General features: G+C 44.1%; 2 protein-coding genes across 2 annotated transcripts in view; one reads left to right on the forward strand and one right to left on the reverse strand.

Annotated features, from left to right (window-relative positions):
• Positions 1-3,943: 3,943 nt before the first annotated feature.
• TRIM50 (tripartite motif containing 50) lies at positions 3,944-42,956 on the forward strand. The gene is made up of 6 exons (XM_068266356.1): positions 3,944-4,348; positions 20,469-20,564; positions 30,789-31,019; positions 32,071-32,093; positions 34,998-35,122; positions 42,388-42,956. Exons 1-6 carry the CDS (start codon positions 3,944-3,946, stop codon positions 42,954-42,956), a joined length of 1,449 nt encoding a protein of 482 aa, XP_068122457.1.
• A 27,842-nt stretch (positions 42,957-70,798) lies between these two features.
• The window catches only part of LOC137544778 (protein ABHD15-like), a 22,891-nt gene continuing 21,600 nt past the window's right edge, over positions 70,799-72,089 (reverse strand). The window contains exon 2 of the mRNA XM_068265868.1: positions 70,799-71,794. Within this exon, the coding sequence (XP_068121969.1) occupies positions 71,272-71,794 (523 nt within the window). The 3' untranslated portion in view covers positions 70,799-71,271. The remainder of the gene's footprint in view (positions 71,795-72,089) is intronic.

A 72,089-nucleotide genomic window follows, 5' to 3' on the forward strand; every position in this document is an offset into this window, starting at 1 on the left:
CTTGTTTTTACTTAGTAAGGGCCAGACTTAGACCTGAAACCTATAAGCCTGTATGTCACTGATGTTTTCTGCATTTTTGCACTAATAAAAGGAAGACATTTTGGCATTTTGCTGAAAAATGTCCTTTGTAAAGACCACATAAGAGTCAAGCGTCGTATTTTCTGTCTTGTTACATTTTGCCTTTACTTGTTTAGTTATTTGATACATTTCGGTTTCTGCTTTTCAAGGCAAGCTTTAGCTTGATTCAGGAGGTGATTTATACATTTTTGGAGTAGAAAGTAAATTGACTGGACACTACACGCTCATTGTTTACATATTTTATCACTGGTGTTTCACTGCAATCCAGTCTTGGCAACATGAATAACACATATTTTTTTGTAGTTTCAAACTCCTGTGTCACGGGCACACTCCAAATTCTATTAAAATGGAATATTCTGTTGTTTACAGAAAGCGGTGTTTCCAGTTTCAGGGTTAATATGTGGTTGGTGTTATCCATTGTGATTGTTCCTCTTGGTACCTCCTTACCTCTGCCAGAATAAAGTACATGAAGCACGCCTCACATGACTAGCAGATAAGGAGGAGGTAGAGTCAATACACACTTCTATACTTCGTACAGTCCTACAGGTCGTCCTGACTGTTCACTGACAAAACAGGTATGTTCCTTCAATACGCCACTTTCCAGAGCATTTAAGAAGTTACATTCACATTTTAGAGGTCTATGGCCCTTATTCGATTCACTTTTTCTCTTAAGTTTTCTTCTAGGTGATATTTTGACATCTTATTAATAAAATGCCTTCTATGCCACCAACAACAAGCAAGAAAATACTCCGAATAAATTTGACAGTACTTTTTCACCTTCTTTTTGGTACTTATTCAATTGCAGAGAGCTGGAAAGGTATTTTAAACAGAGGATGAAAAAATCTCCTAGGAGAAAAGCTTAGAGAAAAAGTGAATTGAATAAGGCCCAATATGTCATCATCATCACTTTCTTAAGTTTTGAATTAGAATGATACTGTTTTTGGTTAACTTAGAGGTAAACAAAACATATGGTAACCTTTCAGCTAATAAGCCTTCTTCAGACCTTGTTCCTGTATTTTAACAAGATGTTAGAACACACAGCTTATATACACTGGACATTCCAAGGAGAGGCATTTTTTGCAGACATAAATAAATGTCATTTAATAGGAAGGCATCTTTGATTTTTCAGTTTCAAACGTATAAGAATAGGTTTCAGCTATTTTAGGGGTTTATTAGATTTTTTAGTACTTTTTAAAGTCCTTCCACAGTAGCTTAATCAAGGTGTTTCTGAAAAATCTTGATACACATTTTGGACTGCATTTATAGTAGATGTACAGTACAAAGTATGGTCACCTAAGTTCTTTACATCCATGCTCAGCACAGTCAAGCATACATATTCTCTTGTAAGGTGAGAGAGAAGCAGGAATATCCAGCCCTGGATAAGCACCTCAGCAGGGTTGATTGTGAAAGTTAAGCCTCATACACACGCTCAACAAAAGTCTTTTAAATGCACAATTATCAAACAACTTTTGTTGTTGAAACAAACCAATAAGTTGTTTGCTCAACTGTTGGATTGACTTAAGCTGCGTCTTATCAGTTTTAAAGAGACTCTGTAACAACATTTTCAACCTTATTTCTTCTATCCTATAAGTTCCTATACCTGTTCTAATGTGGTCTGTCTTACTGCAGCCTTTCCTAGTTGCACAGTGGCTGTATTATCTCTGTTATATCATCTAATCTTCTTTCCTCTGAGGGCTTTGTCGGGCTCAGGCACACAGGCAGGAATGTGCTCATCTGCTTGTGATAGGATAGAAGCTATACACACCCTCTCCACACCCCCTGCAGGCTCTGTATGAGTCACAGACTGAGCTCCTCTCAGCCTATCACACTCTGGTTAGCAGCTATGTCTTTTGTTTGTAAACACTGCCTAAAACTGGCAATTACAAGCCAGGACTGCAGCAGGGAGTGGCAGAAGCAGCACAGAGGGGCCCAGGAGAACATAATAAATAGAATGGTATGCTTTTTATTGTAAGAATTTTAGAATACAGATTCCATTTAACAATAGCAAACAACTTTTTTTGCTTGTTTCAACAAAAGTTTTTGATAATTGCCCATTTAAATGACTTTTGTTGAATGTGTGTATGAGGCTTTAGGTGACAGGGTTTTTTCTTTTTTTGTACCTAGCTTAATTCATAATTATGTGCAGACACAATAATGTGCAGTTATCCAGAGTAAAGCCCCATACACACACTCAACAGCGGTATTTTATGCAGCACAATTATTCAACAACTTTTGTTGTGAAATAAGTTGAACAACCAAAAAAAAGTTGCTTGCTATTGTTCAAAGAACTGATAAGACTGGTAAGCCAGTCTTACCAAGGAGGTTAAGCAGCGAAGCATACAATACATAAAAAGTATTCTTCACTGCAACTGTAAATGCGCATGTTGTCGGGCACCACACTGTATGCCTCACATTATTCCAAAGGGTTCCTCCACAGCGTACTGCTAATGCATCGATGTGAACTTAGGTACCATTACGTTGCCATGCGATTATATTGTGCAGCGCTTTACCATATACAGCAGCTGTGCTGAGCTGTGTGCACAGTATAAAGCGGACCTGAACTCTTGCTCCGGAGAGGAGGAGAACACAGAGAAATCCACCCTTTGTTCACCCTGCATGTGTTTATAAAGAACAGCAGTTCTAGCAGCTGGTGTAATTTGAGCTCCCAGCTGTCTTCCGAGTTGAGAGCTAATATGTAAACAGGTGTTTAACCCATTCTGTGCTCCCAGCTAACCAGGAAGTAACTACACTGCAGCATCTCTGAAGGAGCTCTATAAGCTGTAACAAGGGAATGTTTTTCTGTAAAGGTTATTATGCTGTTGCTTATCTTTTAGAGCAGAGAGGAAGTTCTGAGTTCAGGTCTGCTTTAACACCACTGCCGGTGTGAACAGGCCCTTGTTGGTGTTATTGGATGGTGATGGTCCAGCATTTGATAGCATAAATGGAAAGAAGAGAAAGGCATACAATAAACAGTGGGCCAGTTGTATTTGTTTTATGGTGAAGTTCTTTTACTGAGTATAATGAACATGTTTTCAGGCAGGCTCCAGACATGTGTAGTTGGTAATCAAGCAGGTGAAAGGTGAGGCAGGAATCAGACAGATACAGTTGGTCATCAGAAGCTCAGGCAAGACTGCAAATAGACAAGCTGGACTGAGCTGGAGTATGAAGCCAGAACAAAACGTTGCAATCAAGACAGTTTATCTGGACACTACAGAGACATCCTAGCTGCGTCAAGAGCATCCCTCCATGCAATACTCTGTCAGTAGTTGGTTTGTTTCTCTGTAATGCTTTCCCAAGATAAGAAGAACCCGGAAAACCAGAGTGGCCAGAGAAGTGGGCCAGCAGGTTCCCAGGGGATGTACGTGCAATCCACCAGTTTGTGTACCTATCAAGCCAAGGAGGTTGTAATGAACAGAACATTTACACTGGAATCCTGGCAGAATGTTTATTTTATGTTCCAACACCCGGCTGTCTTTCCAAAACTCAGATATTGGTTTTGGATGGATTGTCAGTTTAGAAACAGTTTGGAAGCCAAGACTAGATCACTGATACTTTCAGACACACAAGTACTTTTGGCATACAGTATAATAAAGTTGCCACACTACCAGTCAGGTCTGGAAGTGAAGAAAGTACACTTTGTTGATCTTTGCTTATCATTTCTTCTTTTACTCTAGAACATACAGTGATATTCTTTGCCGTTATGGTCTTTATTTACATGCTGTTTTACTGCAGTAATTTACATTTTAGATACAGTCACAGTATTAATTAATATCATAATATACAGTAGATTGCTCTCAACACATTATGATACATAAATTAACCTGAAGTCTGCTTGGTGGTGTATTACAGATCCATACAAAGAGGGATGGCTTGTAATATAAGACTCCCTCTGCTGGAGAACCAGCTGACATGCCCAATCTGCCTGGAGGTATTTAAGGACCCGGCCATGCTGCAGTGTGGGCATTCCTACTGCAGGGACTGCTTATGGGGCCTGATGAAGGAATCCCACTTCGTTCTGTTGTGTCCTGTGTGTCGCCAGGAAGTGGATTACAGCTCTTCTCCTCCCAATGTTTCACTAAAGCGACTCATTGATACCCTGAAGATACTGAGTGAGGAGCAAGCTGCGACTGAGATATGCCCTAGACACAGTAACCCCCTCAGCCTCTACTGTGAGCAGGACCAAGAAGTTATCTGTGGCCTATGTGGCACAATCGGGGATCACAAGCATCACCACATCACACCACTTACAAGCGTATATAGCAGAATGAAGGTAGGCATACATAATCCTGAGTTATGAGTTACAATCATGCTTGAATCGACAGGTTGTATTGTATGTGGTTACTAGTGATGGTCAATGAGATGCAAATAATTTTGAGTTGATGCAGAATTATGCAAATGTTGTATGCAAGTGAAACGGGGACTCACGCTGGTCCTTTATTTCACCACTAATCTTACCTTATATTAGGGTTTTTAGATTAAGGGAAATGTGCTTATAAATTACACTATTCAAACTGTTCCCCATCAGCTTGTACTATTACTCCCTTAGCATATCGTTTAACTTCTCTTACACCAGAAAGAGCGACCCCTGGTAGCACAGACACATTAGGGCAAAAGACACTCACTCACCACACTTTCATCACACCTCCAACAGCATCTTCATCACACCTCCAGTCACACCATCATCACACTTAAAGGGGAACTTCAGCCTAAACAAACATTATGTCATTAAGTTACATTAGTTATGTTAATTAGAATAGATAGGTAATATAATTTTTTTACCCACCCTGTTTTAAAAGAACAGGCTAATGTTTGTGATTCATGGGGGCTGCCATCTTTGTCATGGGGGCAGCCATCTTTTTGGTTGAAATGAAGTGACAGGGAGCATAAGACACCGTTCCAACTGTCTTGCCTTGATAACCCCTCCCAGCTGCATGCGCTAGGCTTCAAATGTCAAATTCAAAATGTAAAAAAAAAGAAAATTGCACCAAAACAGCAGAATGAGAACAACAACATCAGAAATCCCATCATGCTTTGCACAGCATCGGGGGAAAAAATGCCCGGGCAGTTTTCTTCTGTGCAGCTAAAAATGAGGCTTGTATAAGAGAAACAAAGTTCTGATGCTGTGAAACTGTTAAAGAAACACCAGGCCTTTTCAGTGCTGCTGAGTCGATTTTTAGTCTGGAGGTTCACTTTAAGTCACACCATCATCAAACTTCCAGTCACACCTTCATCACACCTCCAGTTGCACCTCCAATCACACCTTTATCACACCTCCAGTCACACCTTTATAATTCCTCCAGTCACACTTTTATTATACCTCCAATCACACCTCCTCTCACACCTTCATCACACCTCCAGTCACACCTTCATCACACCTCACGCTGGTCCTTTCCTTCACCGCTAATCTTACTTTATATTAGGGTTTTTAGATAAGCAAAATAATAACTTAGAGATAAGGGATACAAATTTAGCTCAACATAACTACTTTTTATTTTAGCAAGGACAAACACTTTGTTAATATGGATCTGTATATAAGAATAAAAAGGACATTTAAGGTAGCCATACACTGGTCGATTTGCCATCAGATTCGACCAACAGATAGATCCCTCTCTGATCGAATCTGATCAGAGAGGGATCGTATGGCTGCCTTTACTGCAAACAGATTGTGAATCGATTTCAGCCTGAAACCGATCACAATCTGCTGAGCTGCCGCTGTCGCCCTTCGGGCCCCCGCATACATTACCTGAAGCCTGGTCCCGGGCATCTTCTCCGCATCGGCTCCCAGCGGGCATCTTCTCCGCATCAGCTTCCGCATCCCGGCATAACTTTCTGTCACTCCAGTGACAGCGGAAGTTCAAATAGAGTGCCCTCTATTTGTACTTCCGCTGTCACTGCAGTGACACAGGAAGTTATGCCGGATGCCGGGATGCGGAAGCTGATGCGGAGAAGATGCCCGCCGGGAGGTGATGCGGAGATGCCAGGAGCCAGCTTCAGGTAATGTATACCTGCGTCGGTCGTACGCCGCTAGTGATGCGCTCCTTACCCGCGACGATCGACGGTAATTTCCCGCACGGCGCGATCGACGGGACCGATCTATTTCGGGCCGAAATAGATCGAAAATTAGCGTGTTGCGTGAACGATTTGACAGCAGATTCGATCCCAGTGATTGAATCTGCTGTCGATCGGCGGGTAATCGGCCTAGTGTATGGCCAGCTTAAGAGTAGACAGGGGTACAGTGGGATTTGCTTGTAGACTTTCCTGCAGAAATGGGGACAATTGAGAGTTATTCCTTATTAGTATCTGCTTTCTTGTAACCGCCACCTAGTTGTACCAGGGTTTTACTCGCAATAGCCAGAATAGTATTTATACAGTATGTAGCACACCACGGCTCTCTTCCGTGGCTCTGTGATCATTGAAGACAATCGGTGACTTCTCTATTTGAATGAATTGTCACACGATATAATAGCTACACCATGTAGTGAGCGGATGGAGCAGCAAGGCCCTTATAATATACCTGTAGGTTTGGACAGGGGAAAGGAGATACCAAGGGGTATATTAAGTAAGAGAGTAATGCTGGGAATACACGGCTCAATTTTGAGCAAGAGGGCTCGATAGATAAGTTCCGTCATGTCCTCATTCCCGCCCGATGGTTTCCGAATGGAATTGAAGTGAATGGAAAACGATAAGAAAAACGAGCGGAAGATAAGAGAATTGACTGCGGAATCAAGTGGCGAAACAATCGAGCGGGTGAATCGAGCGGAAAAATTGAGCCGTGCATGCCCAGCATAAAAGTGGGGCTGAGGAGTCTCATTTAAGATAGGGTAATTTATTTCCATTACAGTCCTTTTTGTAGTAGGACAATTGAAGTGAGAGGGATATGAAGAATATGGAAGGAAATGATCAACCTAAGTAACGTACACCCCCTGGCCATACATATAGAAGTACCCTTACTTAATTTAGCCAAAGCCTTAAAAAATTTGGACCTCGATAATTGGATACAAAAAGGAATAACTAAAGTAGCAGATATAATGACAGAAGATCAATTAAAACCCTTCGAAGAATTAGTATCAATATTTGATATCCCCAAGTCAGACAAACCAAAATATTTTAGAATTAGGAAATTCATTAATAAACATTCACCTATCAACATAACCTATCTACCTCAAATAAAGAGATTATTAGACCCACAAAACCATAAACAAAAAGGTATAGCAATATTCTATAAAACATTTTTACAACTCAAAGATGATGCTCCAAAATGGCAGTTGGAGAGATGGCAGGAATTATTCCATTTAGACATTGAACAAGAACAATGGGGGCGGGCCTATGGGTCTCTGAGAGGGTCAACAAAATGCGTACTCCATTATGAAAACTTTCTAAAAATTTTATGGCATTGGTATCTGACTCCTGAGAAGATCTCTAAGTTTGATGACAATACCTCTCCCTTGTGTTGGAGAAACTGTAATGGCACTGGGTCACTGTTACATATGTTTTGGTCATGCCCTAAAATCACTAGACTCTGGAAGGAAATTGAGGTATTTCTAAAACAACTTCCTGTTTTCTTGACTTCCATACCACCGGAAATGGCATTACTGCATATCAATACTATGGACCTTCCATTAGGCGAGAGATTTATTTTTAATCATCTCTGTGTAGTAACTAAAATAGCCATAGCCGAGAATTGGAAATCCCAATATATACCCACCTTAGAGGACATCTTGAGGAAAACTGATCTTAATATGAAAGCTGAAAGAACATGGGCAATTAAAAATTGTACTGTCAAGGCCTTTTGGAAAAAGGCATATTTGTGGCCTACTATATACAAAGAATCGAAACTACAAGAATTTTTAGTATAACTGAATAATAAGTGTAACATTATAACCCTCACATGGACTAATATTATGCAGCATAATCTCGTTATGTTTTATTAGTGATCAACCATAGATAGAACTGTAAGTTATGTTATAAAACCCGACCTAGACTCCGGATGGCGACTCTACTTATCGCTATATGGACCACTGCTTTACCCAAGCAATTCATGTAAGTACTGAGCACACAGATAGGAACCTATAATAAGCAATTAGTGTATTAGTTGAGTAGTGTAGAATAGTTAGGTAGTTTAGGATAGACAATATAATTTTAGTTCAATAAGATAGTTAAACAACAATTAACAAGATTTGGAACAGGCGCTAAGAGAGACATATATTAGCATAATAGAGATGTAAATTAGTCCACCTTTGACTTACAATCTTTGATCCATAGAAGTTTTGATTCAAAGCCTCCCTAGTTGACTTAATGGGGAAGCGTCCTTTGGGGTCTCAGTAGGGACGATAGTATCCCCCATTCTCCAGAGGATGCTCCTTTGTTTGTGGTGATGTATATATATATATAATAATACACTAGGGATGGATCTAAAATAGGATCTGTATAACCATTACAGAGTCATTTAGAGGTGGTATATAGATATCCTTAAAATTTTTATTAAAAATTTCCCTTTCTCTCCCTTTTATATGTAAATTTTATAAGTTAAATTAATTTTGAGTGTTATATAATCATCCAGATAATTTGAGCATATTTCCTGTAATCTATGTAAAATTGGTTTTTTTTCCAGCAATTTTGGTGTTTTTATAGCATTTTTAGCACTTTAGAGTTTTTTACCGCGTTTTTACCGCGTTTCTGCGCGCTTTTGACGCGTTTGCGCGTTTGTGACGCGTTTGCGCGTCTTTGACGCATTTAATTAGCTTATACGCGATAAATAGGTGTTTAGACGCATGTAACTTACACGTAGGGATCCATATGCGTAAAATTATGCGTATTTCATGCGTATTTTAAGCATAATATTAATATAAATTAGTATATGCCAATAAGCACTAGCTTGAGAGCAAATAAAGTTGTTGAATACTATAATTAATGGTCAAGCCATTTAGGTAAATATCTGAGATTCTAAACTGGCTTTTTTAAATGATCTTCTAGCTCTGAAAGTTTAAGTCCACAGTGTTAAATATGCTCCTTCTACATTTAGTGTGGATTATTTATATGCTTTGTAATAATTTTATCTTTTTTTTTGTACATCTCTTCTGATTGTTAAGAGTATTTTCCTTTCAATATTGTATTATGTTAACACTATAACAATGTTACTGTATAAATATGTCTGAAACATATGGTTTGTAAAAAATTTAAAAATTCCAATAAAAAACGATTGAAATCGAAGTGAGAGGGATATGGACGCTGGATATATTTATTTCCTTTTAAATAATACCAGTTGCCTAGCTATCCTGCTGATCTTTCATGCATACGTAGTATCCACACCTGAAACAAGCATGCAGCAAATCCAGTCACACTATAGTCAAACATCCGATCTGCATGCTTGTTCATTGTCCATGACAAAATGTATAAAGCTACGTACACACGTCCACCTAGTACACAACATGCACACGACCACCCGCACGACCCGACGAACCGCACAACCTGTATGTCCACACATTCAGATGGATAAACGACCAACTCATTTACATACTGTCCACGCAAGCGGAATGACGGACTACACGTTCAAATGACTTCTACACACGCATCAACTGCACTATATCAGACCAACATTCGTGTGAGTAGATCTGACAACTGGATCAGGAAAACTGCCTGTTATCAGTCGGTTGTACTGACCTATAGGGCCCGTTTCCACTTGTGCGGTGCGAATCGCCGCGGTAAAAATTCGCATACGGATGCGAATTTCACGTGCGGTTGTGGCTTTGGTATGCGAATTTTTGTGCGAATTCGCATGAAAATTCACATGGATGACGCTGTATGCGAATTTAACCATGGCAGTGCCGGTGTGCTTTTCCATTGATTTACATGCGCATGAAAATTCGCATACCAAAGCCGCAGGCGATTTCCCTATTAAATACATTAGCGGCGATTCGCATGCATTCCACACGCAGGCGAATTCTGAGGGCTCTGCCATGCAGAAAAATCCTGCACAGAAAAACGCTCAGGAAAACTGACAAGTGGAAACAGGCCCATCCACTTGTATTGGCTGTGCGAATCTGCATGCAATGCAGGATATGCATGCAGATTCGTGATAGTGGAAACGGGCATAGCAATACAAGTGAATGGGACTGTTTCCACTTGTCAGGATTCCTTTGCGTTTTTCTGTGCAGAAAAAATTCGCATTGCAGAGCCATCAGAATTCGCATACCGCATACTGCTATGCGAATCGCATACAATATATTTAATAGGAAATTCGCATGAGGTTTAGGTATGCGAATTTTCATGCGAATTCGCATAGAAACAATGGATAAGCACACCAGCACTGCCATGGGTAAATTCGCATGCATCGTCATCCTTGCGAATTCGCATGAAAATTCGCATGGATCCGCATGCGAATTTCGCATCCGCATGCGAATTTTTACTGCGGCGATTGGCACCGCACAAGTGGAAATGCAGCCTTAAGGCGGAGGATCAGCAGGCTAGCCAGACAATTTGCATTGTTTGAAAGGAAATAAATATGGCAGCCTTCCTATCCCTTTTTACTTCAGTTGTGCTTTAAGCCTCTTCACATCACCTGTAAATTAATATTGTTGCTGCATGTACCCTGTGCTGCAAACCGGTTACCGTAATTTACCAACATTGTTATCTTTACCTGGACGTGCAGTTATCTCTGGGCTGCACTGCAGCTCCTGGCCTTGGTGCCTGGAGAATGATCTGAGACCAGTCAGTGAGCTTGGACTGGTTACAGTTATCAAAAGTAAAATGTGTTTTGTAAAATAAAACAAAAAAACATTCCAGTGATTTTCTGGCTGGAAATGGTTATAGTGACCTTGATTTAGAAATCCATAAGAAAGTTTTCTAGAAAGTCATGACTATGAATCTGATTGGGTTGTGCTTGCCCATGTAGGGTCAGCTTTCCACTACAAGAATCAAACCCAGGAATTCTGCTGGAGATATTTTTTGCTGTTTTTCGAAGTGTTTTAGAAATACATGAAACTCGCTCATGGTTCAGGTAACTAGAGACGCACCCCCCTTCCACCCACCACCACCATAATAAAATGGAAATCATTCACAATCAAAACTGATCCTACAGACTTGGCCTGGTCTGGAATCGTCTTAATATAAGATGAGATGCGTTTGCAGCCCTTATCTGGGTAATTTTAGTACTGTTGGTGTTCGAATTTGACATAACAAATTAGGAACACCCTAACCCCAAACTCCACAGCTTTGGAAGGAGGAGTCTAATGAAGCATGCGGTGAAGCACAAGAAGTGAACTCCCCCTGACCCTGTCCGCTTGTTCAGTACTGAAATGGTGTGGTGTTTGGCAGTGTTCAGGAGTTACGAACTTGTTATGCCAAATTGGAATACCAACATTACATATGAGGTAGCACATATCATGTCATACATTGATCAAAAATATAAACGCAACATTTTCGGTTTTGCTCCCATTTTGCAAGATCTGAAACATTTTCTACATACACAAAATATCCATTACTCTCAAATATTGTTCACAAATCTGTCTAAATTAGTGAGCATGTCTCCTTTGCCAAGATAATACATCCCACCTTACTGGTGTGGCCTATCAAGGTGCTGATTAGACAGCATAAATATTGCACAGGTGTGCCTTAAAGGAGTTCTGTTGAGCTTTTAAAAAACAAAAGCTGCCACTTACCTGGGGCTTCTATCGGCCCCCTGCAGCTGGAATGTCCAGCACCGTCCTCTTTCAATGCGCTGTCCCCCATCACCGGCACCAGTGTAATTATTCGTCTAACTAGACAGATAGAAGTGTGGCGTGCTTGCTCCCGCACGCGTCAGCAGGAGCTTACTGCGCAGGCGCAGTACAGGAAAACTTTGTACAGCGCAGTAAGCTCCCGCTGACGCGCGCGGGAGTGAGCATGTGTGTGGCCATGGCTGCGCAGCCGCACTTCTATTAGTCTACCTGCGGCAGGGAACGGCACATCGGAAGAGGACAGCGCGGGACATTCCAGCTGCAAGGGATCGATAAAGCCCCAGGTAAGTTGCAGTTTTGTTTTTTTTAAAAGGTAAACAGAACCCCTTTAAAATGGCCGCTGATGACCCAATTTCTAGCAAAAAATCGTTTGAGCGATCAGATAACCAACAAGAAAATCCAAATTTTGGTTTGACAAAAATCCAATTGAACAACTATTTTTATAATCATTCATTAATCTCCTAGGTGATATTTTCAAACTGGTCAGTAAAATGCCTTTGAAACCACCAGCAAGCAAGAAAATACTCAAAATAACTTTGATAGAACTTTTTCACCAACTTTTTGATACTTTTTCAATTGCAGAGTGCTGAAAAGTTATTTTAAATAGAAGATGAAAAATTATCTCATATGAGAAAAAGCTAATTGCATATAGGCCAAGCTGTTATTTCTGCTCAGTTTGGAACACACAACAAATGAACATTCTGCAGAGATGCTGTTTGCCAGCAGTAAAGATGTTGCCACATGTGAATAATTTAAGAATGTAAATCAAGGAGAGGAAAGTTTTTTGCAATGGGCAGACACCAACTAAATTACTTATACGTGCATATTGTAAAATGTGAGCAATTTTAATATTTAAAGAGACTCCGTAACAAAAATTGCATCCTGTTTTTTATCATCCTACAAGTTCCAAAAGCTATTCTAATGTGTTCTGGCTAACTGCAGCACTTTGTACTATCACAGTCTCTGTAATAAATCAACTTATCTCTCTCTTGTCAGACTTGTCAGCCTGTGTCTGGAAGGCTGCTAAGTTCTTCAGTGTTGTGGTTCTGCTATGAACTCCCCCTTTCAGGCCCCTCTCTGCACACTGCCTGTGTGTTATTTAGATTAGAGCATCTTCTCTCTTATCTTTTACAAGCTGGATAAACCGTCCTCTGAGCTGGCTGGGCTTTCACATACTGAAGAATTACAGACAAGGGCAAAGCTGTTTGCAGGAAGAAAAGAGCAGCCTGAAACTTCAGTGCATGAGAGATGCAGGGGGAAAGAAACACACAAATGATCTCTTGAGATTCAAAAGGAAGGCTGTATACAGCCTGCTTGTGTATGGATGTATTTTCTATGTGTGGACATACTGTACATCAACCTACTTCCTGTTTTGGTGGCCATTTTGTTTGTTTATAAACAAACTTTTTAAAACTGTTTTTAACCACTTTTAATGCGGCGGGGAGCGGCGAAATTGTGACAGAGGGTAATAGGAGATGTCCCCTAACGCAGTGGTATGTTTACTTTTGTGCGATTTTAACAATACAGATTCTCTTTAAAGAGAACCTGAAATAAAAGTTATCTCAGGTTCCATATTTACCTGGGGCTTCCTTAAAGAGAAACTCCGACCAAGAATTGAACTTTATCCCAATCAGTAGCTGATACCCCCTTTTATATAAGAAATCTATTCCTTTTCACAAACAGACCATCAGGGGGCACCGTATGGCTGATATTGTGGTGAAACCCCTCCCACAAAAAAATTCTGAGTACGAACTCTTGGCAGTTTCCTGTCTGTGAACCTTGCTGCATTGTGGGAAATAGCTGTTTACAGCTGTTTCCAACTGCCAAAACAGCAAGCAGCAGCTACATCACCTGCCAACAGTAAAAATGTCACCATGTAATAAATGTCAGAAAGTAAATCAGGGATTTAAACATTTTTACAATGGGCAAACACTGACTAAATCATTTATACATAATTATTGTAAAAATGAAGCACTTTTTTATTACATTATTTTCACTGGAGTTCCTCTTTAACCTGCTGGGCGGTATGGACGAGCTCAGCTCGTCCATCACCGCCGGAGGCTGCCGCTCAGGCCCTGCTGGGCCGATTTTCATGAAATAAAAAGGAGCACACGCAGCCGGCACTTTGCCAGCTGCATGTGCTACCTGATCGCCGCTGCAGCGCGGCGATCCGCCGCGTGCAGCGGCGAAAAAGGGTCCCCCCAGCCACCCGAGCCCAGCGTAGCCAGAACAAACAGTTCCGGCCAGCGCTAAGGGCTGGATCGGAGGCGGCTGACGTCAGGACGTCCATGACGTCACTCTGCTCGTCGCCATGGCGACGAGGTAAGCAAAACAGGGAAGGCCGCTCATTGCGGCCTTCCTTGTTAATTCTGATCGCCGGAGGCGATCAGAATGACGCGTCCGGAGTGCCCTCTAGTGGGCTTTCATGCAGCGAAAGTTGGCTGGATGGAATAGTTTTTTTTTTATTAAAAAAAAAACCCTCCCGCAGCCGCCCTGGCGATCTTAATAGAACGCCAGGGTGGTTAAAGAGGAGCTGTTAGGTATAAGGTCTCAGAGAAAAAAAACACATATATCAGTAGCTAAATATTGGCTGTACTTACATTACATATGCATTTTACTGTCCACGTTTGGATTTCATAGAATTTTTATATAGTATTTGCAGAGAATGATGCTCCTGACAGCTCATGGCAGGTTTTCTCCTATGTTGCTGTCACTTACAATAGGTAGTAGAAATCTGACAGAACCAACAGGTTTTGGACTAGCCCATCTCCTCATGGGGGGTTCACATGGATTTCTTTATTTTCAAAATGCACTTAGTAAATGGCAGTTGCCCCGTCCAACTGCCAATAAAGTGTACGGTGAGCAGGGAGGCTGGTCAGCATCTTTGTAAAAGTCTTTTTCAGTGAGTGTCTTTAAAAAGAATAAAGGCCATGCTGAGAATCCCCCATGAGGAGATGGGCTAGCCCAAAACCTGTCGGTTCTGTCAGATTTCTACCACCTACTGTAAGTGACAGCAACATAGGAGAGAAGTACGGTAATTTATGGCTCATTTTACTCAGGAAGAAATGTACTTCTTATTTGTATGTGTTTTAAATTTGAAGACTTTTGCGACAGTTCCTCTTTTAGCCCACTTGAGACCACTCAATCCCTCGATGTGTCCCTGGGTGGCTCCTGTCACCGGCAATAATGCCCAAAAGCCCATCTTATGCGCTGACCACGGAAATAGAAACCCGCAATCGTTACATCCATATACTCTGACTAAAATAAAAAACAAGTGTCAGCGCCAAGGCAGAAGGCGACCGCAGCCGAGAAGGACAATGTCCAAAAGTCCACACAAGCAATGAATATATAAAGTCAGCGCAGGTCTATAGTAATACAGCTTTCATCATTTTTTGGTATACAGGATCTTCGAACAAAAGGGTAAAGAAATACTGGTATATTCGATCACAGCGCCAGGGATTACGTTGTATAAACACGAACTCCAATCCACCTCCAGAGGCCCCTCCTGTGTTTTGGGTGCTATATGACGTGATCTCAGCAACCCAGTGAACAAAAAGGAGAAGAGGTACTCTCAGTGGATAAGTCTAAGGCAAAAATTTATTGGATAGATGATATACAGTAAAAACACTCACATTATGAGGGTCCTATGCCAATTAGGACCCTCTGCGGTTAGTTCGCTTCCCACCCTGTGGTACTCAGCAACACACACGAACAAGATGCATAGCCCGCTCTCGTCCCGACTAGTTTCGGCCTCTCGCCGTCATCAGGGGATACCTCTTTTTCCTCCACAGAAATACTGGTATATTCGATCACAGCGCCAGGGATTACGTTGTATAAACACGAACTCCAATCCACCTCCAGAGGCCCCTCCTGTGTTTTGGGTGCTATATGACGTGATCTCAGCAACCCAGTGAACAAAAAGGAGAAGAGGTACTCTCAGTGGATAAGTCTAAGGCAAAAATTTATTGGATAGATGATATACAGTAAAAACACTCACATTATGAGGGTCCTATGCCAATTAGGACCCTCTGCGGTTAGTTCGCTTCCCACCCTGTGGTACTCAGCAACACACACGAACAAGATGCATAGCCCGCTCTCGTCCCGACTAGTTTCGGCCTCTCGCCGTCATCAGGGGATACCCTCAACACAGCTGCAAAGGTTGTTGGTATAGGAGGAGAAAGGAAGAGGATTTCCGTGTGTATATCCTTGTGGGGCGCCTCTATCTCATCACAAAGCAAAAGGGTAAAGAAGCAAGGCTTACCAGATTCCAACAACCCACATTATAAGGTTGTAAACGAGTTTGATAGGTGGTCCGCAGAACTTTCAAATGGTGTCGTTTCACCAGCGATGTTGCACACTACAGATTCCTCCGGAATATAGTAGATATCCTGAGATCGCAGAGACTCACCAAAGGGGAGTCCAGTAGGATAGTGACATGAAAGAGATGTACGGCACATCTAAGTGTAAACCGTCTTTATTACATAACAAGTAAAACAATTAAAAACAAGGATAAAGGAAAACTCACATACGGGGCCCGTGCACTGGGAACCCCGAAAAAGTAGCGCGCATAAAATGGTCAATAGAAGACCTCAAATAAAATGGTGCCGCCTGTCGCCTTCCCGACCGGTTTCGCAATCTCCCCTGATGACGCAAGATTGCGAAACCGGTCGGCACCATTTTATTTGAGGTCTTCTATTGACCATTTTATGCGCGCTACTTTTTCGGGCTTCCCAGTGCACGGGCCCCGTATGTGAGTTTTCCTTTATCCTTGTTTTTAATTGTTTTACTTGTTATGTAATAAAGACGGTTTACACTTAGATGTGCCGTACATCTCTTTCATGTCACTATCCTACTGGACTCCCCTTTGGTGAGTCTCTGCGATCTCAGGATATCTACTATATTCCGGAGGAATCTGTAGTGTGCAACATCGCTGGTGAAACGACACCATTTGAAAGTTCTGCGGACCACCTATCAAACTCGTTTACAACCTTATAATGTGGGTTGTTGGAATCTGGTAAGCCTTGCTTCTTTACCCTTTTGTTCGAAGATCCTGTATACCAAAAAATGATGAAAGCTGTATTACTATAGACCTGCGCTGACTTTATATATTCATATACTCTGACTGACGCTGCCTAAACAAAAGTTTGCTGAGAGTTTCAGCCGATAGGTTTCGACTGGCGATGAACTGGTGCAATGGTGAATGGAGTTTCATTCACTGCTGTCAGGCTGCTATGGTATCTTCTGATCCGAGGAAAGATATTATCCATTCCCATAGAAAAGGTTTTTGACTGAGAACAGTGTAGCAGTATATGTAATCTATCATTCAGCAGATGGTCAGTGGAAATGTCAGCTGTGTCATTAGAAAAAAGTATCATCTTTATGGGAACCTTCCTTTTTGCTAGTGCTATTGATTATATTACAGATATATTTCATAATCTCTACTGAGGGGACAAACCTGTTTTAGAATGATTGGTTCAGCCCAGAAAAGTCTAAAGTATGTATGTACAGGGGTTGGACAAAATAATGGAAAGACCTTGAAAATCAAAAAAATATATTTTAATATGCTGTAGGTCCACCTTTTGTGGCAATTACAGCCTCAATTCTCCGAGGTATTGATTCATACAAATTGTGAATTGTTTCCAAAGGAATTTTAGCCCATTCTTCAGTTAAAACACCCTCCAGTTCTTTTAGAGACGATGGCCGAGGAAATCGACTTCTTATTTCAGTCTCTAATAACGACCATAAATGCTCAATAATGTTGAGGTCTGGAGATTGTGGTGGCCACTGGCCAGATGAGATGCTCAACTTCATTAGAATGTTCCTAGTGCCATTCTTTAACAATTCTAGTTGTATGGATTGGGGCATTATCATCTTGAAAGATGGCATTCCCCTTCAGAAACAGCTCTTGAACCATAGGATGAACTTGGTCGCCCAAAATTCCTAAATAGTCTCGGCTGTTAATTCTTCCATGAAGGGAAATCATTGGCCTGGTGGACTTCCAAGAAATAGCACCCCAGATCATCACAGAACCCCCGCCATGTTTTATGGTTGGGAGAAGGCAGTCTGGATGAAATGCTTCTTTCGGCTGTCTCCAAACGTACACTCGGCCGGAGGTCGGAAATAAGGTGAAAGATGATTCGTCAGAGAAAATCTAATTTTGCCACTGCTCGAGGGACCAATTCTGGTGGTTTCTACACCACTCTAAATGCTTTAAAACATTTGTGTAACGATTGGTGTAACACAGAGAGGGTCTGATTACCGGTGAACTGCAGTATCACCGAGAATACAGAATATACCCGATTATTGATGATCTGCAGTATCACCGATAATCAGATATATCTACTAACCTCTGGACACCTGAGATAGCAAATGAGTGTTTAAGTGCAACAGTAATATTTTGAGTATAGCACAGTAGTAGTTCCTTCCGAAGGCCTAGACTCTCCCGGGGGAAGAGCTAGGCTGAGAGTAGGAAGGACAGCGTGTGAGTGATACCAGGAAGAAGGTGTCACTAACAGGTCTGGGGACTGCCTCTTACAGTAAGGCCAGTTCTCGAGGTCGGGCAATCCAGGTCATTAACACACAGACAGATACGGTACAGATTCAGGAGACAGATACGAAATCCAATAAACAGGCAGGGTTTGGCAACGGAGTATCAGAATAGCGGGGTACAGAATCAGGAGGCAAATACAGAGTCCAGGAACGAGCAGAGTTTGGCAACAGGATATCAGAGATAGCAAGGTACAGAATCAGAGTACAGGAGAATAGTCAGGCAGGCAGAAGGTCATAACAAATAATACAGTTCAATATTCCTAACGCTAAGGTGTGAGGTCCGTGATCGTCAACACCTTTGGAAACTATGCTAGAACACAAATACAGACAAGGCCTGAGTGCTACCACATAGTGATCGCAACGACAGACAACCAGAGAATGACCAGCACCCAGTATATTTACACCAGTGCTCTCCAGCACCTCCCTTAAGTGCTGGACCAATAAAAGTTGCTGCAATTGTCAGCTGACCGGCCCGGTCAGCTGACCCTCCTCTGACTGCCATAAAGGCCCTGCCTCTCTGCGCGCGCACGCGTCCTCCTAAACCAGTGTGGACTATCCGTCCCAGCCACACCAGTCATGTGTTGTAATGTTGTTGCTGTATGGGATGCGGAATCCGCCCCCACGCTGTCCGAGCGTGCGGCGTTTCCTCCACATCCCGCCCCACTGAGAAAAGCAGGCCTATGCGTACAAACCGCCGCGTCCGACGCGGCGGTTTTTCCGCGTTCTGCTATGCCAGCCGATTTGTGCAACAGTTTTTGTAGAAACTGAGTTCTGTAGGTGTACATTCAGCTCTGCAGTGATTTTAGGAGCCGTGGTCTTGCAAGCTTTTCTAATTCGATTTAGAGTCCGACGATCTCTCTCAGACAACTTCGACTTTTGGCTACAATTGTGCTTTGCTGAGGACGTTTTTACTTCTCTTTCAAAAGCAGTCCTTACTTTTGAGACTACCTCTTGAAATGCCAAGCATTCGGGCAGTTTCTGTTACAGTAGCGCCTGCCATACGAGCACCAACAATTTGTCCTCTTTGAAAGTCTGAGAGATCTGCCATTTTTATAAATTATAACCAACTTTGGTTTAAATATCCATTAAAAAAAAAACAATTATTTTAATTAAACATATCAAATAACAAAAATAATAAACAAAAAAAAAATAACATATGTCAAGTTTTGATTGCTTAAAACATGTTCAGAGATTATGATGCCAAAATGTTAGGTGTTTCCATTATTTTGTCCAACCCCTGTAGTTTTAGCAAGGACTATGTGTAAGGGCTGTTTATTATGAAAACTGTTAGCAAATACTAGATGTAAGGTTCAGAGGAAAGGAGATTTATGTAGTGTTAAGTTAGGTTTACAGTGGTCAGCTGCATAAAACACGCATTATAATGAATGTGAACTGCATTAAAGACTGGCCATAGACTTTAATACAGAGCATGCATACAGCGAGTTAGAATAACGTGATCCGTTACATCGCAGTACTGTGAACATGCCCATAGATGTGTATGGGCAGAGTTGACATACAGAATTATTCAGCAAGGCAACTGAGCACTGTGAACTAGCCCTTAAAGTTTTTTGCTATAACATGTTTTTGGTGAACGCTAAGTGTTTTTTAGTTCCTTTATCTATGTACCAATAGGGATGGCAATGCTTAGGAGAACTCATGGAGAAGCATGTGATCAGTCTGACCAGCTGATAGATTTGTAAGGCTCTGATGTGCTGGTCATGATCATGTGTTAAACCAGGAAGTCATCACAGCAAATCATAACAAATCATAACTCAACTGATCAAACTGATCACGTTTCTCCATGAGTTCTTCTAAGCATTGCCATCTCTATTTACCAAGCCCGAAGGCCCGTGCACATGGTAGATTAAAGTTGGCTCAGGTGGTCGGTATGACTGCCTCTGCCGGCAATCCAGCAAGTGTACAGCAGACCCAACTGGCAGCAAGTGGATCAATTTGATCTTGCCACAGTTGTTAGCTTTGTTCTCACCACTCCCCCCCCCGCGCCATGTGACGTGCATGCGTACGGGCCTTAAAGCTGCAGTACTTTTATTTGTATACAGATTCACTTATCTGACCCACCTAATCAAATATCTGATGTATTGGAACCATGTCATTACTTGTCTATAGGAAGACGTGTCAGCGCTGATGACGGAGCTGCAGAAAGAGAGAAGAGCTCTGGAAGAGCAGATAAGCAAACTCACCAACAACAAAACCCGTATCACAGTGAGTGTCACACATTCCATTGTACAGTGAGTGTCACACATTCCATTGTACAGTGAGTGTCACAAATTCCATTGTACAGTGAGTGTCACACATTCCATTGCTCAGTAGACTGAATGGCCATACACAATTAGATTTTTAGAGCTGATTTGGTCACTTTTGTTTGAATTTGCCAGGCATCTATTGCTCCACTCATGCCCGATTAATCAACTGTCTATTGATTTTAAAGGATATCTGAAGTGGCATGTGACATGATGAGATAGACATGTGTATGTAGAGTGCCTAGCACACAAATAACTATGCTGTGATCCTTTTTTTCTTTCTCTGCCTGAAAGAGTTAAATATCAGGTATGTAAGGGGCTGACTCAGTCCTGACTCAGACAGGAAGTGACTACAGTGTGACCCTCACTGATAAGAAATTCCAACTATAAAACACTTTTGTAGTAGAAAATGGCTTCTGAGAGCAGGAAAGAAATAAAAAGGGCAATTTCTTAGCAGTGAGGGTCACACTGTAGTCACTTCCTGTCTGAGTTAGGACTGAGTCAGCCACTTACAGGTATATTTAACTCTTTCAGGCCGAGAAAGAAAAAAAAGGAACACAGCATAGTTATTTGTGTGCTAGGCACTGTACATACCCATGTCTATCTCATCATGTCACACGTCACTTCGGGTATCCTTTAACCACAGTCTTTTCGCCCCTTAAAGGAATACTATCGATACCCAAGTGTTCTAAAATGACAATGTACAAATAATGTCTAAGTAGCTGTGTAAACCTTTTCCTACTGTTAAATATCAGAGGCAAAAGCTGTAATTTATTGAGGGTAGGATTTAGCTATATTGGGACAAATTAATTGCAGAAGGGGTGTCTGCTTCAATGCACAGCCAGAGTAGCATATCAGACTACAGAAAGCAAATATCAAACATATCAAACTCTGAAAGCAAAAACAATATGAAAAGCTGTGACAATTCGTTACATTTCATCTGCTCTCTTCAGACACTTCAGTCAGAAACAGAGCTCCCAACAGCTGCAGCTCCTGTGTCCTGTCTCTCTCTATCACACACAGAGCTACACATAGAGTTAACTGATCAAGTGTGAGGGGAATTTCCCCTCTCCTAATGGCTCAGTTAGCCATCAGTTTTGGCGTCAGTAAACTTTGAATGTATTTTGCTAACAGTAAACAAAGAAGTTGCTACTAAAATGTATACACCAGTACTTAGCAGCACTTCCCAAACAATTCCTGTGTCAATTGAAAAAAATATGTGAATCGATAGTATTCCTTTAAGGACCAGAGCCTTTTTCTCCATTCAGACCACTGCAGCTTTCACGGTTTATTGCTCGATCATACAACCTACTATCTAAATGAATTTTACCCCCTTTACTTGTCACTAATACAGCTTTCTTTTGGTGCTATTTGATTGCTGCTGCGAGTTTTAGTTTTTATTATATTCATCAAAAAGACATGAATTTTGTCAAAAAAAGATTTTTTTTTACTTTCTGTGCTGACATTTTTCAAATAAAGTAAAATTTCGGTATACATTTTTGTCCAAATTTATTGTGCTACATGTCTTTGATAAAAAAAAAAAAACATTCAGTGTATATTTATTGGTTTGGGTAAAAGTTATAGCGTTTACAAACTACGGTGCAAAAAGTGATTTTTCCCATTTTGAAGCATCTCTGACTTTTCTGAGCACCTGTCATGTTTCATGAGGTGCTAAAATTCCAGGATAGTATAAATACTCTCCAAATGACCCCATTTTGGAAAGAAGACATCCCAAAGTATTCACTGAGAGGCATGGTGAGTTCATAGAAGATATTATTTTTTTGTCACAAGTTAGCGGAAAATGACACTTTGCTAACTTGCGACAAAAAAAAATGAAATCTGCCTCGGACTCACTATGCTTCTCTCTGAATACCTTGAAGTGTCTACTTTCCAAAATGGGGTCATTTCTGGGCTGTGTGTTTACTGTCCTGGCATTTTGGGGGGTGCCTAATTGTAAGCACCCCTGTAAAGCCTAAAGGTGCTCATTGGACTTTGGGCCCATTAGTGCAGTTAGGCTGCAAAAAAGTGACATACATGTGGTATTGCCGTACTCAGGAGAAGTAGTATAATGTGTTTTGTGGTGTATTTTTACACATACCCATGCTGGCTAGAAGAAATATCTCTGTAAATGACAATTTTTGATTTTTTTTACACACAATTGTCCATTTACAGAGAGATTTCTCCCACCCAGCATGGGTATGTGTAAAAATACACCCCAAAACACATTATACTACTTCTCCTGAGTACAGCAATACCACATGTGTGTCAATTTTTTGCACCCTAACTGCGCTAAGGGGCCCAAAGTCCAATGAGTACCTTTAGGATTTCACAGGTCATTTTGAGACATTTGGTTTCAAGGCTACTCCTCACAGTTTAGGGCCCCTAAAATGCCAGGACAGTATAGGAATCCCACAAATGACCCCATTTTAGAAAGAAGACACCCCAAGGTATTCCGTTAGGAGTATGGTGAGTTCATAGAAGATTTTATTTTTGTCACAAGTTAGCGGAAATTGATTTTTATTGTTTTTTTTTTCACATAGTGTCATTTTAGGGGCCCTAAACCGTGAGGAGTAGTCTTGAACCCAAATGTCTCAAAATGACCTGTGAAATCCTAAAGGTACTCATTGGACTTTGGGCCCCTTAGCGCAGTTAGGCTTCAAAAAAGTGCCACACATGTGGTACTGCCGTACTCAGAAGAAGTAGTATAATGTGTTTTGTGGTGTATTTTTACATATACCCATGCTGGGTGGGAGAAATATCTCTGTACATGACACATTTTTGATTTTTTTTTACACACAATTGTCCATTTACAGAGAGCTTTCTCCCACCCAGCATGGGTATGTGTAAAAATACACCCCAAAACACATTATACTACTTCTCCTGAGTACGGCGATACCATATGTGTGATACTTTTTTGCAGCCTAGGTGCACTAAGGGGCCCAACGTCCTATTCACAGGTCATTTTGAGGCATTTGTTTTCGAGACTACTCCTCACGGTTTGGGGCCACTAAGAAGACACCCCAAGGTATTCCGTTAGGTGTATGGTGAGTTCATAGAAGATTTTATTTTTTGTCACAAGTTAGTGGAAAATGACACTTTGTGAAAAAAACAAAAAATAAAATCTTCTATGAACTCGTCATACACCTAACAGAATACCTTGGGGTGTCTTTTTTCTAAAAAGGGGTCACTTGTGGGGTTCCTATACTGCCCTGGCATTTTAGGGGCCCAAAACCGTGAGTAGTCTGGAAACCAAATGTCTCAAAATGACTGTTCAGGGGTATAAGCATCTGCAAATTTTGATGACAGGTGGTCTATGAGGGGGCGAATTTTATGGAACCGGTCATAAGCAGGGTAGCCTCTTAGATGACAGGTTGTATTGGGCCTGATCTGATGGATAGGAGTGCTAGGGGGGTGACAGAAGGTGATTGATTGGCGTCTCAGGGGGTGGTTAGAGGGGAAAATAGATGCAATCAATGGACAGGGGAGGTGATCGGAAGGGGATCTGAGGGTTTGGCCGAGTGATCAGGAGCCCACACGGGGCAAATTAGGGCCTAATCTGATGGGTAGGTGTGCTAGGGGGTGACAGGTGGAGACAGGAGGTGATTGATGGGTGTCTCAAGGTGTGATTAGAGGGGGGAATAGATGCAAGCAATGCACTGGCGAGGTGATCAGGGCTGGAGTCTGAGGGCGTTCTGATTGTGTGGGCGGGTGATTGGGTGCCCTAGGGGCAGATAGGGGTCTAATCTGATGGGTAGCAGTGACAGGGGGTGATTGATGAGTGATTGATGGGTGATCAGTGGGTGATTAGATGGCTGAACAGATGTAAACAATGCACTTTGAAGGTGATCTGAGGGTAGGTCTGCGGGCAATATGATGGTGTGGGAGGGTAAACAGATGCCCTTAAGAGGCAGGTTAGGGTTTGATCTGATGGGAGGCAGTGACAGGTGGTGACGGGGTGATTGCGGGGTGATTGACAGGTGATTGACAGGTGATTGCAGGGGAGAATAGATGTATACAGTACACAGGAGGGGGAGGTCTGGGGTGGGGGGTATGAGGTCGTTGTGAGGGTGTGGGCGGGTGATTGGGTGCTCTGGGGGCAGATAGGGGTCTAATCTGATTGGTAGCAGTGACAGGTGGTGACAGGGGGTGATTGATGGGTGATCAGTGGGTGGTTAGATGGCAGAACAGATGTAAACAATGCACTTTGGAGGTAATCTGAGGGTAGGTCTGCGGGCGATGGTGTGGGAGGGTGATCAGATGCCCGTAAGAGACAGGTTAGGGTCTGATCTGATAGGTGGCAGTGACAGGTGATGATTGACGGGTGATTGACGGGTGAATGACAGGTGATTAACAGGTGATTACAGGGGAGGATAGATATATACAGTACACGGGGGGGGGGGGCTGGGGAGGATCTGAGAGTGTGGGGGGTGATCAGGAGCCCCCAGGGGGGGCAGTTTAGGGACTAACTAAAGAAAACAGTGCTGACAGATAGTGACAGGGAGTGATTGATGGGTGATTAGGGGGTGATTGGGTGCAAACAGGGGTCTGAGGGGTGGGCATGGGGGGTCTGAGGGGTGTTGTGGGCGATCAGAGGGAAGGGGGGGGCAGATCAGTGTGCTTGGGTGCTTACCTGCGTGGCTGCAGCCTGCCCTGGTGGTCCCTCGATCACTGGGACCACCAGGGCAGGAGGCAGCCTGTATAATATGCTTTGTATACATTACATCGGCGCTTCCGAACGGCCGGCGGGTTACAGCGCGAGAGGTGCGGATCCTGTCGCCGGCGGCTGATCGCGGCACGAATGACGGGATCGCCGCATAACCACGCCCGCCACCGCCGATGGGCGTATTGCGGGTGTTTGGGCCCAGCCCTTGCCGCCGCCCATCGGCTGTGGGCAGTCGGCAAGTGGTTAAGCAATTTATCGATAGAAACTGATCTCTGTCAGCCACAGTCTGTTGTATTACATAGAGCGGTAGAAAACTAGCCGTTCATTATAAAGAGGACCTAAACCTTTTTAGCAAAACCCACACTGTGTGAGTGACATAACAGCCTGTCTAATTCTCTCTTATCTGCTAGTAATGAGCCACTGTAATTTGAGCTGTTAGCTCTGTCTGATCTGTGCCACAGGTGTGCCATTCAGACAGGCTATATGTAAACACATGAGGTTAACCCTGTATGTGTTTCCATTAACCATCTTAGCGGTATGGACGAGCTCAGCTCGTCCATCACCGCCGATGGCTGCCGCTCAGGCCCTGCTGGGCCGATTTTGTTCAAATAAAGAGCAGCACACGCAGCCGGCACTTTGCCAGCCGCGTGTGCTGCCCGATCGCCGCCGCTCTGCGGCGATCCGCCGCGAGCAGCGGCGAAAGAGGGTCCCCCCAGCCGCCTGAGCCCAGCGTAGCCGGAACAAAAAGTTCCGGCCAGCGCTAAGGGCTGGATCGGAGGCGGCTGACGTCAGGACGTCGGCTGACGTCCATGACGTCACTCCGCTCGTCGCTATGGCGACGATCTAAGCAAAACAAGGAAGGCCGCTCATTGCGGCCTTCCTTGTTTATTCTGGGCGCCGGAGGCGATCGGAAGAACGCCTCCGGAGCGCCCTCTAGTGGGCTTTCATGCAGCCAACTTTCAGTTGGCTGCATGAAATAGTTTTTTTTTTATTTAAAAAAAACCCTCCCGCAGCCGCCCTGGAGATCTTAATAGAACGCCAGGGTGGTTAAACCAGGAAGTAGCTGCACTGTAACATCTCTGAGGAGTTCTGTAAGCTGTAACATCGAAACATTTTTCTGTAAAGATTATTATGCTGTTGCTTAAAGTGTAACTGTCGGCCATAAAATCAAGAATCAATTATTTTTTTTTATCTGGTAAACAAGTAATAAGGATGCTAACCAGGCAATCCAAAAGTTAAAATCACTATTACTTTTCTTGTTGATAAATGATCATTCCCCAGTTTACCTGACTCTTATTTGGTACACACAAAATTTGGTACACAAAAAGGAAGTTGCAGGGCATGCTGGGTTGTCCTTTTTTGCTTCTCTACTTCTCCTCAGACTTAACTAATACAGCCTGATTGGCTGAAGCCTCTTTCCCTCCTGCTTTCCCCTCCCACACCTCTGTTCCTCTTTTTGGCCAATATTTCTCATGCTGAGACAATGCACTTTCTGTAGTGTAGAGCGGGGAAATCAGGCAGAGGAGAGTAAGGGAGGAAATGACATCAGAATTGGCTTCAAAATAGCCACAGTTAAAATGGGAAATGCTAAGAAGTATTTTCTCTTTTTTTACTGTAGAAAAATCACTAAAACATCACATCACATCAAAACGTGTACAGTGCAATACATATGTTATGTAAGTAGAGCAAGTATTTCTCTACTTATAAATGTGTTTGTTTGTTTTCTGAGATAGTATTGCTGACAACTCCTCTTTTAAAAAGGTGGATAACGAAATCTTAATAACGATAAACGTCATTACCGAAATTGGTTAATTATAAATATGTTTTTTAAACAGACGGGTGTTGATAACGAAAATATATTAACGTTAAAAATCATAACATAATTCAACAATACAGCTTAACCCAATCCTACTCTCACACAGAACCCTCCCCTGGTGGTGAGTAAAACGAACCACTCCCCTGATGGTGCCTAGTCCTAATCCTAACCACCACCCCCCGGTGGTGCCTAAACCTAACCGTCCCCCGAAGGTGTCTAACCCTAACCACCTCCCCTGGTGGTGCCTAACTCTAAACACTCCCCGTGCAGAAACACCCTTTTACACATAGAAACGATAATATCTTTGATAACGTAAAATCTGTACATACAAACAAAACAATATGACAGAAACTATAACATTGCAAGATTCTAAAACAATAACATATTTAAAAAAACTTTAATGCTCTAATGTTGTTAACGATATTTATCGGGAGCCCTTTTTTCTGCTTTTTAACGATAATAGCATTAGAGTCAATGGCCGCGCCCTTTTCGTCCACTAGCCGCTGGCGCCCTTCTCTCCTGCTTCCCCTTAAAAATATGTAAGAGGGTACCCCTATTTCTACATCCTCGCCAACTAGCTATGGGGCCCTAAGCAATTTACTACCACCACTCCCCACCACCTTTTGAGTGAAATCATCTGTTTGGCGCAATCGATAATTTTCTGTTCAAGATAACAATTGCTAACATTAGTTCACAGAAGTATGTGACCCATCCTTTATGTCCGAACATTCCATTTCACAAGTGCTTGGTGTTATGAAAATATCCTGTCGTAGGCACAGGGTGAGATCATTGTGTACATTGTAATGCTGGGACACTCCCACACACAGCGATTAGGCTATAGTCACGCTGAAAATGAGAGCCAGTTGTCCTTGTAACTCGTCCTTCAGAGGAATGGAGATAAGGCTTTCCTGGCACAATACATGTGGTCTTGCATAAGGTGTCTGACTCCCACTAATATACAATGAAAGAACAATCAGATCCGTGACTCATGTCCTGTGCAGACTAATGTTTCTACAGCTCCTAGAATAAAATCTGATGTGGCAAAATGTTTTCAACTTGGGTATCTTGAAACCCTTATCAACCTTACATGAACTCATTCTGAAATAATAGACACCTTCATTGACTTTAATGCCTGGTACACACCATGCAAATTCAGACAGGTTGAATTGATTATTTCCGATCAATTTTAAGATCACTTCTATACAAAATTTATCAGAAAAATGATTGGAAATCAGATCAGACCTCTTGGAAATATTGAATTTGACCTGTCTATTTGACTGGAAATTGCATGTTTTGTACCAGGCATTATATCATGGAGAATGGCCAGCTTTCCCTGATTTTTCAGGGACATATCAATGTTTTGATAATTGCCCATGGATTTCTGACCTATACTTCAAAGTTTATTGTATTTAAAATAAATATTATTTTTAACAATTATCAAACTTTGTAAGCATATACACACATATATATATATATATATTTTTTTAAATAATTTTAAACCAGACTGCAAAGTTGTAGCACTATAATAACCACTCAGCTTTTTTTTTTTTTTTTAATTATCCTGATGTGATGCCCTGGACAGCTCCCCCCACTTTAGTTCTAGGTTTTTGTTATTTTTTTGTGCTTGTTGTTAAAATCAGCCCCAATATCTTTAGCAGTTGAATTAACTTTTATAGTTTTCCCTACTATGAAGCTTGTGCTACACATTTTCTTAGACACACTTGACATTTCAGGCAAGATATTTCCAACTCACTATTTGCACATTTTGTAAGGTCATACTGAAAAGAACAATGTTATTGTTCAACATTTTTAAGATGACTGAAATGCTTTTTTTGTCAGATCATTAGCATTGCCATGATTCATTGTCCTGTAGTTATTTCTTCAGATTCAGAAAGTGAAAGTTGAAAATGTAAAGAGACAGGGCCCTATTTAGAAAAAAGTGAAAACAAAAATGTGTGGAAATACAGGTCTTGTCAACTGGTTGTCGTGTGGTTGTTCATGTCATCGGATTGGTTGTGCGATTTGTTGGAGGTGTGTACGAGTTATTAGCAGACCTCTAACCAATAAACACAGATAAACAAACCAATAAACACAGCAACAAACACAAAAAAGCAATGAGAAGAGATGCAGGTATATTTAGTAAGGTTTGTCTCTTACAATATTTCTCCCTAATTGTTCCCTGGAGCCAGACAGAGGGACCAGACGTAGGACTTTAAATGCAAAAATATTTTTTTAACTTTTTTTTATTCTTTTTTTTGAGGGGTGAAATTTAAAAACCTTAGCAGGTGGTCATGTCGCCTATTTTAGTGCTTTCTAATGAGTTTCTGCAAGAGTAGATTTATGTATGAAATTCTTTCTTTCTTTTCACTTTGGATCTTAAATAAATTAGTTTGCCCCTAATGACAATTTGCAAGCCTTCTGTATTTTTAGGTTCCCAGTCTATTCACTTGATTTGAGCTCACAATGTTTCAAAAGTTTTTGTTTGACTTTATTTGTAGAACTGTGTGGTTAAGCAAATATCCATTTAGTTTCCAGAACAATGTTTTGTATTCTTTTTTAGGTAGCTCTAAGATTGTTATTCTTCATCAGGTTTTATTGTTATTCTTCATCAGGTTTTTATTGCCATCTGTCTTTTATGGTGGGTACACACGAGCTACAAATGTAGCTGGTTGCTAGCACACGGCGCGTTTGCGCGACGCATCGGCGACAGCTCGTCGCCAGGTCCCTCCGCATACACACGGCGGAAGAGGGATTAGTGATGCGACGGAAGCTGACGCCGACGTTCCACCCCCCTGCCGGAAGCTCCGTGTATTGCCTATGGGTTGCTGTCGCTAGTCCGCATACACACGGGGACTAGCGACAGTTGCGGCGAAGTTGCGGCGGCAACTGTCGCCCGGCGACAGCTCTGAGTAGCGACAGTTCGGGGCGCAGGCGCCATACACACAGGCGACCTGTCACGGCATCACGCGCGTGCCACGTGGTTGCGGCGACAGTTGTAGCCCGTGTGTATGTAGCTTTACTGTGCCAGAGACCACCTGCAGACATATAAAGTCAGAGAGGTTTAACTCTCCCAGGGACAGAAAGTAAAAGTTGGCTTTAAAACAACATAAACAGTAGTAAAAGGCCAAAAAGTTTTGAACCCCTTAGCACATTATTCAAAACAATTTATTTTAATGGAATTGGTATTTAAAAGTCTCCATACAAGTAGATAATAGATTGTGATCCAAACTGGTCATATATCTTTGAGCATTCTTCAGTTTCTCCAGTCATCTCAGGTGAAGATATTTCCTAATCAGGTTAGATATTCCTGTGCAGTTGTTGCTGATGTCCATCAAGGTATACCTCTACTCCTACTCTAATAGAGCAGCAAGTGCGGGAAAGGTGGATTCACCCATTTTGATAGCCTTTATAGATATAGGAGTTGAGCTACAAGAATCCAGATTAATTGCCTAGAACATGTTTTAATAAAGAGGCCCTCAGTGGCATCTAAATATTTGCTGTTTATCCCTGTCATATATACCGTAGTTTTGTTGATTAAAGAAGGAGGTGCATGCTCTTCTCTACAGTCTACTCATATTCTACCAAGACCTTCACATCTGCCCAATGGTTGATGTTTATGTGTAGTTGCATAGTTCGTAAAGATTACATAGTTCTAGTGTTTCCACGCCCATGTAAGTATATTCATTGCTGTCTTTGCATCCCTACAGAACGAATCAGATGTCTTTCAGAGATTAATCGCCAAGGAATTCCTGGAGCTTCAGCGTTACATTGCAGAAGAGGAGTCTCATTTTCTAACGACAGTCTCCAAGAAAGCTCGAGAACTCATCAGCAATATTGATATTCAACTACTGGAGAAAAATGAAATTCTAACTACTGTGCGAGAGAGAGAAAACCAGCTGGAGATCCTGGGAAATGAGACTCATCTGCACTTCATCCAGGTGAGACGTTCTTCTTCATACCAGACGCTATATAGCCAGTTTTCTCCTTTATAATCCAGGAAACAGGTCGCTGCAACCACTGCACCTACTGTGATCGGGAGCAGAACACTAAAGAGCAAGGAAAATGTAGTAGATAAGAATTCCGCTGCACCGATCTCAGGATAAAAGTCCAATTTTTATTGAGGCAATTGTGGACAAACAGCAATACAGCTCACGCGCATTATGAATGACAATGCAAAATCTATTAAATATACAAATCGTAATTACGTACAGGCGTAATTGCAAAAATTTGCGCAAACATTTGCATAATCGTAATTAGCTGATTACAAGCATCACTGGCTATGACTAAGGAGCCATAAGTTTGCTCCGATGAGCGTGAGCTGTATTGGGCAGAGCCAGTGCGCATTGACGTCATTACACTTAAGGAATAGAGCACTTGTGTAATTTGTATGCTCATGGGAAAGTTCACTGGCGGGACGCCGCGATGTTTAAACTTACGGTGCCCCGGAGAAGTAACGTGCTGTGCACCTTATCTTTTATGGATCCTTGTGGATGCTTGCTGGAATAAACTTATATCTGTGGAATCCTTCCTGGGTTATCCTTACTGGCTGGATGACAGCCTAAGCGCTAGATCCACCTGGTGTATGAGGTGGCAACTATCTGGTGAACCCCTGTCTGATTGATTGAGGATTCTGATTTTATGGTCACTATGTGCTGCTGACCTTTTTATTAGTTGCAGTATTACGCTATGGGAGCTTTGTGCTTTCTTTTCAGATATTGATCACTGTGGAGTGCGCACTGGTATCTTTATAGACTGAATTTTATTTTTACCATGGCTTTAGCAATCTGTAAGTCTAGAAATGCTGGTCATCTTCACTTACAGTTTTAATTACAGGTAACTAATGCTTATGTATTTTTTAGTACATGTTCTACTTCTATTGTCATGTTTATGGCACAATTGCTTTAAACGTTATGTGCTCCTATGAAAAGATTAACAATTGAGTATAGGTAAATAGAATTTAACCATAGTTTCATTTTTTTCCTTTTCTAGAACTATTCTGCTGTGACATCCAGGTAAGGATCACATAAACAATCACTGATTGGCAATTATGGGACAATTACAGGGGTTGGACAAAATAATGGAAACGCCTAACATTTTGGCATCATAATCTTTGAACATGTTTTAAGCAATCAAAACGTGACATATGTTAATTTTTTTTATTATGTTATTTGATATGTTTAATTAAAATAATTGTTTTTTATAGATATTTAAACAAAAGTTGGTTATAATTTATAAAAATGGCAGATCTCTGAGACTTTCAAAGAGGCCAAATTGTTGGTGCTCGTATGGCAGGCGCTACTGTAACAGAAACTGCCTGAATCCTTGGCATTTCGAGAGGTACTGTCTCAAAAGTAATGACTGCCTTTGAAAGAGAAGGAAAAACATCCTCAGCAAAGCACAGTTGTGGCCGAAAGTCGAAGTCTGAAAGAGACCATCGGACTCTAAATCGAATTGTTAGAAAAGCTCGCAAGACCACGGCTCCTAAAATCACTGCAGAGCTGAATGAACACCTACAGACCCCAGTTTCCACAAAAACTTCGCCGGGAACTGCACAAATCTGGATTCCAGAGAAGAACTGCAATTAGAAAACCTCTGCTCTCAAAGACAAATGTTTCAAAGCGTTTAGAGTGGTGTAGAAACCCCCAGAATCGGTCCCTTGAGCAGTGGAAAAATGTGATTTTCTCTGACGAATCATCATTTACCTTATTTCCAACCTTCGGCCGAGTGTACGTTTGGAAACAGCCGAAAGAAGCATTTCATCCAGACTGCCTTCTCCCAACCGTAAAACATGGCGGGGGTTCTGTGATGATCTGGGGTGCTATTTCTTGGAAATCTGCCGGGCCATTGATTTCCCTTCATGAAGTCAATTTCTGCCGCCATTGTCTCTAAAAGAACTGGAGGGTGTTTTAACTGAAGAATGGGCTAAAATTTATTTGGAAACAATTCACAATTTGTATGAATCAAAACCTCGGAGAATTGAGGCTGTAATTGCCGCAAAAGGTGGACCTACACCATATTAAAATATACTAGCCGACCCTCGGCGTAGCATACGCCGCATAAGAGGATAGAGGGCAGGAAGGGGGTATTGGGCACAACGGCGGGGAGGGGGGTTGGACCCCCCCTCAACTGGATCCCCCATGTGTGCTCTACCTCCAGCTTAAGCTCAGCAGGAACCCCCCCTCACCTGGGTCCCCCATGTGCGCTCTCCCTCCAGCTTAAGCTCAGGAGGACCCCCCTCCTCACCTGGGTCCCCCATGTGCACTCCACCTCCAGCTTAAGCTCAGCAGGAATCACCCCCTCACCTGGGTCCCCCATGTGCGCTCCCTCCTGCTTAATCACAGTAGCAGCCGCCACTATTAGTAAGAGGCAGTGGGCGGGGATGACTCACCTCTTCCGTGTTCCATCGTGCGTTCCACTGTCGTCACTTCCTGCAATGCCGCACACTGTATTGGTGTAATTTGCCTTTTTAAAACAGAAGGAAATCTGCAATAATTCAGCTATAAGTGAACATTTGTGGTTACCCACAATGCACTGCTACTAAATATGCAAATTACCCATTTTCCCCCTTGGTAAGCCAAGCAAGCATCCAGAGCCGCTGGTGTATAGCAAGCATATAGCTTTAAATTTTACACAGTCATATCAAACCCACATGTAGACAGCCTGTTTCAGACTTTTGGTCCTCATCAGTACATGGCAAGGATTGATACGGCTGTATAAGATAGGGCTTGGACCAGTACAACAGAGTAACCAGGCAGCTCAGGGTGACCCAAACCACTCGTAATGTATAGGGCGATAAAAGGGACCAAAAAGCCCTACTACTAAAAAAAGCAAAGCTTGGTGTAATTTGCCTTCCTAAAACAGAAGGAAATCTGCAATAATTCAGCTATAAGTGAACATTTGTGGTTACCCACAATGCACTGCTACTAAATATGCAAATTACCCCTTTTCCCCCTTGGTAAGCCAAGCAAGCATCCAGAGCTGCTGGTGTATAGCAAGCATATTGCTTTAAACTTTACACAGTCATATCAAACCCACATGTGACAGCCTGTTTCAGACTTTTGGTCCTCATCTGTACTTGGCAAGGATTGATATGGCTGTATGAGATAGGGCTTGGACCAGTACAACAGAGTAACCAAGCAGCTCAGGGTGACCCAAACCACTCGGAGTGTATAGGGGGATAAAAGGGACCAAAAAGACCTCCTACTAAAAAAAGCAAAGCTTGGTGTAATTTGCCTTCCTAAAACAGAAGGAAATATGCAATAATTCAGCTATAAGTGAACATTTGTGATTACCCACAATGCACCACTACTAAATATGCAAATTATTCCTTTTCACGCTTGGTAAGTCAAGCAAGCCTATAGCTTTAAGTTTTACACAATCATATCAAACCCTCATGTAACAGTCTATTTAAGACTTTTGGTCCTCATCAGTACATAGCAGGGATTGGTATGGCTGTATGAGATAGGGCTTGGACCAGTACAACAGAGTAACCAAGCAGCTCAGGGTGACCCAAACTACTAAGCATGTATAGGAGGATAAAAGAGACCAAAAAGCCCTCCTACTAAGAAAAGCAAAGCTTGGTGTAATTTTCCTTCTTAAAACAGAAGCAAATCTGCAATAATTCAGCTATAAGTGAACATTTGTGGTTACCCACAATGCACTACTATTGAATATGCAAATTATCCCTCTTTGCCCTTGGTTTGATATGACACTACTTCTTCTCCTTGCTTGGACCAGCCCCTTCTTCTTGCTTGGACCGGCCCTGGGGGCAGGGCGCTACTTCTTCTTCTTGCTTGAAGGTTAAGGCACTTACTCTATTATATATATAGATTTTGTTGATTTTCAAGGTGTTTCCATTATTTTGTCTAACCTTTGTATGTAGGAATTCTAGGAAAATAGTTCTTTTTTATCTCCAGCTGTCAGCCACCCAGCCCAAGGAGTGTGGACGCCACTTACAGCGCTGTGTCCTTCAAGCCTGGATTCCGTCAGGATGACATCAAGCTCACAGTATGGAAGCGTTTGCAGCGCCGGATTCTGCCCAGTAAGTGTTTCATGTGCTGCACGTTACATATCTGTATATCTGTATCAAAATTCTTCCAGGGAACTTCCATCATTTGTCTTGAATATACTGAAGCTGATTCATCAAGTCAGGCACATTGAAAACTAGAGAAAATTAAAGCAAACTTGAAGTGGACACAGACTTTCTAAATCAAATATATCACTATGTACTGGATAGCATGATCTCACAAGTTTACCATCTCTTCCTTGTTCCTTGTTCTATGGAGTGGGGTAAGCCTGCCAGTTAGTTGAGTTCCGTGCAAAGCTGACTGTTAGAGCAGTCACCAAGAGCTCAATATGCAGCATCAAACTCCACCCATGGTGTGATGTCAAACCCCTCCACCACCCCTTTCCAAGTAGTAGCAAGGTGAGGGTGGACTGGATTGATATCACAATGTAGACAACAAGGGATGGGCGAGCATCCCTGCTTGAATGATGAAGCTCCGCTCCGTCATCAGCCTGCCATCGGTAAACGCCCAGGGCCGGATTTGTACCTTTTACCGCCCTAGGCCCACTATCACCAGCCGCCCCATGACATCGGCAGGGTTAGGATAGTGTTATTGGATGGGGGGTTTAGGGATACTGATAGATCAGGATATCAGGTCAGGGGTAGGAATTTACAAAAAAAAAAAAAAAAGTGGTTAGGTCATTTGTCAATTTAGGGTTAGGCTAGGCATATAGTGCTGCAGCAGATGTCAGTGCTATACTGAATCTGAGAGAGCCTAAGCGCTTGGAGTCCTATGGGAGAAAAGCGCTATAGAAATGTTAATGTATTGTATACGAATACATAATAATGATAATTTGGTAGGACATTAGACTATGACTATGGTAGGATTAGATTGTGAGCTCCTCTGAGGACAGTCAGTGACATGACTATGTACTCTGTAAAGCGCTGCAGAAGATGTCAGTGCTATATAAATACATAATAATAATATGGTAGGACATTAGACTATGACTAGGGCAGGATTAGATTGTGAGCTCCTCTGAGGACAGTCAGTGACATGACTATGTACTCTGTAAAGCGCTGCAGAAGATGTCAGTGATATACAAATACATAATAATAATATGGTAGGACATTAGTCTATAACTGTGGTAGGGATTAGACTGTGAGCTCCTCTGAGGACAGTTAGTGACATGACTATCTACTCTGTAATGTGCTGCAGAAGATGTCAGTGCCATATAAATACATAATAATAATATGGTAGGACATTAGACTATGACTATGGTAGGATTAGAGTGTGAGCTCCTCTGAGGACAGTCAGTGACATGACTATGTACTCTGTACAGTGCTGCAGAAGATGTCAGTGCTATATAAATACGTAATAATAATATGGTAGGACATTAGACTATGACTATGGTAGGATTAGATTGTGAGCTCCTCTGAGGACAGTTAGTGACATGAATATGTACTCTGTACAGTGCTGCAGAAGAGGTCAGTGCTATATGAATACATAATAATTTAGTAGGTAAATAAATAAGTAGGTCATTATACTGTGACTATTGTGGGATTGTGAGCTCCTCTGAGGATAATCATTGACATGACCATTTACTCTGCAATGTGGTATGGAGGACATGAGTACTACATTATACTTAGAGCTGGTTCACTCACACGGGCAGCGGCAGTGCCATTGTTTATACAAACCCCACGTTTGGAACCAGATTTTTCCCGTCATCTGCCCGGCACTTAGGCGATCAGGATCACTAAGCGCTGCACCTCTGTGATCCCATAGCAGGGGTTAAAAGCATTACATGACACAGTGGTGGGATGCTTTTGGAGATATAAAGAGGGAAGGACAGATAGGATGAGAGAGTATGAAGTGTAAGGACTGGAAGGAGAGGGGGGGGGGGGGGGTAAAGGGGAGAAGCAGTGAGAGTGACAGGAGATGGGAGAGGGCATCAGGATGAGTGTTGAGGTGGCATGAAGTACAGCATTCTGGGAGTAAGGTAGGAAGCACTGCAGATTATGGCCAGGCTAGCAGGATTCTGTCAATGAGCAGAGAGATGTAAGATCATTTCTGCTGTCATAATCACACAGGCTTCAGTTATTGCATCACAGCCTGATTTGCTCTCACATTACTTCCTGTGTGCTCTCTCTCCTCTTCACACACAAAGCCAGGCAACTCTGTTTCCTTATCTTATTGATAGATAAGGCTGCAGTGATTGCTGGGCTTGCAGCAGCAGCCTCACTTTCTAGAAGTCACCGGCTTGGAGGGAGGGGGGAGGAAGGAGGGGGACAGAGAGCTCCCAGCTGGGCACTCACTCCGTAGTCCGTAGGGGCTGAGTGACTGTGTGCAGTGCAGTAATAGACTTAGCTGCAGCAATATATTTACTGAAGACACACTTCACTATGAGACACTCGCTATGGCTGGCTGCACGTTGTTTCCCCTCCCCGCAGCCCCCTCCATGCTTACAGTGCCCCGCTGCCCGCATAGTTACCATTTCTCTTCCTCCCTTGAATCTCCCGGCTGGTTAGCAGAGAGCTCAGCCCCTCCTCCCTTCAGTGTCATCAGAGTGGAGAGGAAGGGAGGGGCGCTCTCATGCTGCGTGTATGCAGGAGAGACTAGAGAACAGCGCGGCTGGAGCAGACAGCTGATTGCCGAACGGCTGATCTGCTGCCAGTATGTGACAGCCGCCCCAGCTCTCTTGCTACTTTTCTTCCGCCCTAGGAACGGGCCTATTCGGCCTGTGCGGAAATCCGGCCATGTAAACGCCACTAGGAGACTGTTAGACGGCAAAACCGCCGTCTATTTACTCCGTACAGTGCTGTGATCTAAGGCAGTGCTGTACTGGGGGACAGCCGTGTCGGCTGTCCCCCTAGCAGGCTCAGGGATGATCCGCTGAAGCCTTTGACTGCTGATCACAGTGATTGGCTGGCGGGGGGAGGGAGGGGGGTATACAAAAGAAAAGATATGTCTTTTTATTTAAATAATAAAGATATATATATATTAATTAAAAAAATAAACATCCTGGGAGTGATCATAGCCCACTCTCTTGTGTGCTGAGTTGTAGGGTCTTGCAGGGAGGCCTTAAAGCTGCCGTGGCTTATTTGGTAAAAAATGGCCTGGTCTTTAGGGGAGTTTAAGCCCGTGGTCCTTAAGTGGTTAAAGTACAACTATCAAAGTTAACTAAAATTCTAAATGCCACATATATTTCCAGTAACTACTAGCAAATAGCAGTACAAAGTTTTTTTTTCATCTTTTCACTTTTTATGTGAAGAAAATATGACATTTACAAAGAGCAGTTTTTACTGTGGGCATTACTGTGGAGTCCAGCACATTCAGCATACAGAAGCAGTCCTCACTGGCTGTAATCCTGTGACTGAAATGTCTTCAGAATGTTAGAAAGCAGAAATATAGCATAAAATAGTGCATACATAACTCAGCAGCTGCTCCTGTGTTTCTGTCTGCCTCACACAGTTCTAAAGTAAACAGAGTTTACAGCCAGGAAGAGCTCATTCTGAATGGTGAGTGGAAGGAACTAAGTGCAGGAATAAAGTCTAGGTCCTTCTCTTCAGATCCTTTCTCTGCGCTGAAAAATCTCTCAGCTGTTCTCATATGATCTGTGAGAAAGCAGTGTGTGTGGGGGCAGAGCAGAAACAAACAGTAAATCATTCCACTGAGAATATTGACAGGGAAGTGTCGCCTATGTACATGGCATAGCTGGCCTTGACACCAATTTTTGTAGTAGAGAGCTGGTACACAAGGCATTCCTTTCACACAGGCTGTGATAAGAGACTTCTGAAAAACGTTCTATTGTTACTGGCTAAAAGCTTTATAGGTATGTAGGGTTTATACAGAATGACAGTTCCTTTGGTAGTTTCTCTTTAAGTGCCAACTGACTACTCTGACAGTCAAGTTTGCTTAGAGGTTTCTGGCAGAATTACTCCACTATATGAACAAGGTTAAAAGATTGGCTGGGACAACTCATGACTTTACATTCACCAGCACTATCTAGTGATATGTTTAATTTATGAACTTCAGGCACCATTGGAATGGCCTAGTGGAGGAGAACTGGGGAACCTCTGGAGGACCCAGTTGTAGCAGCTCAGAGGGAGAAGTAATTCTGGGTCTGGCGATCACCGGCACCCCGAATTACCCTTGCGCAGTGTGCACACTACAGCACTAATGCTATAGTGGTACCCAAGTCAGTAGCTTTGCGGCCAGCGCCGTGCGCTGAAAGTGGCTGCTTTGCTAAATAGAATAGGACCTTCCTAGAATTTCATTGGCCTGAATTCACTAAGATCATGCTAGAGATAATAAAGCAAGAGAAAACTTACCTCCACACATGAGAGAGTTATCTTACCTCTTCATTCCTTAAGTTACCTCTCTTGTAGTTAATTTACCTCCTCTGTAGTTATTTTACCTCCTCTGTAGTTAATTTACCTCCTCTGTAGTTATTTTCACATGCAGTTAATTAACAGCCTGTCTTTAACTCTGGAGTTATTTTAAGAATTGGAGAGTTAATTTAAAGACAGAAGAGTTAACTTTAGGCTTGCCTGAGGTAAAATGTTTCCTGAATACTACATGCCTTATCACCATGGTAACAACTCTAGAAGACAGGAGATAAGCTTAGTGAATTGAGGCCATTGTCTTATTTTGTATCCACCATTACATTTTTTGACTGTCTCATGTGAATAACTACAGAATTATTATTTTTTTGCTTTTTCAGCTCCTATGCAGACTTATCCTGAAATATTGAACTTTTTTTTTAACCCTATTCTGCAATCTACAGTGTTTCTTGGGCCCTATTTCCACTAAGCCCGAATCTGGGCCGTATCTGCAGTTTTTCCCTGCATACAAGAGGGGAGTGGAGGAACATGCTGCTTATCTATCTAGTGGCTTGCCATCCAGATCGCACTTTGGTGCTAATCTGGGCGGCATGTTGCAGGTTTATGCAGCGGGCAGCCAAATCCCTATAGCCATGCATGGCATGGCTTAGTTTCGGGCTACAGCTGCACAGCAGAACAGAAGCCGCAGTCAAGTCAGCAACAGCTGCAGCTCCTAGTGGAAACCGGCCCTTAGCCACACGGGAGTTGTTATCAGTGAGAGATACACGACTGATCGACTGCTGTCCAGGCTACAGAGAAATCATCATATAGAGCCCTGGATTCTTATAGTATAGTATGGCGTATATTACCATATTTTCCAGACCATAAGACGCATCTAAGTTTAGAGGGAACAAAAAGGACAAAAATATACTAAACCCAGTGTGTTCATGGTGCAGGGGCACATGGATCTTCTCCCTCCAATTACTATGCTCCCTTGTAACTTTTGTGCCTTGTAACTCTTGTGTCTTCCTTGTACCACTTGTGCCTATGTGTCCCCCTTGTACCTTATGCCCCCCTTTTATGCCTATGTGCCCCCCTTATACCTTGTGCCCCCCTTTTATGCCTGTGTGCCCCCCTTGTACCTTGTGCCCCCTTTTATGCCTATGTGTCCCCCTTGTACCATATGTCCCCATTGTGTGCCTGTGTGTGCCCCTTGTACCTTATGCCTCCCTTGTACCTTATGTCCCCCTTGTGTGCCTGTGTGTGTCCCTTGTACCTTATATCCCCCTTGTACCTTATGCCCTCCTTGTGTGCCTGTGTGTCCCCCTTGTACCTTATATCCCCCTTGTGTGCCTGTGTGTCCCCCTGTGTCCTCCTCTGGTCTCCTGTCCCTTCTCCTGTCCCAGTGTCCTCTTCCTTCCCCTTTTTGTAGGCTTTCAAAGGAAATGTCAGCCAAATTAACCTATGCAAGCTCTACTTACCCGGGGCTTCCTCCAGCCCCTTGCAGCTGACATGTCCCGCGCCGCAGCTCCACTCCCAGCCGCCGGCCTGGGGTCCCCGCTGGTGCATAGGCCGACCCCACGAGGTCATCCTCTACTGCGCTTGCGCGAGCACCGTTGTCATTCACTCGCATGTGGGCTGGAGTGTTCTGCGCAGACGTAGAACTACTGCGCCTGTGCAGAACACTCCAGCCCATGTGTGAATGATTAACAGCAGCGCTCACGCAGGCGCAGTAGAGGACGACCTCGCGAGGTCGGCCTCTGCATCGGCGGGGACCCCGGGACGACGGCTGGGAGTGGAGCTGCGGCGCGGGACATGTCAGCTGCAAGGGGCAGGAGGAAGCCCCGGGTAAGTAGAGCTTGCATAGGTTAATTTGGCTGACATTTCAGAATATTGCGGCAGGTGTCCCCCACAAATACATACCACAGCGAGTTGGAGTGAAAGAGGAGCTCCGACAAAGCTGATGGCATGGATGATAACTCACACTTGCTGCTGCACGGTAGCTTGCATGTAAAGCCTGTCATCAAGTGGCCATGTCATCAAGAGTACAACGCGCCCAACCGGACCAGGCGTACAAATGTGGCCATTGAGAAGCCGATGAGCCGCAGACACCATGCTTAGGAGCAGACGCCGACGTCACCTGTCCAATTGAATGAGCGGCAATGCAGGAGGCTGCTGGTGATAGGCGCCGATGGTCACGTGGGCGGGACCATGGCTCCGTCATTGTGCACTTATTTCCCCAATGATGGAGCTGTGGTCTCAAACCCATTTAGACCAGTGGGTTTGAATGTGAGAGACAAGTGTAACGAGCATGATGGAGACAAAGGCAACTGCTTTCTTATTGAATTACAATGATTGATTGTTTACCTGGGGTGTATCCTTATTGTCCTGAAACTTTTATATTGTTGCATGGTCACTGTGGTGGCATGATCAATACTGTGCATGACAAAGGGGATCCCTAGTGGCCCCGAAATGATCGTTGGCGATACGATCTTATGTGTTTTTGGTAATGGAGCAATAAAGTAGTTCCTGCAAAGTGTGGTGTGTGAACCTTTCTTGGATACTGTGGCCCATATGCAATTACATTTTTCACCTGAGTTTTCTACGAGGTAATATTTTCATAACTTGTCATAAAATGCCTTTTAAAGCCACCAGCAAAAAAAGAAAACACTCAAAATGAATTTGATAGTAACCTTTCACCAACTTTTGGATACCTTTTCAGTTGTAAAATGCTGGAAAATTAGTTAAAAGAGAAAATGATCTCCTAGGAGATAACTTAGGTGAAAAATGTAATTGCATATGGGCCTGTGTGTTGGCAATAGGAATTGCACGTGGAAACTGCAAACAGCCCATTCACGTGTGAACCCAGCCTAAGGCTACAACCCTTCATTCATAGTTCAGAAAACTTCAGGTTTGAAAAAAGTGTAAAATCTTTCTGCAAGTGTTATGGTCATGTTGTTATAACTATTTTTCTCTTTTAGCTCCTGAGGTTTTGAAGTTGGACCCTCTCACTGCACACACCCTTCTGGAGTTGAGAAAAGGGGATACTGTTGTTCAGTGTCGATCATTATCAAGCCGCCGTAGCAGCAATCCTGAAGGCTTTGAAAACAGCAGCTGTGTCCTGGCAACACGTGGCTTTTCCACTGGCAAGCATTACTGGGAAGTGATTGTTGGCACCAAACCAAAGTGGAGAATTGGTGTGGTCAAAGGAACGGTAAGCCGCAAGGGTAAAATGGTCCGGGCACCTGAAGCAGGAGCTTGGCTCATCGGGCTTAAGGAAGGACGGCTGTATGAAGCCTTCACGTCTCCCAGCGTCGTTCTGCCCATCAGCTCCCGACCACAGCGCATTGGCATCTTCCTGAATTATGAAAAAGGAGAACTGACCTTCTATAATGCAGACAGCCCAGAAGAACTCGTTCCCCTGTATACATTCCAGGCAGAGTTCCATGGAAAGTTGTTCCCAGTGTTGGATGTGTGTTGGCAAGAAAGGGGAACCAATCCGCTACCTCTTGCATTGCCAGCTGTACAAAGAGTTGTTCATACCATGTGAATGGTGTGCAGTCTTACCAACACACTCACTCTGCCCTCTCCCAGGCATCTATTTATGCATTATTTACAGATCACTTAATTGTTCCCATATAACAGTTATATACTGACATACAAGCAAATAATCACTATGAATTCTTTGGTACATTTTACTTTTCAGCTTCTGTCTTTAGCTACTGTAACGTTATGACAACACTAATCAGTTGGTATACAGAATTTCCCAGAATTATTGTTTTTTGAGTTATTAGCTTACTGCTTACCCAGTTTTCTGTTTAAAGAACCACTATCGCAAAAATTGTAAAATTTAAAATCCATGTAAACACATACAAATCAAAAGAATGTTTCTTCCAGAGTAAAATGAGCCATGAATTACTTTTTTCCTATGTTGCTGTCACTTACAGTAGGTTGTAGAATTCTGACAGAACCAACAGATTCTTGAGTAGCCAATCTTCTCATAGGAGATTCTCAGGGTTTTATTTTCAAAAGAATTTAGTGAATGGCAGTTGCTCTGTCCAATTGTTAAAAAAGTGTGCAGCGAGCAGGGAAGCTGGCCAGTATCATTGTATAAATCGTTTTCAGGGAATGTCTTTATAAAGAATAAGAGCCTTGCTGGAAATCCCCCAATGGAAAGATGGACTAGTCCAAAACCTGTCGGTTCTATCAGATTTCTATTACTTACCACTGTAAGTGGCAGCAATATAGGAAAAAAGTAATTTATGGCTGTGACGATCGGTGTAACACAGAGAGGGTCTGATTATTAGTGATCTGCAGTATTACCAAGAATACAGATATTGTGAGAATCTGCTCAGCTGCCTGTGCAGACAGGCAGCTTTTTGACCACTGTTCAGGTCTGCATTCTTCAGGTCTCTTTAAGAGAGACTTTTTGTCAGTATTGCAGCTTGCTGCTGAGGAATTTGCCTACATTCGTTATGCAAATCCCCTACCTGCCTCCTGTGATGACTGGCAGTATAAAGGTTGGGATTACCCACAGTCCTTGGCTGGTCATTCCTTCAGGGTTTGTAGTAAACACTCCTAGAGAGTGTCAGCCATGCTACTTCTTGTTGAAGTTATCTTAGAGTAATTCTGGGGACTGCACTAGGCAGTTTCTTTAGTGCCGTCAGGATTGCTTATCTGTTTGTTTGTCTGTTGCGACTGTCCTGTCCCAGCGGTGGTCGATAGGAAGTCGTTCTGTGTGTCTGGGTGCTAACCGCAACAGCGGTTGTTGCTGGCAGCCCCTTCTGATCTGTTTCCCTGGATCGTGCTAGCCTCTTTTGCGCTAGTGCTGTGGATCCTTCTGTTCTGCCTTCCTGGATCGCACTCGCCTTGCGCTAGTGCTGTGGATCCTTCTGGTCTGCTATTCTGTTCTGCCTTCCTGGATCGCACTCGCCTTGCGCTAGTGCTGTGGATCCTTCTGTTCTGTCTACCTGGATCGCACTCGCCTTGAGCTAGTGCTGTGGATCCTTCTGATCTGTGTTTCTGCTTGGATCACACTTGCTCTGACGTAAGAGCAGTGGATACTTTCTGCCTAGTTCCTGTTTCACGTTTGTCTGTCTTGTCTGATACGAACGCTTGCTGTAGGCTCTGTGAGGTAACCGTTAAGCAAGCACTCGCGTTCTCTGTTTCGTGTTTGTCTGTCTTTGGTTAGTTAGGCGTGCTTGTCTCTGTTGTGCGTAACACGCGGAGACCGCGCACGAACGCATGCACTGTTGCGAATGAGTGCGGTGTTCGCGTTCAGCTAGCGTTTGTTATTTTCCTTATCTTTCTCTTTGTATGATTTGCTGTGCCTTTGCTACCCTGGTGCTCTGTCCTGCTCAGTCTTGTGTCGCTATTGGCAATCGCCATTCTTGCGATTGCATTTCCTACTTCGTTTCCGCCGTTGTGTGTTCGCCGTTGCTGGGTGGCGACTAGTTTGGTGGGCACACATTGGTTCTGTCCCTTTGCTCTTTTCCCTGTGGGCTATCCAGCCCTGCCTAATTGTACCTTGTCCTGGATCTGTACAATTCCCATTTGGCATCTGTGGCTGTGCAGCGGCTGTGTTCGCCTGCACTCCACAGCGCCATCTGCCGGTGGGAATTGCCCTCTGTGGGTGCATAGCACCTAGCCTGGCTGTCCTCAATTATACGCTTGTGGAGGAAATCCGCCGCGTCAGCGCACGTCTGGTGCGCTGACCACGGAGACAATTCCACATTCGTTACAGATATATACCCGATTATTGATGATCTGCAGTATCACCGATAATCAGATATATCACTAACCTCTGGACACCGGAGAGATATGAGTGTTTTGGTGCAACAGTAAATACTTTGAGAGCAATACCTGGAGAACAGGTATCAGAGCAGTAGACTATACTGCAAAAGAGAACAAGTGCCTTCCAGTAACCTGAGAACCTCCCGAAGGGAGGAGCCAGGCCAGGAGATGGAAGGACCAGAACGTTAGTGACACCAATAGGAGAGTGTCACTAATGATCTGTGAACTATCTCTAAGGTGGGGAGATAGCTCTCGAGGTCGGGCAAGCCAGGTCGGCAACACCCGGACAGATAAGTACAAAGACAGGAGACAGATTCAGTAAGCCTAAGACATGCAGAGTTTGGCAACAGAATATCAGATATAGCGAAGTACCAAATCAGTAATCAGAAGAGTGGTCAGGAAAGCAGAAGGTCATAACAGATAATAAACAATGCCTAGTCTTGGTGTGAGCTCCGTGATCATCAACACCCTGGAACTAGTCTGAAGTATAACAGAATGATAATACAATTCTCTAGTCTGGGTGTGAGGTCCGTGATCATCAACACCCTGGAACTAGTCTGAAGTATAACAGATTGGTAACACAAGTCCCTAATCTGGGTGTGAGGTCCTTGATCATCAACACCCTGGAACTAGTCTGAAATATAACAGATTGGTAACACAAGTCCCTAATCTGGGTGTGAGGTCCTTGATCATCAACACCCTGGAACTAGTCTGAAGTATAACAGAATGGTAATACAAGTCCCTAATCTGGGTGTGAGGTCCTTGATCATCAACACCCTGGAACTAATCTGGATATAACAACTGGTAACACAGAATCTAACAAAAGGTTTGAGTGCTTCCACGTAGTGATCGCAACGGCAGACAACCAGTGAATGACCAGCACCCAGTATATATAGCACAGCGCTCTCCAGCGCCTCCCCTAAGTGCTGGACCAATGGGAACTGGTTGTATCGTCAGCTGACCAGCTTGGTCAGCTGACTCCCTTCTGGCTGTCATAAAAGTTCTGCCTCTCAGCACACGCGCGCGTCCTTCTGAATCTGTGTGAACTATCAGTCCCAGCCACACCAGCCATGTGTTGTGTACCACCCGGCGCGCTGGACGTGGAACCAGCCGCACCGCTATCAGGGCATGCGGTGGTTTATCCGCGTTCAGCCATAATGGTAGATGTAGGCCTACGCGTGCAAACCGCCGCGTTGGACGCGGAATCAGCCGCCTTGTTCTGAACACACGCAGCGACTTTTCCGCGTTTTCTCACAATGGCTCATTTTACTCTGGAAGAAAAATACTTCTTATTTGTATATGTTTACACATATTTTAAATTTTAAAATTTTTCACGATAGTGGTCCTTTAAAGTAAAAATCACCATTTCATGCATTCTCTCCATCATCTCTAGGTTTTCTGCAATGATCCAATCTTTACGTGGGATGGAGCATGCACATCAGTGTTGTTGTTAGGGGGTGACATATTTTTGTGGGATGAATTACTTTCTCTTACCACTTCCTGCTGGGAAGACCAGAAAGACAACTGCAGTGCCTTACACACACCATGCAATTTTTCTGTAAGATCGACTGAGCAATCGATAATTTCCAGCTTGTCTGATCTGCTTCCAATCAAAAAAGGGATCGATTTTGAGATCCTCTCTGTAAAAAAAAGCAATCACTTTGGCAATAGGATGCAGATTGGACATGCTGGAAATTATTGATCAATCCATCGATGTGATGGGAAATTTGCATGGTGTGTATAAGCCATTTCATGATCGACTTCAGAGCAGTAACAGGGAAGTTTTTGCATTGTGTGAAATTTATACAGATTATCTGAGAAGAATTATTTTTTTGTTAGGGAAGGTAGAGCTACATTTCAGATAAGACTCTCCGAACTTTTTGATGTCTTTTTTAACGTGTGCTGTCATTGGAAACATTCAGAAAAATTGGCGGCTGGATCATCTGTACATTCTGATTTTATAAACCCGGTTAATCATTAAAGAGTAACTGTTAGGCATAAAATACACAATAAGTTCTCTACTGCAGGCTGATAGAGCAGTAGAAAGGATGCTAACCAGGCAATTTAAAAGCTTAAAATCATTCTTACTTCATGTCATGTAGATTTCTCTCCCCATGGCCGCAAGCTCTAAGAGGGTACGCACGGCCACAAAAGAGACGTGACAGGCATGCTGAATCAGTCTGATTGGCTGAAGCCTCTGTCACTCATCTCTCTGCGCTGCTATTAGCCGCCTGGTCTCCCCTTGTCTGCGCTGATCGTAGCTGCTGTTAGAGCGCACGGAGGGGGGCCAGAGGCTGTCTCTTGTCACTGTCCTCTGCCCCCCTCTCGGCGCCCCCCTCCCCCCCCCCCCCAAGCCCCCTCCCCTGGACTGATCAATGGGGAAGGATAAAGGCGGCGCACACAGACTCACAGAATAATGGTTCCACGAGCTGAAGTATCCTTCTATACTCTGCACTACCGCTGGCGTTCGTGCAGAAAATAGATGGGAATGGCAGCGCTTAGATCCATTATTAGGCGAGTCTGTGGCTGCTGCATTTATTCCTCCCCGCTGTGCACAGAGTCAGTGCGGGGAGGAGGGGATGCGGGGGGAGGGGGGGTGAAGAAGGATCTAGCCGGACACGAGATGGCCCCTGCCAGCAACAGGAGCCTTCTGATATATACATATATGAATCACAGAAATCAAAACTTGGACACTACAATACATCTGTTATGTAAGTAGAGCATGTATTTATCTAGTTACATACTCTTTAAGTGTAAATTATAGTTGAAAACTAGCTTCTGATTTCATGCGGTTTTTAAATGTATTGGACTTTTTTGTACTGTTTTTGTGTTTATTTTAAATATTTGTACATATAATGCATTTGTAACACAAAATTCTCAGATTGCCTATTAAAATCACTGACTGCTGTCTGTGGCCAAAAGAAATGGTCTTGTATAAAATACAGCAATATTCTGGGCCTGAAATGAAAAATCTTGCAGCTGTGTTGTTCGTTTTATGTACTCTTTTATGTACTCTTTATTTAGTTTTCACATATTAAAAAGACACACATTTAGCAAACCTTATAAATGGCATAGTAACAGTGATGTACAACATAAATCAGTGTCACCCCTTTTATAAAATGATATAAGACAGAAGAGATCTTACTTTGCTTAGGATGACACCGGGACTGGATAGTTTTCAGCCTCTACAAACAACTAAATAAACCAAAAACTGATAATTTTAAAGCTTGACTGAAGGAGTTACCATAGTAACCAGGTAAGTATCGGTTCTTCAGTCATTTAAATATAGTAATATGCATTTCACGTTTTCACCTGAGTTTTCTCCTAGGTGATATTATCACACCTTGTCAATAAAATGCCTTTTAGGCCTCTTTCACAGTAGGACGTTGCGTTTTGATGCGACGTTAAGGTCGCAACGCAAATTACAACGCAATGCCCGCACAAAGTCGCTACGCAACCTAATGCCCCATTATCATTGCATACAGTAGAGCATACAGGCAATGAAAAGTATGCTTCTAAGTCATTACTGAGCATGTGCAAACAGTCTAATGCAGCTAATAACGTGTATAACGCACAGCATGCAGCACTGTCTAATAACGCTACACGTTATACACAAACGCAACCTGTGCACTGTGAATGTCGCACAGACATTCACAGTATTGCTGTGCGTTAGTCTGCGTTGAAACATTTCCTAATGTGTGACTTTAACGTCGCACTGTGAAAGAGGCCTTAAATTACCAGCGAGCAAAAAAATACTCAAAATAATTTTCATAGTACTTTTTCACCTACATTTTGGTACTTTTTCCATTGCAAAGTGCTAAAAAGTTATTCTCAATTAAAGATTAAAAATTATCTCCTAGGAGAAAACTCAGGAGAAAAGTTTATTTGTATATGGGCTGGTGAGTCATTTGGTAAGAGCTTTTTGTGAATCTGGGGATGAGTGCCTTAACCATTTGGCACAATCTTTTGATAATAGGGCATGCCTGAAATGTGTGTAAAATGTCACCATTTATGTTCTGATAAAAGGAAAATGTTGCTGTAAAGATTCAGTGATTAGTACAGTCTAGTAAGGATTTTGTAGCCAGACTTTTGAAAACTACCTTTTTGGTGTCACAGGAGAGGTGCAATCAAGTTAGGTTTCCACTTCAGTCTGTACAAGCAATAGAGTGTTGTATCCTCTCCATTGTTTCTTTTTGGCATTTCCTCTGCAGTGAGAATTTCATTCATGCAAGCTGGGATGATCTTAGCTGTAGCACAGGGATGTCAAACTCAAATAGAAAGTGGGCCGAAATTGTACACTGGGACCTACTCATGGGCCAATCTCAATGTCTACTGGCCACCTTCCTCCCTTATAAAGTTCTGGCCCCCCTCCCACTCCTATACAGTTCCCTGGTGTCTAGTGGTCCTCCATCCCCTATACAGTTCCCTGGTGTCTAGAAGCCCCCACCCTCCCCTATACAGTTCCCTAGTGTCTAGAAGCCCCCACCCTCCCCTATACAGTTCCCTAGTGTCTAGTGGTCCTCCATCCCCTATACATCTCCTGGTGTCTAAAAGCCCCAACCCTCCCCTATACAGTTCCCTAGTGTTTAGTGCTTTTCCCAACCTCCCCATATCCCTGGTGATCTAGGGCTTCACCTCCAATATAACTTCCCTGGTGGTCTAGAGTGAGCCAAACATAATGCAAAGTGGGGAAATCATTCGAGGGCCAAATTTAATGGCTCTGAGGGCCAGATTTGGCCCACGGGCCGGAGTTTGCCATGTATGCTGTAGCATAATCAGCATACTAAATGACTGCTCACAGCTTATGTGCGGTCACATTCAGAGCTTCCTTCAAGTTATAGAAAGAACAAAGGATACGGAGACAAGGAACTAAGAATATTTCATTTTTGGTTTTGTTGGAGGACACTGCTTATTTTGTTTCATAAATGTGGTGTTGCACTACTATAAAAATCATAGATTCTGTATTGACTTTGTAAGTTAAGTAATGTCTCAGTCTATACTGCTCATACTTATTTGAACTTATGTTTTTTCTCTTAAGGGGCCCATACACCTACCGATTTTCCAGCCGACATACAGGCGTTTCAATCACCGTGATCGAAACGGCTGTGAAATCGCCGCGCACACCGCTGACAGAACAATTGATTTCCGTCCGAAATCGATCGTACCTGTCGATTCCCATCGACCCATCCGTGTGGAAGATTTTTCTCGGTCGCCGGCGGGTCGGGAGTGCGTCGTTAGCGGCGTTCGAATGCCCGACGACCGACGCAATACAGCGGTAATACATTACCTGCTCCAGCCGGCGCGAGTCCCCTGGTCTTCTTCTCCGCTTCGGGCTCCAGACCGTTTCTTCTCCGCTTCGGGCTCCAGAGCTACACAAAACTTCTTGTCTCGGCAGGAAGTTTAAACAGTAGAGCGCCCTCTACTGTTTAAACTTCCCCTGGACAGGAAGTTCAGTAGCCGGAGCGGAGAAGAAGACAGCGGGGACTTGCGCCAGCCGCAACTGGTAATGTATGCAGGGCGGGGGGGGGGGGGGGGCGGCAGCTTCACAGATTGGGATCGGTTTCAGGCTGAAATCGATTCACAATCTGTTTGCAGTAAAGGTGGCCATACGATCCCTCTCTGATCAGATTCGATCAGAGAGGGTTCTATCTGTTGGTCGAATCTGATGGCAAATCGACCAGTGTATGGCCACCTTTAGGGTGAGATAAAATATATTATTGCTTCATTTGAGTAATACAGACTATCTAACACTGTCCTGTATTCTATGATGTTAATAAATAAGGCTGAATGTAGTCACTTTTTGGTCTAAGCTCTGGATCTAAGCTTGAAATATTCTTTGGTATCCATGGTTACCGTACAGAACTGCTATCAATACAATGAAAAATAATACTGTACAAATTCAGGCAAAGACCAATATGTGCAAAACATGAACACGGAAATAAAATCAGTGTGACACGTTCTTAATAAAAGCACTGTCAGAACTACAGTTTGACCACCACTGAAATATATCAGTTTATTATGAAAACCATAGTTCTGTGTCAGCAGGATATGTGTTATTGGATGTTAAGAATTTAAATGGCATGTTTCAATAAAATTACTTATTTAAAAAATATTTGAGTCCTTATTTCTGCATAAATTACATTCTGTACCCTTTTTAGAGGAATTTGTTTTTTTTCATATTTCTCCATTCTTAAAGTGTACCAGAGACCTCATACATTAAAGAGTTGAAACTTACCTGGGACTTCCTCCCGCCCCATAAACACCTCTGAGTCCCTCGCCCTCCTGCCGCGGTCTGCCGTTCAGCCGCGATCAGCCCCGGAAACAGGCTCAGTTGGATCCAGTCTGGGTCCTCTGTGCATGTGCGAACCTCCCACGCATGCACAGAGGACCCGGACTGACGCGTATGAGCCAGTTATGATCACTGTTAATCTTAGAAACTTATATCAATGAATTGCTGGCATCAAGCCGGATCCGTGCATAGCTCTCTTGTCTGGGTATCTCCAGGCGAACCCTAGTCATTAAATATTATGGTATTAATTCATGCTAGGAATATGCAGGTTTATCTTAAATTGAACAGAAAAATGTGTGAATTATGATTTAATTGTCATATTACATGTACCATGGATGATCATGGAGAAATTGCTCTTAAAGTCGTAACTGTGAAATTTCTCCCTTCAAAACGCAAGGGGGGGGGGGGGGGTCAGCCCTAAGCAAGGGGCAGGGCTGGTAACCCCACATTCTACACATTCTACAACTTCAAGATTCCTCAAAAAGAAGCTTAGCCAGCACCAATTTTAAAGGAGTACTGAAGGGGGTTGGGGGGAAAATGAGTTGAACTTACCTGGGGCTTCTAATGGTCCCCCGCAGACACCCTGTGCCCGTGTAGTCACTCACCGATGCTCTGGCCCCGCCTCCAGTTCACTTCTTGAATTTCAGACTTTAAAGTCTGAAAACCACTGCACCTGCATTGCCATGCCCTTGCACCCGCTAACGTCACCAGGAGCGTACTGCACAGGCCTAGTGTGGTCTGTGACTGCGCAGTACGCTCCTGGTGACGTCAGCGGGAGCGAGGACACGGCAATGCAGGCGCAGGGATTTTCAGACTTTAAAGTCTGAAATTCCAGAAGTGAACTGGAGACGGGGCCAGAGCATTGGTGAGTGGCTGCGCAGGCACCATTAAAAGCCCCGGGTAAGTTCAACTCAGTTTCCCGCGACCCCCCTACAATATTCCTTTAATCTTCCAAAATCCACTTACAAGAACATCAAGGGTCCTGCGAAGATACTGTAGCTGTTAAGTAGGGAGTCCTAAACGAAGAACATTTTTGCTTGGATTTCAAAAAAGAAGCTGGACTTAGAAGCTTCCCAGAACCAACCTAAGTAACCCTTTCGTCTGTTTGCTATATTGTTCATTTTGTTACTTATAACTTTTTTCTATAATGATCAATTTGCACTTTCTTAATAAATTACAAAAGTCATTTTGGCTAAAATCTGTTATGTGTATCACAGCAAAAGTCCTGCTTTTGAAGAGACTTGTTACCCAGAAAACGGTATTTTTTTTTTAGAAAGACTAAGCTATGTTAACCCTTTCTTTGCCCTAAGCTTAGACTAGTCAGAAGGAACTAATCCCTATTCCTTTTTGAATGGGTGGTGGCAGTTTTTACCGTATTAAAATTAAGTGTTCAATTGAATGTGTGCACACACCCCTACTGGTCTGTCAGTTAAGCCCAATGTCAGTGGCCTGGCAGCCACCACCCCTGCTTTACATCTTTCCGACACTTCCACAATCACAGCCCTTAATACATACAGTAAATCACCACCTCTCACTGATGCGCTGCACGCTGCTCTCCATCTTCCCATATTCACAGGTGAACTTGTGGTTGTGAAGGCAGAAGTGTCAGGAAGATGGAGAGCAGCACGCAGCGTAACGAAGAGAGGAGGCGATATAGGTAAGTTAACCCCGTCTGCCATGGACTGCACACCGCAACAGTTTTGCATTTTGCTAAACCATTCCCACTCATGCCTACTTACCTATCATCAGTGCGTGCAAAGCCACACACAAGTTTTACCACCCGTAATTCCCAGGATAACTAGCTGCAGTACAGTCCCTCATGCATGACGAGAAGTGCGGACACAATAACATTTCCTAAAATCTCGTGTCAGTCTGATATGTTCTTGGGGGAAGGGGGTCTGTCTGCGGCAATGGTGAGGGCCGGATTACCGACCAGGCAACAAAAGCAGTTGCTTGGGGCCTCATTCAGAGTCAAAGGGGCCCCATCAGCACATAAACCAGCCCTCGCCATCCTGTCAGAGGTGGATGAATGGTATAATGGTTAAAGGGACTCTGAGCAGTGCAGTAACTATGGAAAGATGCATATCATTTTAAAGCTCTCTTTCTCCTCTTTCCAATGATCGAAATCGCGCCCGCGGCAATTTCGATCACGAAAATTGTGAAAACTAAAAGGCGTAGGGTGGCAGTTTATCTATCATTGGAAAGAGGAGAAAGAGAGCTTCAAAATGATATGCATCTTTCCATAGTTACATTGTATTACACAGGACGACTTTTCTCCAAAGTTGGCAGCTTGATTCAGCACAATGCAATGAAATATAAGGAACCCAGGGGGATATAATTACAAACATCTTGCTGGTAGGTCTGATTCCAATGAGCAGAAGAAAGGGGCCTTGCACATCCCTTGTAAAACTTCACTTTTAATTCATATCAAGTTAAAAGGCATACTTTACATATCCAGTAAAAAGTCAAGAGAGGTACAGGCAGGCAGGGAGGTCCACCACCGTTTTGCGCCAATTAAATGCAGTGGCGCATCATCAGGTCCTTTAAGGGCTCTGCCTCTGACACAGGAGACCAGGGTTCGAATCTCGTCTCTGCCTGTTCAGTAAGCCAGCACCTATTCAGTAGGAGACCTTAGCCAAGTCTCTCTAACACTGCTACTGCCTATAGGGCGAGTCCTAGTGGCTGCAGCTCTGGCGCTTTGAGTCCGCCAGGAGAAAAGCGCGATATAAATGTTATTTGTCTTGTCAAATGATGTCGTGCGCTGCTGATTGTCTTCAGAGCCAGGCTCTCCTCCTAGGTCCCACTCCTGCTACTGTGCGCTCTGCTGCTGCCCACTCCTCCCTCCCTTCCCACAGAGAACCACAGCTGCAGCAAAAATGATAGCAGCAGATAGCAAACATTCACTCACTTATCCATGATCCAAACGATAGAGATCCCGTCATCTGAAACCCATCTGTCTCTTCTACAGTGCAGCTGCTCGCTCTGAACTTCCTGATTCTCAGATCAGACAGGAAGTAGGAAGTAGTAATAGTAGTAGTAACAGAGCGGCAGCACTCTAGAGGAGACAGATGGGCTCCGGATGACGGGACCTCTATTGCTTGGATCGCAATAGGTGAATGTGAGTCTTCTGGTGCTGTCATTCTCCCCCGCTGTGGCTGCCTTCTCTGCTGGACTATCATATTCACTGGGATGGAGGCTGCATGGTGGCTGTCTAGTTTGGGAGGAAATTGGTTGTTCGGTGGTGGGAGTGGTTATGTAATTCTGTCTGGGAAGCAGCTTCCGGTTTGGCGGTGTCCAGAGCTTTCTGCTATTGCCAGGCTGGAGATGCAGGGGGAAAGTGCTGCTGCTGTGATATCTGGCGCCCTCTTCACAGGGGTGCCCCAGCCCCTGAGTGCAAATGTTCCAGCCATTCATCTTTCACTCTGCATTTTGCCGCTGCTATTCCCTGCATTGTGCACCCACAGAGGAAAGCCGGCTGTTGCCCATAGCAACCAGTAGCTCGGCTACCCGGTGTATGCGGCATCTTGCTGTGCAGCTGCATCTTCTGATTCTATTACGACATGATGGGGGGTCCCAAATCAGTTACTTTGCTTAGGGCCCCATTTAGCCTTAATCCGGCTCTGGGGCCAGGATGACGTGGGAAGCCTCTGCGGGATCCATAGGCTTCACTCTTTTTAGGTAAGTATCTAAATTTTTTTTATTTTACTCTGAGTTTTAATTAACTGTTCCATTTGCACCTCATCATCTGAGTACAATAGATCCTTCAGTACTGTATCTGGTGATGTACCTATGAGCCCTTTACTTCCTGTGGGAAACCCCAATGAGAGATGGGCAGCTTAAAGAGAACCAGAGACGAAGCACCTTTGTGTATTTTATTACATTTATCAGTGGGAACATGACAGTAAACACCTACCCTGCTTTTAGTTTCATTGTTATCTGCTTAATTAGTCTATTAGCAGCTGTGATAAGAATCCCCGACTGGCTCAGTCTAGGTTTGACCTGGAATCATTATAGCTGAGTCACTCTTCTGTGGAGTCTTTTCAAGCCCAAGCCTGCCACCTCCTGGCTTAGATTTCCTGCTTTGCATACTGAGAGCTCAGCTGTGATGACATGGGAGGGGCTGCTGCTGCTGAGAGAGAAGCTCTGTGGCTGCAATATGATCCCTGTGTGCTCAGCATAGATACTGATGATGACTGCAGTTTCATTCCTATGAGAGACACTTCCTACAGGCAGCTGTACATCATACCAAAATGAAAGCACACAGATGAAAGGCTGCATTTAGCCTAGATAGCAGCCTAGTCTCATATAGCCTAGACAGCACATCCAGAACAACTCATAATAACCCGGAAGGAGAAAGGATATGAGCCGGCGGCCATATTTGATTTTTCCTGGAGCAATAATGGATAAAAAACACTAAAAAAAGGCACACCAGAGCGGCAAAATTATCAGGCAGAGCATTTATTCTTTACAAGCTATCGACTGATATGTTTATTTTGTGTGAAACGTTCATCTTTGGTTCCCTTTAAGCACAGTGAGCTGGGTTTCTGCCCCACCCTTTCAATATGCTGAATGAGTTCTGTGCTGTGTGAATTCCCCGCCCACAGTAGCAAATATTTGTAACCAGGAGGCAGCAGCCAAGGTTTGTGTGATGCAAGTTTAAAAAAAATATTCTAAGGTAAATTGACCTTTATTAATTCACTACGGACCTTAGACCGTTTAATAACAGGCTCTAGGTCTGTCACCGTCGCCACTACTCGCCGCGCGTGCACACGCCTGTCTGGCCCCCTGGCTGTCTTGTTCCCATCCCAATAAAGGCTCTCCCTGCGGCACATGCGCAGTAGCGCAGACGCAGGGACACACACACATTGACATGGGACGCAGAGACACGGGTTTTATTAGGTAGGATGGACATGTTTGGGTATCTGTGTGAATTGATGCCCAAAGTTGTGATTTCAGGGAGGATTCTCATTGGTTCACTAAGTAGTGGACCAATGAAAATTCTCCCTGATGCTCAGAGAGCTTTACTATTGGTCTTTTGCAAACCAGTGGGAGCCTAATGCTTTAGATGGGGTTCTAAGATTGGTATACTGGCATTTCTAGTGTGCAGGGAACCAAATGGACAGGTGCAGAGGATTACGGCGACAGGTACCAAGCAGGTTGCATAGTGGAACTACAACTTCAAGATTGCCAAAATAGTAAAGTACCGTGTAATAAAATATTAAAGAGACTCTGTAACAACATTTTAAGCCTAATTTCTTTTATCCTATAAGTTCCTATACCTGTTCTAATGTGGTCTGTCTTACTGCAGCCTTTCCTGCACAGTGGCTGTATTATCTCTGTTATATAATCTAATCTTCTTTCTTTTGTCGGCTCAGGCAGGAATGTGCTGCTCTGCTGTGATAGGTAGAAGTTATACACATCCTCTCCACGCCCCCTCCAGGCTCTGTATGAGTCACAGACTGAGCTTCTCTCAGCCTATCACATGCTGGTTAGCGGCCATGTTTTTTGTTTGTAAACACTGCCTAAAACTGGCAATTACAAGCCAGGATTGCAGCAGGGAGTGGCAGAAACAGCAAAGAGGGGCCCAGGAGAACATAATGAATAGAATGGTATGCTTTTTATTGTAAGAATTTTAGAGTACATATTCTCTTTAAATGCATTAAAATTATTGCACTTGCATTCACCAGGACAGTAACAAGTATGCAAGGACATGCCAAGCGTAAGTAACATACCCTTGGCATGTTGTGAGAGAACGCGGAAAAGCCGGCGCGTGTGCTGACAGCAAGGCGGCTTATTCCGCGTCCAATGCGGCGGTTTGCACGGGAAGCGTGCGTCTGGTAACATGGCAGAACGCGGAACGGCAGCTGTATGTATGGACAGCAAGGCGGCTGGTTCCGCGTCCAGCGTGGCGGTTTGCACGCAGCAGCGTGTGTCTGGTGTGGCTGAGTCTGTTAGTTCACACAGGCTTAGGAATACGCACGCGCGCACTGAGAGGCAGAACTTTTATGATGGGCAAGGGGGGATCAGCTGACCAAGCCGATCAGCTGACCCCAGAGTGAGTAACTATTGGTTGATCACTTAGGGGTGGCGCCAGAGAGCGCTACTCCATATATGGTTACTGCTGGCCAGTCACAAGTTGTCTGCCGTTGCGAACACTACGTGGAAGCACTCAGACCTTAGTCAGATCCAACAGTGTGTTTGAACCAGGAGGACCTGGGAATTCACACTGAGCCAGTTTACCTGTATTATCATTCTGTTATTTATTAGACTAGTTCCAGGGTGTAGAGACCACGGATCTCACACCCAGACTAGGGAACTTGTGTTATCATTCTGTTATACATCAGACTAGTTCCAGGGTGTAGAGACCACGGACCTCACACCCAGACTAGGGAACTTGTGTTATCATTCTGTTATACATCAGACTAGTTCCAGGGTGTAGAGACCACGGACCTCACACCCAGACTAGGCATTGTTTGATATCTGTTATGACTTATTGCTTTCCTGACTACTCCTCTGATCTCTGATTCGGTAATTTGCATATCTGATACATGCAAGATCTGATACGTTGCCAAACCCTGCCTGTCTTGGATACCAAATAAGTCTTCTGTCTTTGTACTTTGTCTGTCCGTGTGTTGCCGACCTGGCTTGCCCGACCTCGAGAGCTATCTCTCTCCTCAAGAGAAAGTCTCCAGATCAGTCAGTGACATCCACCTTCAGGTGTCACTCACTCTCTGATCCTTCCTACTTTCAGCCTGACTCCACCCCTTGGTGAGTCTCAGGCTGCTGGAAGGTTTCTGTACTCTCTAGAGCAGAATTGCCCATACTGCCTAAAATCACCTGTTCTTCAGGTGTGTTACTCAAAGTTACTGTTACACCAAACCAGAGCCGGGACAAGGTCCTCCAGCACCCAAGGCTGAGACACCAAAGTGCCCCCCCCCCCCCCCCATTCATCACACACTGATTACTATTAGAGTAAGAGGCGTCCCAGGGCCCCCAACACCCTAATCTCTAGTTATCTGGCTTGCAGTCACTGCCATGTATCCCATTTTCTTATTTCTCTCTGCTACAAACACAATAGGGGAATGATAGCTGAGTGAGTTTTGCGCCCCCTCCTACACAGCGCCCTGAGGCTGGAGCCTCTCCTGCCTCGGCCCGGCCCTGCACCAAACACTCACCAATATATATAGGTGTCCAGAGGTTAGTAATATATCTGTATTGTCGGTGATTCTGCAGATCATCAATAATCAGGTATACAGGTATATCTGTATTCTTGGTGATATTGCAGATCACCAATAATCAGATTCTCTCTGCGTGCTGACACCGATCGTTACACATGTCCTGGGTAAGCTGCTCTCTTCCTCACAGCCTTTGGTCCTGTTGTACTCTGTACATCATGGGACACCAACCACATGTGTATGTAAGCTCCGCCCAGGACTTTGTAACAGGCAGCTTTACATCTTAACAGAGACAGATGTCAGGCCACGGGAGGTTCAGTAAGCCTATGCGCAACTCTCCACACACACACAGGGTGTCAATAACAGAATTCATTTAGGACTAAGGTATCCTTAAACAATAAATACCTGTAATTAAAGATCTCACGCCAATATCCTTGCAAAAGGTCCAACGCCTTTAAAGAGAAACTCAGACCAAAAATTGAACTTTATCCCAATCAGTAGCTGATACTCCCTTTTACATGAGAAATCTATTCCTTTTCACAAACAGACCATCAGGGGGCGCTGTATGACTGATATTGTGGTGAAACCCCTCCCACAAGTAACCTCTCCCACAAGAAAAGTTCGAACTTTTGGCAGTTTCCTGTCTGTGAACCTTGTTGCAGCTGTTTCCAACTGCCAAAAACCATGCAGCAGCTACATCACCTGCCAACAGTAAAATGTTCACTGGAGTTCCTCTTTAACCTCTGAACCTTGACTGAAGATCCACACCACACCTCTGCACACCCGCTGCTCCCCTCCGGTAGTCACTATACTATTGCAAACCCTGTAAAAACAATGTGCCGCCAGTGATCCCTATTAGTCCACTTTCTGTAGCTAGGTCTCCAACATCGCTCCCTGGAATGCCTGCACTGGTGCAATTACTGTATATGCTGAATCTCCCCAACCATTCTTTAGAGATGAAGGATTCTTCGTCCAATAACCTTGGCCTTACAGGGTGAAAACATCAAATACAAGTGGGGATTGCTCTGTCATCTTTTAAGCTGAATGGCCGCTCACATACAGTGAGAACAGTAGATGACCAGTGGATATCGTGGAAGCTGCCAATATTCAGCTACATTTCCCAATATACGCTTCCACCAAGACCCCAAAGCCTGGAAAGGAGGTAGAGATTGTGTTCACAGAGATCTTCTGTGGGTAAGCAGGTAACTTGGGTGCCAGCGGAAAAGCAGTAAAATTGAGGCAACATAAACCACAATGTTAATTGTTGCTATAGAGGTGTCCAGGGGGTAATTTGGGCGCTGGTGGCACCCGATTAGATAGTGACAAATGGCGGTGCAGATATTGGCACAGGGAATGTTTGTCGGTGCAGATACTAGCAGCGACTGTGGTGTAGGGAGTAGATTAGGCATCGGTGAAGGGAGGGTTAGTGTGAGAAGCGGGGTTAGGCGATAGTAATACTTTGGATCTAATTTTCTCCAAAGCCATCGCACTTACCAACCTGGACATTACACCATTCCCCATCTCCGACCACCACCTCATCACCTTCACCCTCACTCCATCCAGCACCCCCTGTCCCCCTCCCCAAACTGGACGTTGGCAGAGAGATCTGCGCAACCTTGACCCTAATGTACTAGCCACACCCCTCCACTCTCTCTCCTCCTCCCTCCCCAGCCTAACCTGCCCCAACGAAGCGGCAGCTCAATACAACAGTAACCTGTCTCCGCAGCCTTAGACCATGCTGCTCCCCTGACCTTTCGTACCAACAGTCGCCCCAACCCCCAACCTTGGCACACTGCCCTCACAAAAAAACTACAAAATGAGACACGAGCTGCAGAACGCAAATGGAGGAAATCCCGCCACAACAATGATTTCCTGGGATACAAGACCAAGTTGCAGACGCACCATACTGCCCTCGCTGATAGTAAACAGATATACTTCACTCACTTGATCGCTACCCAAGCCTCCAACCCACGTCGTCTTTTTCCCACCTTCAATGCCCTACTTAACCCCACACCTCCCCCCCCAACCTCCACCCTCTCAGCCACTGACCTATCAAATTACTTTATCAACAAAATTACAACCATCCGGAGGGATATTTCTCTCCTCCACTCTATCGCCCCCGCCTCCCCACCACATCCGACTCCTGCCTCTTTCTCATCCCTTACCTCCTTCAATCCTGTCACAGTGGAGGAAGCCAACCAGCTGCTGGCAACTTCACCTGCCACTTCCTGCCCCCTAAATCCGGTCCCATCTGATTCTCTGAGCCCACATTTTTTTGATCTGGCCCCTGTCCTCACCCATCTGTTCAACCTCTCCTTCTCCACCGGCATCTTCCCCTCCATATTCAAACAGGCCACTGTGCTTCCCCTGCTAAAGAAATCTTCACTCGACCCTGCTCTGCCATCCAACTACCGCCCAATCTCTCTCCTCCCTTTTGCCTCAAAAATTCTTGAACGCCTGGCCCACCAATGCCTGACCAACTTCCTTAACTCCAACTCCCTTCTCGATCCCCTGCAGTCTGGTTTTCACACAGCCCATTCTACAGAAACAGCCCTCACCAAAGTGGTAAACGACCTTGCCCCTGCCAAAGCCGAAGGTAAATACTCCATCCTGCTCCTCCTGAACCTCTCCTCGGCATTTGACACTGTCGACCACTCCCTGCAGGTAATGGGCATTCAGGACCTAGCCTTAGCCTGGATCTCCTCATACCTCTCCAACCGCTCCTTCACAACATTTTTCAATGGCTCCTCATTCACTCCTACACCCCTCTCAGTTGGTGTTCCTCAAGGTTCCGTCCTAGGACCACTACTGTTCTCACTCTATACTGCCTCAATTGGCAAAATCATCTCCTCCATGGGTTTCAATTATCACCTGTATGTCGACGACACCCAGATATATCTCCACACCCCAGATCTCTCCTCCTCTACCATGGACAAAGTCTCTGCCTGCCTCACATCCATTTCCTTCTGGATGGCTGCCAGGTACCTGAAGCTTAATTTGGACAAGACTGAGCTTCTAATATTCCCACACCCAGTGCAGTTTCTAGGCTAAAATGCACCCAGGGCGAGGGTGTAAAAATTGCGCCCCCCCCCCCCCGGTATAGTTAACCAGCTATAGGTCTCCCCCGAGTATAGGTGGCCAGGCATAGGTGAGCCAGTAAAGTTGCCCCCAGTATAGGTTAGCCAGGTAGTTGCCTCCAGTATAGGTAGCCAGTATAGTTGCCCCCAGTTTATGTTAGATAGGCAGGCACCCCCCCCCCCCGGTATAAGTTAGATAAGTAGGTGCCCTCAGTACAGGTTAGCTAGGTAGGTGCCTCCAATATAGGTAGCCAGTATAGTTGCCCCCAGCATAGGTTAGATAGGTAGGTCCCCCCAGTATAGGTTAGTTAGGTAGGTGCCCCCAGTATAGGTAGCCAGTATAGTTGCCACCTGTATAGGCTAGCTAGGTAGGTAGGTGCCCCCAATACAGGTTAGATAAGTGCCCCCGTATAGGTTAGATAGGTAGCTGCCCCCCAGTATAGGTTAGATTAGGTAGCTGCCCCTCAGTAAAGGTTAGATTAGGTAGGTGCCCCCAGTATAGGTTAGATTAGGTAGGTGCCCCCAGTATAGGTTAGATTAGGTAGGTGCCTCCAGTATAGATTAGATAGGTAGCTGCCCCCCAGCATAGGTTAGATAGGTAGCTGCCCCCCAGCATAAGTTAGATAGGTAGCTGCCCCCCAGTATAGGTTAGATAGGTAGCTGCCCCCCAGTACAGGTTAGATTAGGTAGGTGCCCCCCAGTATAGGATAGATAGGTAGCGGCCCCCAGTACAGGTTAGATTAGGTAGGTGCCCCCCAGTATAGGATAGATAGGTAGCTGCCCCCAGTATAGGATAGATAGGTAGCTGCCCCCAGTATAGGATAGATAGGTAGCTGCCCCCCAGTATAGGTTAGATAGGTAGCTGCCCCCCAGTACAGGTTAGATTAGGTAGGTGCCCCCCAGTATAGGATAGATGGGTAGCTGCCCCCCAGTATAGGATAGATAGGTAGCTGCCCCCCAGTATAGGTTAGATTAGGTAGGTGCCCCCAGTATAGGTTAGATTAGGTAGGTGCCTCCAGTATAGATTAGATAGGTAGCTGCCCCCCAGCATAGGTTAGATAGGTAGCTGCCCCCCAGCATAAGTTAGATAGGTAGCTGCCCCCCAGTATAGGTTAGATAGGTAGCTGCCCCCCAGTACAGGTTAGATTAGGTAGGTGCCCCCCAGTATAGGATAGATAGGTAGCGGCCCCCAGTACAGGTTAGATTAGGTAGGTGCCCCCCAGTATAGGATAGACAGGTAGCTGCCCCCAGTATAGGATAGATAGGTAGCTGCCCCCAGTATAGGATAGATAGGTAGCTGCCCCCCAGTATAGGTTAGATAGGTAGCTGCCCCCCAGTACAGGTTAGATTAGGTAGGTGCCCCCCAGTATAGGATAGATGGGTAGCTGCCCCCCAGTATAGGATAGATAGGTAGCTGCCCCCCAGTATAGGTTAGATAGGTAGCTGTCCCCCAGTATAGGTTAGATAGGTAGCTGCCCCCCAGTATAGGTTAGAAAGGTAGCTGCCCCCCAGTATAGGTTAGATAGGTAGCGGCCCCCAGTACAGGTTAGATTAGGTAGGTGCCCCCAGTACAGGTTAGATTAGGTAGGTGCCCCCCAGTATAGGATAGATAGGTAGCTGCCCCCAGTATAGGTTAGATAGGTAGCTGTCCCCCAGTATAGGTTATATAGGTAGCTGCCCCCCAGTACAGGTTAGATTAGGTAGGTGCCCCCCAGTATAGGATAGATAGGTAGTGGCCCCCAGTATAGGTTAGATTAGGTAGGTGCCCCCCAGTATAGGTTAGATTAGGTAGGTGCCCCCCAGTATAGGATAGATAGGTAGTGGCCCCCAGTATAGGTTAGATTAGGTAGGTGCCCCCCAGTATAGGTTATATAGGTAGCTGCCCCCCAGTACAGGTTAGATTAGGTAGGTGCCCCCCAGTATAGGATAGATAGGTAGTGGCCCCCAGTACAGATTAGATTAGGTAGGGGCCCCCCAGTATAGGATAGATAGGTAGTGGCCCCCAGTATAGGTTAAGTAGGTAGGTGCCCACTCATAATGGCGGGGGGAGCCGGAGCCGCGGTGAGGGCAGCCCGACCTCTCCCTCCCTCTCCCCGGGCCGCCCTCCATGCTCCCCCCGTCGGACTGCAGGCAGCAGAGTTAGCGCGCAGGGAAGCGCTGCTGTACACAGTTACTCACCTCCCAGGATCCGATCGCCGCTCCCGCCCTGCTGGTCTCCTCTCTGCAATAGCCTCTGATACACACGCGGCTGCTTCCTATGTAAACAGGAAGCAGCGTGTGTATCAGCAGCTACATTGCAGAGAGAGGAGACCAGCAGGGCGGGAGCGGCGATCGGATCCAGGGAGGTGAGTAACAACTGTGTACAGCAGCGCTTCCCTGCGCGCTGACTCTGCTGCCTGCAGTCCGACGGGGGGAGCACGGAGGGCGGCCCGGGGAGAGGGAGGGAGAGGTCGGGCTGCCCTCACCGCGGCTCCGGCTCCCCCCGCTATCACAGCGCCCCCCCTTCCTCTGCACCCAGGGCAGCGGCACGGGCCGCACGGCCCTAGAAACGGCCATGCCCACACCGCACAGCTGCACCCCTCCCAGATCTGCACGTCACTATTGAAAATACTACTATCCACCCTACCTCCCAAGCCCGCTGTCTAGGCGTTACTCTGGACTCTGAACTTTCCTTTACAGCCCACATCCAAGGTATTGGCAGATCCTGCAACTTCCACCTCCGCAACATCTCCAAGATCCGCTCCTACCTGTCCCCTGACACCATTAAACTCCTTATCCACGCCCTTGTCATCTTCCGCCTAGACTACTGCAATTCTCTTTTATCTGGCATCCCCTCTAACCGTACTGACCCACTTAAATTGGTAATGAATGCGGCAGCCAGACTGATACATTCCTCTCACCGCAGCGCCTCTACAACTCCGCTCTGTAAAGCACTACACTGGCTCCCCATCAGCTTTAGGATCAATTTCAAAATACTGTGCTTGGCCTACAAATCGGTGCACAAGACCTGCCCGACCTACATCTCTGATCTGGTCCACAGGCACATACCAGCCCGCCCCCTCCGATCCTCCAATGACCTGCACCTTTAATACCTTCAAACAAGCTCTCAAGACTCACCTCTTCACGCTCGCATACCCCCCTACACCAGCACCATAATATGTTCTGTTAGACCCCCTCTCAAAAGACGCACCTATTGTCTCCACCCCACCCTTTAGATTGTAAGCCTCTGGCAGCAGTGGCGCACGGAAGGGGTTGTTCTGGGTGTCTAGAACACCCCCCTGCACCGAGACCGGAAGTGGGGCTGCCGCATGGCCCGGCCGGCTGGGGAGAGAGGACAGAAGAAAATGATTGATACGCCAGCCGCGCTAATAAGGGATGTGGGAGCCGGCTTTATTCCTCGCTCCCTCCCTCCCTCTGAGTGCCCCCACCTGCGTTGAATGTGTGCCCGGCTCCCCCATGAGTGTGTGCGCAGTGGAGCGGTAGGTCCTCTTACCGCAGATCAGGCGTACCAGCAACTGGAGTCTCATGCTTCCTGTTTACCATGACGTCACAGGAAGCAGAGAGACTTGCTGGTGCGCCTGATCTGCGGTAAGAGGACCTACCGCTCCGCTGCGCACACACTCATGGGGGAGCCGGGCACACATTCACCGCAGGTGGGGGCATTCAGAGGGAGGGAGGGAGCGAGGAATAAAGCCGGCTCCCGCATCCCTTATTAGCGCGGCTGGCGTATCAATCATTTTCTTCTGTCTTTTCTCCCCCGAGCAATCTTCTCCCCACACAGGGGCACCTTCCTTCACCTATCTAACTTATACTGGGGGACATATACCTATCTAATCTATCCTGGGGGGCATATACCTATCTAACCTATACTGGGGGGCATATACCTATCTAACCTATACTGGGGGGCATATACCTATCTAACCTATACTGGGGGACATATACCTATCTAATCTATCCTGGGGGGCATATACCTATCTAACCTATCCTGGGGGGCATATACCTATCTAACCTATACTGGGGGGCATATACCTATCTAACCTATACTGGGGGGCATATACCGATCTAACCTATACTGGGGGGCATATACCTATCTAACCTATACTGAGGGCAACTATATGGGCTACCTATACTGGGGGGTACCTATAGCTGGCTACCTATACTGCTACCTATACTGCGGGCACCTATACCTGTCTCCACGTTGGGGGCGCATTTTACGCCCTCACCCTGGGTGCAATTTAGCCTAGAAACTGCTAGTATTTGGCTCCACCCACACCATATTTTGGCCACACGCCACTTTCAGGAACCCCCCCCCCTTGGAAATCCTGGATTTGCCCCTGGGCAGGGCCCTCCTCCCTAATGTATCCAGCTTGATTATGCAATCTTACAACCACCCCTCTTGTGGACTAGAACAGTCTCTATTTTGACCTATGACACCGTATTGTTATCAAATCATTTGCATGATCTTGTTTTGTTGTGAGTTTCCGTATGTTCCACATGTATGTTAACCCATTTATCTATTGTGCAGCGCTGCGTAAATAATATGTTGGCGCTTTATAAATACAATAAATAATAATAATAACAGTAAAATATTGGTAAAAGTTACAGTTTTTCTACTATCCAAATCAGCCACTGCGCAATAGCAGAATTTCTGTAATTTTACCAATAGTCTACCAGCGGCTTTCCCTGGCATCCATATTACCGCAGCACCCTTTTTCAATGTATGCGTCTTCTCCATCCTCACGGCAAGCAAGGCAAGCCAACTAAGTATTAGTACCCATTCACACTAGAGTGTTTTGCTGGCGATTTTGGCAAAATGCTTAAGCGCTACCGCTTTTTAAAGCGCTAGTGCAATAATACCCTATTTACATTCTAACTTGGGCGATTCGCCAAACGCAAATGTGTAGCCTGCACCATTTTCAGGCGATTTCCCAGCGATCGTGTTTAGTGCTATAGAAGCACTAATCACGATTGCGGAAAAATCGCTGCAGTGTCCAGTGATTTTTTGCGTCAATCACGGAAAAATCACTCCCGCAATTTTGCGCTTTTAGGTGTGAATGGGGCCTTAGGGGCCACATGCAATTCAACTTTTCTCCTAGGTTTTCTCTTAGGAGATATTTATCATCTTCTGTTTAAAATAACTTTTCAGCACTTGCAGGTGAAAAAGTATTGTCAAAATTATTTTATTGCTTGCTGGTGGCCTAAAAGGCATTTTATTGATAAGGGGTGAAAATATCACCAAGAAGAAATCTTAGGAGAAAAAGTGAATTGGACCAGGGCCTAGGACCTCTAAGACTAATTAGTTCATGTAAGGCCTATTATTCCACATCCAAAACTATAGTCTATGCAGTTGATTGACTGTTTTGCTTCATTATTTTACAGTTGGGTTTTCTATTTTTTTAATTAACAATTTTTCCCTTTTGTACTTTAGCCTATGATGATTGATTTGCCACAGCATTATATAGAACATGCACCTCCATTACTGTGAACCCATGCTATGCATCTGAGTGAACCTAACTTGCCTAATCTCCATGCTCCCCTCCAGTGACTAAGCATTACCTTGTACTCATACTGTGCTGCATGATCTGGTCTTTCTTGTATTCAGGTATTGTCATTTTGCTGTATGTCACCCCTAAATATTGTCTGTATCCCTATTTATTGTCCAGCGCTGCGTAATATGTTGGCGCTTTATAAATACAATAAATAAATAAATAACAGTATTATGTAGCCCCCATTAGAACATGCTGAGGGCTTGTTGCAATTCTCTAAAGAAACCACTAGAGGGCACTCTAACACTTCAAGATGCCAGCTCTGCTTTACTAGAGCCTCCAAGAGATTGATATTATTTTCCAAATTTAACTTTTTATTGGTACTTGTTATTACAACATAGGCTTTATATTGTACCAGTAGAATATTTTTCAAGAGCCATATAATAGGCCTGGTGACAAGTAAATTCTACAGCAAAGTCTTTGACTTACCCATATAAGCTTTACCAAAGTACTTTTCCATACCTACATGGTTAACAACTTTCTCCCTTCCATTTGTATTATCCTGGCTGAATAAATCTGCAATGCTTTGAAATAGTGCCTTCTGGGATATTTAATGTACCTGTATACATCTATGTAATTCTCATAACTAGTATTTACTTCCCTGATTGTTACATTTATATTGCCCTACTGGTTCAAGGATAATTGCTGCAACCATCCCCCCCCCAAGTGTGTCCCTCAACGCTCCTCTGTGACGCTCAAGCGTCAATCCTGAACTTTCACAACAAAGTACCATTACTTTAGTTATTACTTTCAACTAGATTTCTGTTGTGTTGTCCTTGGTTAATTTGAGTACACATAAAGGATTTCATGATTCATATAACATGGAATATTTTAATATTTTACGCCTCCAGAATATCTGTAAAATACTGGTATTTTGCTACTTAAACTACTTATCGGTAACCTTTAACAATATTTTACAATGACTTAACCTAACTCTAATCTCTTACAGAATCCTCCCTCTACCGATGCCTAACCCCTCCCTCTACCTATGTCCAAACCTCCTTCTACCAATGTCTAACCCTTAACCCTCCCTCTACCTATGTCCAACCCTCCCTCTACCAATGCCTAACCCTTAACCCTCCCTCTACCTATGTCTAACCCTTAACCTCTCCGATGACACCTAACCCTTAACCACTTCACATCCAGACCTTGTTTCCCACTTACGGTATGTACCAGAGCAGTTTTGACAGTTTAGCTATGTCCTTATTTAATCAGAAATAACTTTATCCCTACTTATGACACAGAAATGAAATATATATTGTTTTTTTTTCAAGACAAACTAGGGTTTCATTGTATGCCATTTTTTTCTTTAAACAGTTTTGTTTTCTATGAATTTTTATGGGAAAACAAGAAAAAAAACAGAAAAAAACACATTATTTCTTAATTTTACCAATTCCAGTTTAAAAATAAAAAGTGCTACTGTAGATAAAAAACACACATTTTGTTTGGCTATTCTTGTATTGATGTGCCATCCTGAATGAGCTGCACTACCTGAGCCACTTGTGTGGGTTGTAGACTTCATCTCATGCTACCACTAGACTGAAAGTACCACCGGCATTCAAATGTGACCAAAACATCAGCCAGAACCACTCCTTTATTGGGGATGTCTTGCTAATTGTCTATAATTTCCCCCTGTTGTCTATTCCATTTGCACAACAGCATGAGCAGTAGAGTATACAGGAATCAGTCGGACAAAGGCTTCATAGCCGAAAGATTACTGCTTTTCTTCTAAGTTAGCCAATAAATGGTATCATCCTGATTCAAAACGTCTTGCCACAACAGCAACAGAAATTGATTGTCAATTAGTGTTGCTACCTAGGTGGACAGTTTGATTTCACAGAAGTGTGATTGACTTGGAGTTAAATTGTGTTGTTTAAGTGTTCCCTTTACTTTTTTGAGCAGTGTATTGTACATTTTACAATGTTTTGCATAGTTTTCAGTGTGCAGCCAGTTATGATGTTCTAAAACTCAGAATAATAACATATTTCTTTGTAAATGTATGTCATGCTGAATTTGTCTGTGCTTGTTCCAGTAGTTAGCTCAGTGCTGTCTTTCCAGAACTCTTTGGAGTATGAGGTAAAATGTTACGCCTGTCCAGCACTGTTCTTTGGTAGCCTTCATCTTTAGCTGAAGGTTCTGCACAGCACAGTGACTGCTGATGGTGATATTCTCTTTCACAAAACTTGGGTAGCCACATGTTTACCGTGTCCTCCCCGACCCCACCGTTGCTGCACATGAACCCGCTGTACATATTTAACAAGAGCTTGTAGGATATGTTCTTGTGGGCATGCTCCCCGTCATGAAATACCCCCCTGCGCAGTAGGCCAAGCCACTGCGCAGGAACAGCTGGGGTAGTACAGCCATTTGTGTGCACGAAGGGGAGCACAGCAATGAACTAAAAGAGGGTCTCGTCCAACAGTGGTGGGGCAGAGGAGGATGTGGGAGGCCTCTGGAGGATCTAGAGACTTCTCTCTTCTTAGATAAGTTTCTAACTTTCTTTTTTGGCCACCTCGGTTTTGCTTTAAAAATGAACCTGATCTTAAGGCTAGGTTCACAGTGGTCCCGTTGCATAACATAGGCGGTATAATGAGTGTGAATTGCAATGGATACTGGACTTTAATGCTAAGCTTGCATGTAGCGAGTTAGAATAATGCGATCAGTTACAATGCAGCATTGTGAACAGGCTCATAGAATTGTTCACACTTATCTGAATTGACATGCCTCATGCATTTTTGTGATTTTGTGTTTATCGCAAATCTAATGTATTTAAATGGCACTGCATTTGACCTGCCACTTTCTGTTTTTGTGCCTTTTGCAGTTTCTCTGCATTTTTAAATCGCAGGGCAGTGTTGCTTTTTCCATGTACAATGTGCAAATCGCGTTTAATGTAGGTCAATGGAAAAGCAAAAAAAGCACAATTTTTGTGCAAAAAAATTGCCTCTGATTTTGAAATTAATTAGAAACATTCTCATGGTAAATAACTTCATTGGCATGCACAAAAAAATTGCAATTAGAAAAATCGCACAAAAAGTAGAAAAATGCATGCGGAATGCGCACAGATAATTGTGGACACTGCTTGAGAGTGCATCATACTTCCGCATAATACAAGGCCAATGTGGCCTTTCTTTTCTTTTTCTACAACACTTTCCTGCATTGTGATTTTGTTAAAGTGAACCCGAGGTGAGAGTTATATAGAGGCTGCCATATTTCCTTTGAAGCAATACCAGTTGTCGCTCCAGGGTCCATGTCGCCTGATGAACTTGCGTCACCTGGCGTCATGGGCCAACCACCCCTGACCACCAGCGAGCAATAAAATACTCTAAATAATTTTGATAGTACTTTTTCACCAACATTTAGGTACTTTTTCAATTGAAAAATGCCTAAAAGTTATTTTAAAGAGTATATGAAAATTATGTCCACGGAGATAAAAAAAAAGTTAACGTGTACCAGAGCTGTGGAAAAAAAAAAGGAATTGATACTCACCCGCGGCTCATTTGGGGTCAGTCTGAGTCTTCTGTGCATGCACAGACCTCCCGCGCATGTGCAGTAGACCCAGACTGGACCCGACTGAGCCAGTTACTGGGGCTGATCGCGGTTGAATGCATGGCAGACTGCAGCGCCGGAGGACGGCGTGGGATTCAGACGTGTTTATGCTGATGGAGGAAGCCACGGGTGAGTATCAATTCTTCTTTTTTCCACAGCTCTGGTTTACATTAATTGCTTATGGGCCATTGTGTCATAATTTACACCCAATCCACTGCATCAAGTATGAAATGTGTGCTACATTAACACAGTGCGTACAGAATGTAACCTAGATTCATGTACTTTTATGTTATTGACATTATTTGGATCCAACTGTAATATGTTATGATTATGGCCACTCACATGGGGCCCCTTCATGTATTCTGCACAGGGTCCCACCAAATGTTGGCTTTGTCCACCTCTGGCACTATATCCTATGCTTGTCCAGACCCAGTGGAAGGAGTTATCTGGTGTAGGATCTCTTCCAGCTGAATATCTCCTCTTGCAGGTCCCTGTAAGCAGATAGCTCTCGCTTTTGCAAGGTTGGTCTTCTCCGTCTGGTCATCATGTTGGAGTTCCTCCGTTTGGTAAACCTCGTTTTCTCTTCTGTTTGAAAAAATTCAGTCACCGACTTAAAATACTCTAATGTAACTTCGTGACTCCATGCTACAGAGAAGTCTGTAAGGAAGCCGCAGTGACCTCCAAAATGTGTTAACAGCAGTAGAAAGTATGGGTTGGTCCTAAAAAGTTCAATGGGGACGGTGTGCTGGGGCGGTCCCCGGACAGAATCGTCCATGCTGCAGATGCACAGGACAGGGATTGCCACTTCATCCACATCACGCAGCGGATCGTTCCGCTCCCAGAAAGAATCCCAACTCACCTTCTCACCCTTGCGCTGACAAAACAGAATTTCATATAGCTCTTGAAGAGTCTTGCTGCCAAATAGCTTATCTGTTGGTAGAATGTCTCCCAAAGCTGTGGAATATCTGTAATGATAACAAATTAACTGAGGTACAAAATATAATTTAAAAAGCTATGAATTATAAAAAAAAAAAAGCTACTGCTTTTTATATTAACAAATGGAACACTTCAGGGTGTGTCCTCTCATTATGTTTACTCCCAGTGTTGTCATGTTTGCTTATGTCACTTGTGCTTTTTTTTCCCAGAAGAGAGAAGACATAAAATAGAAGTCTGAAGTGCAGGAAATACAATTTTTTTAATTCCATTTTAAAAATTCCAGTTGCCTAGCTGTCATGGTGAACGCCTGGCTTCAGAAGTTTG

The sequence above is a fragment of the Hyperolius riggenbachi genome, chromosome 2, assembly GCF_040937935.1.
Source record: "Hyperolius riggenbachi isolate aHypRig1 chromosome 2, aHypRig1.pri, whole genome shotgun sequence".
Taxonomy (NCBI): domain Eukaryota; kingdom Metazoa; phylum Chordata; class Amphibia; order Anura; family Hyperoliidae; genus Hyperolius; species Hyperolius riggenbachi.

Coding starts and splice junctions, on each gene's coding strand:
- TRIM50 (XM_068266356.1), top strand. CDS start 3,944: ATGGCTTGTAATATAAGACTCCCTCTGCTGGAGAACCAGCTGACATGC. Junction 4,349..20,468: donor GCGTATATAGCAGAATGAAG/GTAGGCATACAT, acceptor ACTTGTCTATAG/GAAGACGTGTCAGCGCTGAT. Junction 31,020..32,070: donor CTCATCTGCACTTCATCCAG/GTGAGACGTTCT, acceptor TTCCTTTTCTAG/AACTATTCTGCTGTGACATC.